The sequence below is a fragment of the Hippoglossus stenolepis genome, chromosome 14, assembly GCF_022539355.2.
Source record: "Hippoglossus stenolepis isolate QCI-W04-F060 chromosome 14, HSTE1.2, whole genome shotgun sequence".
NCBI classification, from domain to species: Eukaryota; Metazoa; Chordata; class Actinopteri; order Pleuronectiformes; family Pleuronectidae; genus Hippoglossus; species Hippoglossus stenolepis.
The window spans coordinates 18,355,126-18,406,475 of NC_061496.1; the positions used below are offsets into that span (position 1 = coordinate 18,355,126).

Genomic DNA, 51,350 nt, shown 5'->3' on the forward strand with positions numbered 1-51,350 from the left:
AGTGTCGAGGACAAAGAGAAGATGGATTCCATTGACTTCTCTATCAAGTGAAGGACCACAAGACAACAGCAAAGAGCAAACTTCCATTACACAGTGAAGGCCACTTGTTCTGCAGGAGAAATGGCCTTTGTTTTTCTTCCTGAGCTTTTCAAATCAAATTATAAGATTTAGTGAGGCTTCTTTATTGTCTTGCTTTCTTTTTTTGACAATGACAACTCACTCCAGGTAGACAGTAGAAAAGTGCTCTGTCAGCAGGACACAACCTATGGGGTGTATTACAATAATGAAAAGACCACCAGGATGGACTGAGCCAGCAGCTTCACAGGAAGCCTTTTGGGGGATGATGAACAAAGACACAAAGGAACCCACGGAGAAAGTCCTGCTCTGTAGGAAGCCTGCAACGCCTGCTGTGACCAGCTTTGGAAAGATTAAACTTAATAACATGGTTATAGTAAGAGAAGAATAGAGATGGGGCTGGGATCCAGGGGTAGAGGAAGAGGAACAGGGAGGGAGAGGATTGATATGTTGATGAGAGGTTAAGTAAAAGTTAATAAATAAATCCGAACACATTCTTTCAAGCACCAATCTTTATTATTTGGGACAAAAAAAAAGAAGCATGATGCTCTTCCGTTTAGATTTTTTTTTTTCACTCAACAGGGAATGGACATCAGGAGGTAATCTCTGTTCATGACTTTAGTACTACTGCCCTCATGTGGACATATAAAGTACTACGCATTGTCTTCCTCAACACTGACGCCCCCCAAAACAAAGCCACATGCCGCTATCTGTCTGCAAAATGCTTTGTATTTAAAAGGTTTGGTTGGAGACTAGAATGTCTAAATGCATGGGTGGAATGGGGAGTTTGGTTTGCCCTGAAAGTCCCTTAAAGTCAGGGTCATGCCAGGGAACCTTTCTTTCTTTCCTGTCATTGTCAAAACTGCTTTGAGAGAAAAAACCCAAAAGATTAGTTATTTTTTCCCTTCCTTTTACCAAGCATGCCACTCGTACCACAGAGTTTCTGTCATGTGAAAAATCGGATGTTTCAACGCCCAACCGGTCTTGCTGGATGATGTTACAGGCAGCATAACGTTCACCAGACTCTTTCACGCCTGTCACTTGTGCTCAGGTGTTCTCTGGCGAATACCAATCGAGCTGCACAGTGCTGGGCTGTGAGCACAGGTCCCACTAGAGGCTGTGGCTCATGCCACCTCATGGAGTCTGTTTCTGACGGTTTGGTCAGAAACATGCACACTAGTACCCTGCTGGAGGTCATTTTGTATGGCTCTGGCAGTGCCCCTCCTGTTCCTCCTCACACAAAGGAGCAGATACCGGTCCTGCTGCTGGGTTGATGCCCTTCTACGGCCCTGTCCAGTTCTCCTCATGTAACAGCCGGACCAAACCAAACCCCCAAACCATTCTGTTTTGGGGGTTGTCTTGCTTTTGCTTCTCCATTGCACCTGGTGTCACTTTCATTTGCAACAGAGCAGTGAAACTGATTCACAATCACTTGTGGTTCCTAAATGGACAGATTGATATCCCTGAAGTTTAACTGACTAGGTGTTGTACTGTGAGGATTAAGTGTTTTTTTCAGCAGTGTTTATATTCTGAGATTATAATAAGGAATTTGTAAAACATATTTATGTGAATATAAATATAAACAGATATTATCTTAAAATTAAGTCAAATTAACAAGGCAATGGCCGGAAATTAAGAATATCCCTGCTCATATTTTGTCATTTTTAAAAATCTAAAATGACCCTAATACACTGTTCTACAAAAATAGTTTGGTTAATGTTTTTGTCATGGTTCGTACTTGAATATGTTCTGCATGATATGGTTCGTGATAGGAGGGAACCAGTCTTTGGTGAGAGTCACAATGTAGGTTTTCCAAGGGTAAAAGAGCTCTTCCTTTCTCAGCGCTCCTGCAGTGACAATGTTCAAGGCTGCATCTGTGGCAGAGGCCGCCGGCACATCAGTGAGTTTCCTGGGATATAGAAAAACAATACACTTAGCCACTGGATGGCACACAGTAAAAACTACTACAAGAATATCAATGATGCCACATAGTTAGATTCAATTTGATTTGACTAACCCGACTTTCTCCATGGCGGCATCAGTATCGATGAACCCAAGAGTGCATAAAGTGATGGACACGTTGCTCTTCTTCAATGACAGCTCATGGTAGAGGGACCTAAAGAAACCATTCAAGGCTGCTTTTGTTGATGAATATGGTGCCATAAAGGGACTTGCCACTTTGCCTGTGAAGCATTAAAAACTATTAGAGTCAGATGTGAAATATAAGACTGATGAGGCCAACGCACAGATTTGATCTGTGCATACGGACAAATTTAACGCTTCTTTCTTAATTTTCCCAAAATGTTCAAAGACAAGAGGAACATTTCCTCGTGGATCAACATGTGGTCGAGACCATTCATAGAGTCAGCTGAGCCAGGGAATAGCAAATACAGCACTAATGACTCTGCATACCTCCACAAGGGCCAAACAGGCTCCTCAGTCCACTCAAGCTGCAACAATCTGTTCTCTAAATATGCCTGATTTTTTAAAATCAAGATCCATGAAAAAAATCCATGTTGAAAAACACCCTATCTAGCAATGTTAAAGGAAGTGATAAAACAAAAATTCTAATCTAAAATAATCTGAATCTGCACAAGCATTTCCTGACCCTTACATCATCCTTCCATCAAGTTTTGTGGAAATACGTTCAGTTTTGTTTGTGTAATCGTGCTCACAAATAAAGAAATGGACAGGGGGTGAAAACATAATCCCCCCTCAGCAGAGGGAAAGATTTGAAGTCTATGAAACATTTTAAATATTTAACGTAAAAAATGTCCATTTAGTAGTTGTTCTTGAGCTTTGAATCTCTCCTTAGTTATGTAATGGGGTTCATTCTAAATAAAAGCCTCAGATGACTGCAGCTAAAACAGGATAATTTTGATAATAGTCTGAATATAATTTGTTGCAAATGTTTCAAATTAATATTTTCTTTTCATTTTTTTTCAGGTTAGGTTTATATGTCATGATTGATCAAAGGTCACAGCTCTAATTTCACCGGCAGAACGGAGTTGGCTATAGGATGCGGGGAGCGGGGGGAAGATTATTTAGGGACACCGGTAGTAGCGCTCTCCCTCCCTCCTCCCCTCTCTCCACTGCCACACTTCCTGTGCGTGGTGTGGACGCAGCAGGTGTGGACACAGAGTGTTGCGGTAAGCAATAGAGTTGAATGAACTGAAAGTCACTATCACGTGGTTTGGGATCACACAGAAAACGTTGCTTAAACATGAAACGCATTTCTGTCCATAGAACCCAGAGCACGCGCGCCGGTATCAGTGCCTCATGTGCACGCTGTGATCTCCAGTCAGCGGGTACACACAAACGAGTGGGAACGATAATGAACCTAAGTGATGCGCCTGACATTTATTAAGAGTTTATACTTTTATGTATCTGTGACATTGAGTGTAATTTTCTTTTCCTGGTTTAGTATTTGCCATGAGACAATAAGGACGGCCTGGGTCTCTGCTCTATTTAATGAATTAATACTATTGTGTTTTATTTGTTAATTTTATGAAATATTTTAATAACCTTGTTTAACAACCTTGTGACCTAATCAGCATGTTTGTTTCATAGGGCTGCCTTCAGGCAGGATATTCACTCGGTTTTTTCCCCCACATTAAGGTTTCATTTAGATTATTTGGCCTCTTGTTTAAATTAGTTTGATTTGTGGTTAATTTGTTTGATTTGTGGTTTCCCTGTTTTACTTTATTTTGTTCTTTGCTACATAGGCAACGTGCAATATGGTTGACGGGTTCTGTGCAATCCTGGTGTAATGGCTTAAATATGTGTGAGTTATTGGCTCCGTAGATGAGAGACCCTCTATTACTTTATGGTACAATATCGCCTGCAGTAATAATCCACTGGTGCAAATCCACCTGTGTTAGGATTCTCAAAGTGTGCAGTGATCGTTTCACGCATGAGATTTTAACTTTGTTAATTGGGTCCTGAGCCTTTAACTTCTTTCCCCTTTTTATATTTGCCATTTATGTCAAGGGAGTGTACCCCACACGTTGCACATGTCCAGCCTTGTTACTGTGTCGCTCTCATCCACAATGTTTACTGTTGAATCAGTATTTTTAAATCATGTGCCAGAATTGAATAAATTGTCTATTTTTGGAACCGTCAGCCTCCCGTCCCGTTTATTCTAGATATATGTGGTGAACCCGATTGGCGTTTAACTGTCACCTCAAACTTTTGACCACTACAGTTAGTCAAAAAAAACTGTGCTCATCAAAAACTCCCTCAACAGCTGTAAAATAGACCTTGACCTGACATTGTTTTATCCACTGTTGCTGAAAAATGGAGTTAACATCGTTACCTCCACCAACAAGGTTATGTTTTTATCTGCATGTGTTTGTTTGTCTGTTAGTCAGCAGGATTACACATGGAGGGATTACCATGCCTCTGGGTGGAAGGATGTGGTATTGGTCCGGTGAGAACCCATTACAATTTGGTGTCTATCCAGATCAGGGGGCGGATCCAGGAATAATTTCGTAAGATTAAGGAGTTTGATTTCTCAGAGGATAATGAATGGCATGAATTTTAATGGGGAAAAATCAGGCATGTTTCGGGACTGATGTTTATGAGAATTTGCACTTTGTCGCAGATCCAAATCAAATCCAGATGCTGTGAATTTAAATGTCATTTCACAAGGGGACTGTTGGGCCTTGGTGGTGGTTTCATGTTTTTCCTACATGGATTAGTCAAGCCAAGAATTATTTAATCTTTTTCTTGTAAAACCCTTCATATGCTATTCAAGCAAAGTTTATAATATATGATGGTAATGTAATCGATGCATACGTTCATAAGCGTGTATATGTGCAAGTTTGCTGTCTTCAATATTTTCGGGAATGAAAAAGCAGAGACAAACTTACCCAAAAGTGATGAAATGATCACCAGTGATCCTTTACTTTGCTCAAGCGAGTCCATAGCTTTCGAAGCCATCTGAACATAGCTGAATAAATTGACCTATGAAGACACACACACAAATACAGTATATATATAAGGGCACGATTTATGTGCTGACAGAATGCCTAAAATGCTGCATTACCTTCATCAGCCACTCGAAGTACTCTACATCTCCATCCCACATTTTGAAGTGGCTCACGCCGATGTGGTTGAGAACCAGATAATCCAACCCTCCAAGCTTTTCCAGAGCAAACTCCACCACTTTTTCAGGATCTTGCTCGCTGCCCATGTCTGCAGCTATGTAAAGCGCTTCTTGGGCTCCCAAACTTGTGCACTTCTCTGCCACCTATAAGCAGAGATCAAGAGGAATGGGTTAACTGACCAGTCCAGAAAATAGCATAGAAAACCTCCTTTGGTCGTGTTGGGATACCCAACCATTGTTCACCAGTGGTAGGTCCCAACAGCCCCCCTTCGGTCTCAGGATTGCACTTGACGTGTGGCCATGTAACAGTGGCTGAGAAGAACATGAGGCAGAATATTTCCTAGAGGTCAAACTGCATGTGTCGTCGATGTTTGTAGAGGCTCATGAGGTGACTTGATTCCCAAAGACTTGGGCTCGGATTGGATTCTGTCCCATCTTCTGAGTGAAGAGGGACTTGACCTTTCACTACCGGAGGAGTGTGAATCGGAGTAACAGGAATCACATTGTCTGAAAGACTGAGGTGAGGTAGGACCGTCTGAACCTCGTGGAGAAGTAGTGTAGCTTTGGTTGTAACAGAACCACAATAAACTTGTTTTTAAATACAGCTGAATGTCTACTCCTGTAGCAGACAAGTGGAATTGAATTAAAGTTTTTGGCTTGACTGAAAAGTTCAAGATTCCACCTATTTTTGCTATTGGCCAAAATGAAACAAATTTATATTGAAATAAATATGAATAATTGCCAACAGGACTCTTCCTCAAACATGGCACCATCAAATGTTGTGCCTTTGGGCATCCAATAAATTAAGCTATCTGAATTTTGTTAATATTTATATTACAAATAATATTATATAAAAAATAAAAACCTTGAATTGACAAGGTTTTGTTGAGGCACCACCCTTCAAAGGAAGGGAATAGACAACCAATTTACTGATTCAGTCTCATGAAATTACTACCACATCAGTAGTTGGAGTAGGGATATGGAGTTCTTGGCAGTGTAGAGGTTGGCACTTATTCAACATTAATAAAGACAGCACGTGCGTTCAATAAAAACATTTATTATGAAAATAAGAAAAATAAAAACACACTAACTAAACGTGCACTTACTATACACAGGTGTGTGTATTTGTATGCATGTGTCACACACACATGCATACAAATAAAGGTTTGGGGAGGTGTGTGTGTGGTGCTGGTGCCAGGTTAAAGAAAGTGGTTAGTTGCATGTAAAGGATCCGTTTGGTGCTGTTTGAAAAGTCCAGTGAAGCGGTCTTGCTGGTTTGTAGCTCCTGTTGTTCTATTTCTGCTTGTCAGACCTTTTGCTGTGGCCACTCGTGCTGAAGTCCTTAGTCTCGTGTCACTCTTGTGTCTAACCTGACCATAGTTCACAAATAGTAGGTCCCAAAGGTCAATACTTCAACCTATTAATAACTATTCTGGGCTGGGGAGGTGGAGGCAAGTTGCCGGCAGCAGAGCATGAGTGGCAGTGTAGCTGAGCAGGGATCAGTGCGGAGGAGGTCATATTTAAAAAGGCCGCTTTGTTCAGAGAATGGACTGTGATTAGTGGGTGACTGACGAGTTACCCTGAATGCAAAGATCTACAGAGGAAGGGCTTAATCAAAAGCGAAGCCCACTAGAGGGCTACACAGTAAATCATGAAGATGAATAAAATCACGTCCACTATTTTTACAATGTGGCATTAGAACGTTTACATAAGGATGTGAATAATTCCTCCACCACTGATGCTCATGCTTTAGTCATGACATGTTGTAGTTACATGCTTTTTTAAAAATAAGGTTTTCTCTGCATTTGTTTGTTTGTCTTTTAGCAGGACTACGCAGAAACTACAGGAGGGATTACCACGCACCTGGGTGGAAGGATGTGGTGCAATTGTTGTACCAAACCAATTCAGAGCACGGATTCAGGACGTTTTTAGTTTTCACTGATTTTCCAGGAAATAATTAAATGCCATTTTAGTTTTGTCTGTTTTTCTAATTCTGTGACATCTTTAGGGACACACAAGCTCTGCAAAGACACCTCATGATCCTGCTCAACCAACTGTCACACAGTCGCAGTAACATTTTCTGCAACAGTTATCATACCGTAAAAATCTCGTACTGCTGCAAGCCTTAGGGTATTAGGCTCTGTTCAGACATGCCATAACCATCCTTCTCCAGGTGATCAGATCACACATGCACAGCTCAACGCACAGACATGACTGCATCTAAGACACATGTTAATGTAAAGAATGAACAGGGCAATGGACCATTCACGGTACATGTTATCAAGTTCACTGACCTGCTGTAATACTTTCTCCCTTCTTGCTGTAATAACAACTCGGGCTCCGAAACGGGCGTAATGATACGCTATTTGTTCACCGATGCCTGTACTGGCCCCGGTCACCAACACCCTGGCCCCTCGGAGAGATTCTGAAACAAATTCATACACTTAACTTGGTACACTAAAAACACACAAACTAGTGTCAGCAATAGATGCATAATGATACTGGCATTTGTGCCAGTAGGTGAAGATCATGTACACAGATGGATGATTGATTTGAAATTGGATTCAATGTATGAGTGTAGTAATTTCGGCCAAATAGGTTATGTTTTTACCTCTGTCCGTTATTAGTTAGTTTCTTTGTTTGTAAACCAGATTACACAAAACAACTGCAAGGATTTCCACAAAACTTGCTGGAAAGACGCAGTATGGGTCAGGGAAGAACCCATTGAGTTCAAGTGCAGGTCCAGATCAGAGGACAGATCCAGGATTTCTTTCCAGTTTCTTTAACATTGCATTTAACATTATACCCCAGAAATAATTCATGTATCTTGGTGGAAATATATCAGCCAAGGGGACAGATATCTAGGAGTGTGTGAAATTTGGTGGCGGAGGTGTGCCCCCTACTGCCATTTTAGTTGTAATTGTTATCTAACACCATTATCCTCATTTGACAAAATCATGCAGCACATTGTAACTTTACACAGTCAAGATAAAGAAATCATAGTCCTTCCATGGCTGCACCTGGAGTTAAAGGACATTCACACTCGTATGTTTTGATCAATAGACTTGTTTTGCACAACATCTGAGGTCACAATCCTTCCCACACTTTTTATCTTTGTGGTAGTATAATAGTGAGATATTGTGTTATTTATTAACTGAAAGCTGAACCCTTTATGTCCAAGAAGCTGCTACTTTTTGAAGCGATTCCCTGATCATTCCTTCTGGTGCTTCAACTCTTTGTCTGCTGCTTTAATAAATGCTGCTTAAATTATATAGAGGCAAATGTCAGCCCCTTTATAAATCCAGCTGAACGTCTCTCCACGAGAACACACCTTTGCATATGTGGACCGGAAACTAATCAGTCAGCGTCATTCTATATTTGTAAAATGTACTCAAATCAAATGACTAGTCTCCTCAGTAGTCTGCAGTGGCAGCTGTGGTGGCAAATGTTTTACTGGGGGCTGTTGCAAATGTCGATAACTTTGGGAAAAAGACACTGTCCCATTGACTCAAACCATATCATTCAATTACACGTGGAAAGTTCACTGCCTTCTCTCACTGAGGGTAAATGCAGCGCTGTCTCTCTCTGGTAATTCCTCGGTCACAAGCGGAAAGCGTGTCCGATCATCACAAAGAAGCGCTCGCTCAATGTTGTGCCTCTTCTCTCTCTGAAACATCAGCCTTCACAAACCTGTTTATCATACACAGATATTTGTTCGGGCGAAGCATCGAACCACGGTCCACAGAGCATGCAGCGCAGGTGTGTCGGCTGGGTTGAGAAAGTACACAAAGTTTACAGCCACACTTGATGAACACCAGGTGCTGGAGAGAACTGACAGAAATCAGAAGGCGAGAGATGTCCCCCGTGCCGTTTTCTATTTCACCTGCCGCAGTTTTACAAGAGACAGAAGTACAGCAATACATCACCAAGGAATCTATTCGACTATCAGTAAGTGGACAGATCCGCTCTTCACAATGCGCTTACGTCGAAATCGCGTCTTTCTTACCTGCATCCAACGTGGGCGCATTCCACTTCACAGCAAGGAAAGCTACGCATATACTCGCCAGCAGTACTTTGGCGAAGGTTCCCATTTTGACTGTTAAGTGTCCGGTTGTGTTGGTCGTAGTGAGCCCGGATCTCTGGCGAAATCCAGCTCCTGTGAATGCCTGCAACTGCGAACAGGAAATAAGCAATACGCATAAACTGGCCATTTATGTAACCCTGTCATTCTCTTTCTCCCTATGCGTAGTATGGGGGCGTGTCGCTCGGACAAAAATCCAGTGATCCTCAATAACCTCAGAACAGGGAAGAGATGCTCTGGATTTTATAACAGAGTCACATTCATTTATATTTGCTCGTGAGGAAATTGATGTAAAGAACGACTGTAATGATTGCCCACTACCCACAGAGGTTGAAGAAGAGTTTAGACGAACTGCTGCAGGGTTCGTTTTAACCTTTGCATTCAGGGTTGGGTCAAATTTAAACAGTTTTGATATTTAACAGTAGTAAAAATACCCTAAATGTCATTCTTAAACCTTGAAATTTGATGACTCTTCCCAAAGTTACCCCAAATACACAAAAATGAAAATATATACAAATGTTGTACTTTTGTACAGGTGCTACACATGTTTGTACATTGAGGCTGTTCCGGGTCAAATTTGACCCATATCAATTAAAATGGATTTTAGATTCATCAGTGTGGGTCAAATCAAGGAAATGGTGGTTTTAGGGAATCTTTAAAGTCAAGTTTGTCTGTGTTCCCACCACATTTGCCTAGATTCCCTGCAGTCAATGTATGAGTGTAGTGATCAATCAATGTATGAGTGTAGTGAACGCACAACCTGTTACGTCTATTTTCATTGTAAAAGTTGGATAAAGACACAACTTGACTGTGTTGCGTTGAATGGCATTTTACGTCTTCATTTGTTGCGACAACAGAGCAGGCAAAACCCAACAGTGTTTATACAACAGTGGCTTTCGAACAATGTGATCACACCCATCAATATTCAGTATCATGAGATTTTCTTCCCGAACTTCAATAGATTCACCACATAAGTTGTCATTCAAGATCCTTTCAAACAACCATTAGATGACATTAGTCATTAATATCTAATATGTCACTGGTATCTTTTTAGTTCTTAGAACAAAGAATCACATAATTTCCCAAACAGAGGACATAAAAAAACAACAACAAAAAAGTTATATTTATGTTCTATATCACTGGAAAAGGTTTTTTTTCCAAAACAGCATGCCAATTTTTTTCAATACAGAAAATTAGACCAGCTTAATACAATTAAATGCAATCCAATGAAAAGCAATATTGTATTCTACATCTACAAAGCCTACAATGGCTAGTTTTTTAAAAGCTTTCATCCACAATACTGTATGTTTCTTACTACAGTCATAGTTAGTGTTAGCGTTATACTGAAATCCATAATATTGAAATGTGTTCACTTTGACTACAATAAACATTATAGTTTAATAAATTTCTGCTAGCATCCATCAAAACAAATCTTTATTATAGTAGAATTGTTGGCTGAGTTGTATTGCTTTGCATTATATTTGACTGTTCTACATAATAAACAGGCCACTGAGTGTAAAAAGAACATTATTTTCAGTAAAATACTCATATTTAATCTGACAGTAAATATGTTGCTTTGGTTGAATCCAGGTGTGATATGACCAGTCGTGTCTCTTTAGAAAGACAACAGTAACATCTTAGTAAAACTCAGTAATGAAGTGACAGTATGTTTTTCCTACAACATTTCTCATATTTCATGTCAAACCTGGATCATTATTTTCAGTAGTTGGCATGGCTTCACTTGTGTAGTGATCCATTTCAAGTTTTTTTCTTTAGTTATTTTAGCTCAATATATCTGGACCTTGTGTGTCTTTAATGCTGCAAACCCAAGCCATTCATTTTTCTTTTATTGCAGGAGTCAATAAACATTTAAAGAAAAAGAACAGTCTGCAAAAAAAAAATATATATATATATATATACATAAAGGTATATGATTCACAGATAGAAACAGTAATTACAGTTGTTCGATATACAAAACAAAATAATAATTTAGATGGTTTAAATGCATAAAGAGCGAGATGACGAATCTGCTGCTTTTAAATACCGTCAGCCTTGGCGTTTGAAAGAGCAACTTTATTGACACACACCTTGTGGGAACAAGCAGGGTTTGTCCTTCAGTGCTAAACATAAAACAGTCACCACTTTTCATCCGCAGCATACCTGGAATACGTGTTCTTGAGAGGAAACTACACCGCTGAGGATCATGGCGGCAAAGATTTTGCCCGTAGTGAAGTTAGTACTTTTAATTTCTCCCACAATTCCACTTAAGTCGTTGCCGCTAGGAGCTAGCAGCTCAGCTAGCATGTTAGCTAACTGATGCTAAGTTGGTTATTTATCTGTCCAGGAGCAGTGCATCTGTCGTCTGTAGATTCGTTGCTTATCAGTACTGTTTCTAACATCTGAGGAGACTCTCTCGTGGAGCTCTGTCATAGTGGTGAAGTGGACCCGTGCTTTGTGTCAGTGTTGAAAGGGAACAGGGGAGGACATGTTTCTGATCAGCTCGACTCCATCTGTCCTTTCCTTTCCAGACTGGCCGCCAAGGTGACCATAGCAGGAGGAGCTCTGTATGTGGCCTGTGACTCCGGTCTGCTGGGGGGCAGTGAGCAGGGCTCAGAGGCCCTGCAGAAGGCCAAGGCTGCAATACCCCCCGCCATACAGGAATGGATGAAGTACTTCGGCCTGGAGGTACAGATAGCATGCACTGAGTTAATATCTTACCATGATCCAGCACAGCCATGGGTCATGGCAACATATGTGAGCAGACTGCAGCCTGTCGGGTCACAACTGTCAAACCTGGATCATTATTTTCAGTAGTTGGCTTCACTGTTTCACTGCATGATGTTGAGAAGTACCTCAAAAGAATAATGTTCAGCCAATATTGGCTCTTTCCTATTTGACTCTTTATCTTGTTTACATTTGTCAAACTAATGGGTCCTCCCTCTCCACAGGCTCAGCTCCCAGCCATGCCGAAGGTTGAATTCTCTCCCGTTCAGTCGTGGAATTCTGGTACGAACGAGTTACACAAGCCCTGTCATGAGTTTAGGTTTTTGAGTGTGAACGAATGGGAGTTTCACTTGTGTAGTGATCCATTTCAAGTTTTTTTCTTTAGTTACTTTAGCTCAATATATCTGGACCTTGTGTGTGTCTTTAATGCTGCAAACCCAAGCCATTCATTTTTCTTTTATTGCAGGAGTACGGTGGACGGTTTCATCTCTTTCGGAGGCTCCAATGAAGGCAACTGAATATTCAAGTCAGGGTCTGCAGTACCTGAAAGACCTCACCAAGTGAACTGGAAGTCTGGGCAACCAGACATTGATCCATCTTTTTGACTCTTGCACTTGAGAAACATCACTTCTTCAAATGTTGTCACCCCTCACAAGAAAAAAAGAAAACTGCTTGATAAAATTAAGCTACGGAGTGTCCTCTTTTGAATGGTTCAGCGGCATTTGGTGTGAGGTATACATTAGACAAAACGTTATGTCATTTATGTATACCATAAATTTGTTTGTACAGACTAATTCACCCCCCCAAACCATCCAAAAAATGTAACGAAGAGTGTCTGTTGTGTGTGTATGTATATATATATATGCAGTTTCACTTTGTGACTAAGTAATACATCAATCTTAAAACATGTCCTGTATATTTATTAAATCGAAGTACAACACAATGCATGCTTATAATGAAAGTGTTTGAAGAACAAGAGCATCAAATGTGCAAAAGTCTTTATTACCCATGACAGAATAATAACGACACATATTACCTGTTGATGCTGCTACAACTTCAGAACAGGAGGTGGTGATTGAAGCACGAAGAAGAGCGCGCACAGTCGTTTGTAACTCCACTCTACACAACACAGAAACACTCCACAGCACCACTAGGGGTGATGTACAGTGTTAACCTTTTTTTTGATTGATATTTTAAAAGTGGCTTTAAACAAACAGTACTAATTATGCCACACACTGTCACTTCTCCAATGCCAAAGTTAAAATTGAAAATCTCTTTTGACACTGCTCAGATGGTGCATGCAGCTCCGACAGTTAAAAATAACAGTAACGGTACACCTACTGATTAACTAGTTTACTGAGGGATACACTGAATGACAGAAGGTTGAGATGAAATCCATACTGCAAGCATACATGTCGTGTTTGTGAGAATACCAGACAGACGGGACAGACTGGAACCAGAGTTAGCTACTGTCTACAAAGTGGTTTGTCAGTTGATTACACCTGTTATAATTTGTGTATGAATGACCCTTTCACTAAAGGGTGGTGGTGGTGTTTCAGTGAGATATTCATATTGTGAATAATCACAACAGGCAACATTACAAGGCATTTAACACACGTTGTACAGATTAAATACTGTCATCTGAATGTATTGAAACAATTTTTTTCTCTTAATCCATGTGATATAAAGCAATACTCTGCTGTATTTTGGGGAAACATAGCATAACATAACCTAAACATGTAAACTTTATACAGTTAAAGTGCTCCCCACAATATCAACGGTGACTTTTCACAACCAATGATGATGTGTGTAATATTTAAAGAACTTGTTCATACTGCATTATAGAGCAAAAACACAGCACTAACGTAAAGCAAAACGTTCCACAAGCTGTCAGTGGCACCACTTCTGAATGAAAACCTAATAGCAGCCTTCATACGCAAAGATTCATTGAGAGCGTAGATAGTCAGAGTATACAGTATGTACAATATTGCAAAATGACAAGCCGGAAGGCACTTGATGATTTGTGTGGGATCATGGGAATTAAGCATCTCAAATAGCAGGACAAAGAATCTGATGTTCCTTGTGCTGTGCAAACTAATTAATTAGAATCTGTGCAGAAACCTTCCTTCAAGGCTTAAAGAAGAGATGTACAGCATGAAAAAAAAGCAAATTCTCCGCCATGGATACTACAATAAAAACATGGTGCAAAGAAGCAGGGGTATATTTCTACATGAGCACAACTCATTTGAACTGGTCTTGACAACACCAGGGCCTCATTAAGGTGACTTTACAATGCTGCTTTTATTCATTCCTTCCACTACTAACACTGATATTGATATTGTTAGATAAATACAGTAGAGGTATTTATCTACCCATAACATTAAATTAATGTCTCCCTGTAATGCTTCTACACAGACAAAAGTGTGTATACCAAACGTACTACCCAGAACATCTAAAGTAAAGCATCTTTAAAGGGAAATCTTAAGCAGCTTTTTAGTCACACTTAGATTTAATTATGATAATTAATATATGGACAGATTACTGTGTCCAGGACAACATTGCAAAATGCAGTATCAACTGCACTTTGCAGCTGTTGGGCAGTGCAATCTTGTTCTGTCCAAATGTTAAAGTATAAAGTAGAGCAGCAAAAATAAAACACGTTGACTCCCTCAAAATAGCAAAGCATAGCGGTGCTACAGTTCTGCTGTGCATACAAAAAAAGATTGCACTTTCTTCTCAACAATAAAGCCTATTAACTACCCAACCCTGCCATGGCTTTGAATAACAAGATTGTAACAATGAGTGGAACAGAAGCAGATGGAGGGAGGGCTGGAGGGTGAGATCAGTGTCCACTTTCTCTAGGTGGTTTTGACCAGGTCATATACATGAATGTGAAAGTCATCATCGTATTTGATATAGTAGACCGAGGGCTTGGCCGGGACTTGGTAGATGACCAGGCCAGTTCTCTTCACGCCCTTGTCAGTAACATACTCCACTTGTTTCCCCACCAGACTCTCTGTCTCTTCTCCTGGCTTCCTGTCCGCAGGCAACAGGTGCTTGTTTTCTGGGGGGAGGAATGAAACAGAATAACAACAGAAAATTAACAATACAATGACAAATAAAATTGCCAGTCTCACCAGTTTTTGTCATATGAAATGAGGAAATATGCAACTTCTAGTTCACTGGTAGTGTACAAAAAAATTATGATTCATTTGTGAGTCTTTCTTTAGTCCAGTCTTGTTTTCTCAGTTTCTCCACCAGTCTGTTTTCTTCTTGTCTGTGTTGTTTCTCAGTTTCTCAGCTAAGAGGTCATTGTAGATAAATTGTAATAAATGATGGTCTAGGGCCAGTTGTGTATTGACTTTAAGTGTCTGACACTAAAAGAGCCTCAAGAAAGTTTCTCATAATTATTTTCATGAGCATAAATATCTGATCCCCCAAAGATGTCACAGTCTGATCTAACTCTCTAACTTTCCCTGTCTACTGCCGGCGGACAAAACCTGTGATAGAGAGTCTACGAATGAATACAGACTTCCATGACCGCTGTGACTGTTGGTGATCACACATGGTATTCATGTCTACCAAAACTGATGCAATCCTCCCTAGGAGAAAACCGATTTACATCACACTGTGGTTGCTCCTGATCTTATCTAGGACACGTCAGAACACGAATACCAGAGACTTAATGAAGCTTTGTCAAGTATCGATTTGTCTTTGTCATACACGCGTTACAAGTACCTGCTTCAGGAAGAATCCTTAGGTCTCCGTCTGCGTAGTCATCCCACAGCTGGTACATGTAAAGAACGGGGTCCTTCTCGTACGTGATGTAATACCAGTTGGTCATGATTGGAGCTCTGGAGAGGACCATGCCTCTCCACTCATTTTTCTCTCCATCCTCTTTTTCAAAAAGATGCTCAACAGCTTTGCCCACCAGCTCCTCCGCCCCTGGAGGTATCTTGATTTTGTTGTTTACTGTGGAGATGCGGGCACAAAGGATGTATGATATACTGTAAAACCCAACTGTTGCAATAAGAATCCAAAACATAAATTGCTCCTCCTGACTCACCAACTTTTTCTGACAGGACTTGCAAGTTGGACACTCTCTCGTCCTTGAACAGCTCGATGCCATAGACGCAGTCAAAGCCGTCATACTTCACCATAAAGAGGGAGGGATTTACACTAAGCCTGTCAAGCACTGTTCCCTTCCATTTGCTCTGGTTCCCCTTCTCGCGCCAGTTGTGTTGAATACGCACTCCCAGAATACTATTTGGGTCGGGGCTCACTGTGTCACTCAGTTCCCCGCTGCTTCGCTTTCTGGTAAAACAGGATGAATATGTGACTAGATACAAAATGCATAATGTTTTTAAGATTTCATGCTATGTCACTAATTTGTATTTGATCAAATTTGAATGTGAGAATTAGATTAAGCTGAAGTCACTTGCTCATGCAGGTTCATTTTTGATGTAATGATTATTTAAATCAACACTGCAGCCTTTGGATCAGCCACACGTTATTTGCAAATTCCAATGTCTCACACGTGAATTAACCATTTTCTAATCTCGCCATTTGGGACATTGTAGTTTTACTGTTTCATTATATTCTTAAAAACCACCAGTAATGGCAACATATGATGTCATACACAGAGATCCACATACCTGCCCCTTTTCTTGGACATGCCTCCAGAAAGTCAAAGGCTACAAATCAAAGGACAAACAGGGCAATGCTCAGTTACAACGTGACAGCTGCCAAACTTCACATGCAAAGTATTGCTCCACCATGACAGAGGGCCTGTGCTTCCTGTCAGAGCTCTGCTCTGACAGGAAGCAGCCTGCTCTCTCCTGACAGACTGACAACTCCAGCAGCCAATGGTTTAGCATGATGGAGTAATAACTTCCTGGGTATTTACTTCTACTACACAGTCATGGAGGTCAGTGTTTGACACACACACAAACACACACACAGCACCACGGAGGAGAGACCGTGTGGTTTGTCATATGGCCTGAGTTGAGGGGTTAAAGACGCCAATGTGAATAATGAGGCAACTTCAGGAGAACACGTCAGCCATATCACTAGTGTGTGGACGCAATACGGTGACATGTTGCTGCTAATAACTTGTACATTAGCTAAAATATGACGAGGCAAAATAAACTGCCCTGTGCTCCACCAACTCACCTGCAGCTCCTCCTGTCTGTCCTGGCTCTACCTCAATGCAGATGTGACTGTGGGTCCAAGTGGAGGCGGCTAGCTAACGCTGCGCTAGCACCGTCCCCCTGCGGCAGCTAACAGACACCAGCAGTAGCATAGCGTTAGCAGCTGAGCCCTCTCCTCAGAAAACGCATTTTTATTACCTTGACGCAGATTTCATATCAGTATCGTCCAGTTTGTCAGGCGGACAAACGCTCCCGCAAACCGACGCGTCTACGTGAATCTCGCGAAACCTGTAAAGAGGGGGGCGGAAAAACGGGAGTTGGGGAAAAGGACTCCAGCTCCCAGCGAGCATCCAGCCGCCATGACCGCGGAGAAGGACGTGAGCGCTGGCGCAATGCACGCCGGGAGTTGGTGTTTTGGTGACGACGGTGTGGACTTTAAACGGGGGGGGTTGGACGTCAGCTGTTTGAGACAACACGCTGCTCACCAACATGTCAGGAGCTGCAGCAGAAAGCGCTGCATCCGAACCTGGCGGTCAGGATTCCTCCTGAGGCGGCTCCACGTCTACCCTCTGCGGACAGAAAGCACGGGACAGCTGCTGAAGTTGTAAACAGGATCATTCAATGTCACCTTGTGCTCAGGAGTCAATACTTCGTTACCACTTCAGCAGAGGGGATTTGTCCCGAACACAGACAAGAAGAAAACAGACGGGTGGAGAAAGTACTCAAACGTCTTTCTCAAGCAAAAGTACAAATAAACAGAACAAAATCTTACTAAGTTAAAGCAAAAATACGTTTTCTACTTGACCAAAAGTAAGTAAGTACTTGGTTTTAATATACTTAAAGTATTAAAAGTACTTGTAGAGAGTAGCCTATTCCCGAATGCAATGGTCTTTTGAATTCGGGAATAGGTTACTAGATTAATCTATTACATCTTTAACTGTATAACGGTATTCTGTTTAAGACAAGAATGGTACTGACTCTGTCATATTAACAAAGAATGTTGCAGATGTTTCTACTGAGAATATTTACATTGTCATATTATTTAGTGACTGTGTCTCAGCGGTGGCCTCGGTGAGAGCTGCTGCTCTGATTGGATCAATGGACTAATTCCACTATTATTATTGATTACTTTCCAAAATATAAAATAAATACTTGAATTGAACTTAAATGCAATGTTTTTTTGAAATGTAGGGAAGTAGAAAGTACAGATACTTGCTGATATATGTAGTAAAGTAAATGTGAAAAGTACCTGAAAATAAATCGACTAAACACAGATACATGAAGAAAATGTACTTTTGTTACATCCCACCACTATTCAAAAAATACATCCTTGAGCAAGAAGCACAGAAGTAAAATCTGAGCCCTTAAAAAATAAAAAATAAATAGGTAAATATAAAATCAACGTTCATATAAATTAAACCAATGGTGGAATTAATTAAACAAATGTTAAAATATATCAATCTCAGCATGTAGAATATATAGATACGACTCTAGCACCGGTGCTAGTGCATAATAAAAAAAATATTGCTACTTCTGCCAAACAGTTTATGTTTTCATTTGCATCAGGCTGTGGATCCAGTTCATTTCTGTATAAAGTTGTGTTTTTCAACATTATAGTTGATTTCTGAGATAATTATTATGGATCCTGATGAGAAAAATCAGTCACGTTTCGGGGACTGATATTTACGAGTGTTTACGATTTGGTGCAGATCCAAATACAAATCTGGATCTAGCAAACTTAAATCTGGTTTTATAAGGGGACGGTTGAGCCTTGGTGGAGGTATACACACTCTACTGACAGCATTTGAATCAACTGATACAAATACTGCTGCAGAACCTAAGCACTGATCATTAAATGTAAACTCAGACCCACGCTTGTGCATCTTTAAAAAAGCATTTTCAGTTCATTTTCATGAGCGTTTGTAAATGTGAACGTCTGCATTTACTGATGTTTTATAGGCTGTCATACCTGGTCCCAGCTGATAACGATAAAATTATCGACACTGAACAAAACTTTGACCCATCAAACATTATTTTTCCAGAGCTGACAACAGATTTCATGGCTTTCTTCATCATGTTAATACAAATTTCACATTTTCAAAACAATACAGAAATGTGTGCAATGTAATTTACACAACACTTTCATGCTAACTTTATTTCCGTGTTCAGTTTGGTATACTTTGAAAATGTATGATGTAAAGAATTTTGCGTGACCCATTTCAAAACAAAAAGTGCCAACTGAAAAACAAAACCACAGCACTACACAGATATTAAACAACGTAGCACCACACGTTTGCTTTGTCTTGAAGAATACAACCCCATCATCCACACCGGCAAATTATCAGTTAATCTGATTTGCCTAATTCCTTTTTAACACTTCCCTAATCCAGTCCCCGAAGGAGGATACACTTGTGTAGACATCAGGGGTCTTGGGGTTTCCGCATCGCCGGCCAGAGAAGGAGACACGCCTGCTGCAGCTCCATCACACACCAGAGGGCCACCTGAATCCCCCTTGAAGAGAAAACATACATGTCACTTAACAGTAGGTGTGTTTAAAAATACTTTTTTTCCCTGTGTTCAGTTTTGCTTGATCAATGACCAGCCCGTTTACTTTCTCACCCTGCAGGGGCCTTGAAAAGCTTTCGCTCCTTCACTGCAAACCATTGATCTAGAGATGGGAACCGATCCCCATCTCCTACGACATGTCCGCCGTGACAGCGTGGTTACGTTGACTTCCTGAAGCGTGTTGGGTTTGGTTCCGTCATCCCCTATGTCCCCCCAGCCGGCTGTGAGGCAGCGACTTCCTGTTGCCACCCTGCTTGTTTTCAGAGAGATCAGCTGCACTGCTGCACTCAGTTGTGCCATGCCGTTCAGCTGAGATGAGGGGATTGATGATTGAGAAATACAGAAAAAACATCTGGTTTTATGGTTTTTGTGCAAGCTAGAGACAATACTGAAAATGTGAAAGTGCTGTAGACAACAGTTGAAACTGTCCTCACCTTCAGGAGCATGATGTCATTTGCATGGTTCTCATACCCGGGATAGGGAATGGATCTGATAGCTCTGAATTCCTGCTTTGTACTCTCGTTAGCTGACAGGGAATCAACGCCGAGCACAACTGTGTATGTTCTAGAAATCACAATTTAATGAAGACTAGACATTAGATATGATGTCAAGGCTGCAAATACACAGAAATCATTTTCCACATTGGTCTGTGTTCTGATGTGAGATGCTGAGAATGAACACTGACTAACTAGATTAACTTTGAGATTTAGATGGTTATTTTATCATTTATTAAACCTTCCTCAGAAGTTCTTGAGGACAAATCCTTGTCATGTGTGATGAAATGTAGATATGAGGTTCAAAGTCCTTAACTTGTCCTTTACTTCCATAAAAAGGATATGTTTGGACTCCGCTTCAGTGGACATGTTGAGACATTCTAACGTTGGGTTAGAAGACCAGAGATAAAGATTGGGGTCTCGGTCTACTGTGTTTTATCTAATCTTATCTCAAACATGTGACACACGTGGTCTGTCAGAGAGTTTGTGGAAGAGTCTTTCTGTTCTCAGCTGACGGCATTTTGGACTGATGAAGCATTGCAACTTTTTTAAATGATAGAACAATATGTTATTGTAAATCTTTACTTTAGAAACTACAGCAATTGGTGACAGTGATGAGTTGAAGTTCATACTCTTTTTCAGCAAAGTTCAACAGTTAAGATGAATGGAAATTTATCAGATAAATGTGGCCTTTGTTATTGCTTAATTAATGACAGTTATATCAGTTTCCTCTTTTCTACAAGGTTACATTACTTGTGGTTAAAAAACAGTGTTGAAGAAGGAATGTGGTTTTGAGTCATGCAACATACCACAGCCTGAAACTGAACTCATCTGTTGGGAACAGAAAGTACATCTTTATTAAATTCACCAGAAAAACTGTATTAAACTTTGATGAATGTTCTTGTTGAATATGACGTGAGTCAGGAAATAACAGCATTTTAACGCTGTTGAATTTGTATTGGGCTCAAGTAAACACAGGAAAAACTATTAAATTCTTTTTTTAATTGTGATATGAAGAATGTTATCATAGGAAACAAATTAAGACAATGTTTTAAGGTATTTTGCAACAAACACTGAAAGAGTGACTTAGACACAAACATATTTCCCCCTCAGGAAACATTAATTAATCAGAAGGAACGGAAGAAAGGAAATAAAGAAAATGCATAAAAACTAAATTATTAAATTGTATAAACACACATACAAGCACATGCATACACACTCATGAATTAAAATGAATAGAAATAATAACAATACATGCAAAAATAAACAACAAATAAATGCAAGAAAGAAAATTAAAAAAATGGATAAGGACTCGGAGCTCAAATGAATGTAACAATGATTAGTTAGTGTGCAAACATTATAGACAATGAGAAGGAATTTTGATTGATATTTATGCAGGTATTATATGATAGTCTATAGTCTATGGGGTTTAAATCCTACTCAAGCCCAAATGTCTTTGTCTCCTTCAATATCATATCATCATATCACACTTCATTTTTTACTCTCCCATAAAAGCACAACTAAAACATTTGTCTCGAGATATTTGAGCCGATTTTTACACCCAAACACGCAATTTGCTGGGGCTAGAACAGAACACACACACCCAGTGGCTGCAGTTTGCCTTTTTACCTCCACCAATGAGGTCATATTTTCATCTGTATCTCCATTAAGCCCCTCCCCATTCCATGAATTTTATTTGATCACTTTCTTTAACATTGCAATATTCAGCCTTTCTCAACTTTTTTGTAAATTTCTCAGAGGAATAATTCTACTTATCCCTCTACAAATGATTCATAGTGCAATCATTCATTATTGCCTCAACTTATCCATATCTCTGTATCAGATGTGCTACAGAATGAGTCATTTAAGTTTTAGGTGTGACTGTCCTGTACGTTCTTGTAAAGAAGATAAAGATCATAAAACATGTGGAACACACACAACTGTGGCTGAGGGGGTAGAGCGGTTGTCCTCTAACCAGTAGGTCGGCAGTTTAATCAATGTCTCCCCCATCTGCATGTTGAAGTGACCTTGGGCAAGATGCTGAACCACTACATGTATCTTAAAGCAACACCATGTAACTTTTACTTAGCAGCAGCGCCCTCTGCAGCCACATATGCTGAGTACGTTTCCTCAAATAGGGAAAAAACATTCTGTTGACTGGATCTCTGACTGCGTTAACCCACTCATGAGCTGAAACAGTGGATATTACCCATGCCCCCCAGCTTCCTGAACCAGAGGAGATGCCACTTTAACAAATACACCAAACTCTGTTTGGAATTTTTCATATTCTTTGCTGAATACCAAAGATAACCACATTTTTACTGACTTTTAAGTGTTTGAACTAATCTACAGTTCAGCATTAGTTCTGTTGCTGGGCCTGATTCTGGCAATTTAAACTGCAACTATCAGTTGGTTACGCTTTTCTCATCGGAGATAACCAAAGCTTTAAAAAGCAAGAAAAAGCATTCAAGGAGAGGAGTGCCACTATTCTCCATATTCCATGTGTCTGTACCATCAATCTAATTTTGAAGCTGCTAAGGTTATTCTAAGGTAAAACAATTGCGTAGTGTTGCTTTTTGTCTTTTTTATGGAAGGACAGGAAGCACCTGGCAGAATCCTTTGTTTGTGTCATATCCACCTACCAGTGGTGGCTTGTTAATACAGGGTGGGGGTGCCGTGCCCTCCAACACTCTGAGACGAAACCCCTTTTTAAATATGTAACACATATTTTAATTACATAATAATACATTACTCGTACAATGCACCTGGTAGACCGTAAGCACCTGAGAGCCTTCCATAGAAATTATTTTCAAATTGTATTTGTTTACTTTCTGTCTAAATACATATACTTCCTGGTGTGGGGCGCGGCAAAATGGATGTGAATGTGGGTCCTTAAACTTTTGCCAACCACGGAACCTGAGACTGCTCTTTAATTGGTTGTTGTGGATTTTCCACAGGCTCTCTGCGCCCCAGACACTCCCACTTTTATTTCCAGCAAATAGGTATTAATTTACGTTTTTTTTTTGTCTACTGTGATTGATCGACCCTCACAGGTAAATCGCCTCTCACTTAATTACTTCTGTTGGGAGCTGACCAGCAAAGATATGGTGACCTCAAGTGGAACTGTGTAATCTCTTTACAAAAACACCCTTTCACAAGGCGTTCATTCGAAGAAAAAAATTGAACTTGGTGCAGATCGCCCGATTGACAGATTCAGCAGCCGGCAATTTATGAGGACTTACATCCGGGGCTCCTGCCGCTCCAGTCTGTTTGCCACCACAATCATTGGCATATCTACCACTCTCAGCTCATCAACAACTTTACTAGGACATCTTGTGGAACCCTCTCCAGTTACACAGCACTCTCCCTTTTATTATAGATTCATTTGATGAGTTGTAAGTTAAAAATCTTACTAAGTTAAAGCAAAAATACATTTTCTACTTGACCAAAAGTAAGTAAGTACTTGGTTTTAATATACTTAAAGTAGTAAAAGTACTTGTAGAGAGTAGCCTATTCCCGAATGCAATGGTCTACTTGAATTCGGGAATAGGTTACTAGATTAATCTATTACATCTTTAACTGTATAACGGTATTCTGTTTAAGACAAGAATGGTACTGACTCTGTCATATTAACAAAGAATGTTGCGGATGTTTCTACTGAGAATATTTACATTGTCATATTATTTAGTGACTGTGTCTCAGCGGTGGCCTCGGTGAGAGCTGCTGCTCTGATTGGATCAATGGACTAATTCCACTATTATTATTGATTACTTTCCAAAATATAAAAGAAATACATGAATTGAACTTAAATGCAATGTTTTTTTGAAATGTAGGGAAGTAGAAAGTACAGATACTTGCTGATATATGTAGTAAAGTAAATGTGAAAGGTACCTGAAAATAAATCGACTAAACACAGATACATGAAGAAAATGTACTTTTGTTACATCCCACCACTATTCAAAATAACTCCTTGAGCAAGAAGCACAGAAGTAAAATCGGAGCCCTTAAAAAATAAATAAGTAAATATAAAATCAACGTTCGTATAAATTAAACCAATGGTGGAATTAATAAAACAAATGTTAAAATATATCAATCTCAGCATATAGAATATATAGATAAGACTCTAGCACCGGTGCTAGTGCATAATACAAAATATTGCTACCTCTGCCAAACAGTTTATGTTTTCATGTGCATCAGGCTGTGGATCCAGTTCATTTCTGTATAAAGTTGTGTTTTTCAACATTATAGTTGATTTCTGAGATAATTATTATGGATCCTGATGAGAAAAATCAGTCACGTTTCGGGGACTGATATTTACGAGTGTGTACGATTTGGTGCAGATCCAAATACAAATCTGGATCTAGCGAACTTAAATGTGGTTTTATAAGGGGACGGTTGGGCCTTGGTGGAGGTATACACACTCTACTGACAGCATTTGAATCAACTGATACAAATACTGCTGCAGAACCTAAGCACTGATCATTAAATGTAAACTCAGACCCACGCTTGTGCATCTTTAAAAAAGCATTTTTAGTACATTTTCATGAGCGTTTGTAAATGTGAACGTCTGCATTTACTGATGTTTTATAGGCTGTCATACCTGGTCCCAGCTGATAACGATAAAATTATCGACATTATCGACACTGAACAAAACTTTGACCCATCAAACATTATTTTTCCAGAGCTGACAACAGATTTCATGGCTTTATTCATTTTCAAAACAATACAGAAATGTGTGCAATGTAATTTACACAACACTTTCATGCTAACTTTATTTCCGTGTTCAGTTTGGTATACTTTGAAAATGTATGATGTAAAGCATTTTGCGTGACCCATTTAAAACCAAAAAGTGCCAACTGAAAAACAAAACCACAGCACTGCACAGATATTAAACAACGTAGCACCACACGTTTGCTTTGTCTTGAAGAATACAACCCCATCATCCACACGAATTATCAGTAATTTGATTTGCCTAATTCCTTTTTAACACTTCCCTAATCCAGTCCCCGAAGGAGGATACACTTGTGTAGACATCAGGGGTCTTGGGGTTTCCGCATAGCCGGCCAGAGAAGGAGACCACGCCTGCTGCAGCTCCATCACACACCAGAGGGCCACCTGAATCCCCCTTGAAGAGAAAACATACATGTCACTTAACAGTAGGTGTGTTTAAAAATACTTTTTTTTCCTGTGTTCAGTTATGCTTGATCAATGACCAGCCCGTTTATTTTCTCACCAAGCAGAAGCCTTGAAAAGCTTTCTCTCCTTCACCGCAAACCATTGATCTAGTGATGGGAACCGATCCCCATATCCTACGACATGTCTGCAGTGACAGCGTGGTTACGTTGACTTCCTGAAGCGTGTTGGGTTTGGTTCCGTCATCCCCTATGTCCCCCCAGCCGGCTGTGAGGCAGCGACTTCCTGTTGCCACCCTGCTTGTTTTCAGAGAGATCAGCTGTACTGCTGCAGTCAGTTGTGCTCTGTCGTTCAGCTGAGATGAGGGGATTGATGATTGAGAAATACAGAAAATGCATCTGGTTTCATGGATTTTGTGCAAGCTAGAGACAATACTGAAAATGTGAAAGTGCTGTAGACAACAGTTGAAACTGTCCTCACCTTCAGGAGCATGATGTCATTTGCAGGTTTATCATACCAAGGGTAGGGAATGGATCTGACAGCTCTGAATTCCTGCTTTGTACTCTCGTTAGCTGACAGGGAATCAACGCCGAGCACAACTGTGTATGTTCTAGAAATCACAATTTAATGAAGACCAGACATTAGATATGATGTCAAGGCTGCAAATACACAGAAATCATTTTCCACATTGGTCTGTGTTCAGATGTGAGATGCTGAGAATGAACACTGACTAACTAGATTAACTTTGAGACTTAGATGGTTATTTTATCATTAATTAAACCTTTCTCAGAAGTTCTTGAGGACAAATCCTTGTCATGTGTGATGAAATATAGATATAAGGTTCAAAGTCCTTAACTTGTCCTTTACTTCCATAAAAAGGATATGTTTGGACTCCGCTTCAGTGGACATGTTGAGACATTCTAACGTTGGGTTAGAAGACCAGAGATAAAGATTGGGGTCTCGGTCTACTGTGTTTTATCTAATCTTGTCTCAAACATGTGACACACATGTGGTCTGTCAGAGAGTTTGTGGAAGAGTCTTTCTGTTCTCAGCTGACGGCATTTTCGCTTCCCCTCGACTTCAAGAATACTTAAAATTGTGGTACGAATATATTAGTTTGGATACATTTTATTTGCTTTTGTTAATTGTCAAACCAGCAGTTTATGAGGTCATTCTTATTCTTTGTGTTCAGTGGTTCAACAGGAAATCCACAACAGACTAATTTCCGTGCAAGTCAGAATATGCACAGTTTTTGCATGACGTCATCATCACTGTCAGTATATATCCTGCTCGCTGTACATTATTGTTAAAAATGTATAGAGTACAATGTATATATCTATACCCTGTCTTCGTCTTTACACAGTATTTATTATTCATTTCATTCCACTAGTCCAAACCTGCAGCCACCAATATAATCACATATTAATTTAATACTGTATTATAAATACAATGATAACTAAATAAAGTATAATTATATCTAAATATTTTTGTACCATTCTTTAACCTAACCAAGTTTTTAGTTGTCCTGGTCCCTCGCTGTATGTCTATTTCTAAGTTAGTGCACTGAGAGCAATTTAATAATAGAGTCAATATCCTTGTATGTGCAGACATACTCGGCCCGATTGTGATTCTTTGTTTTCTCCGAAAATCTCTAATTCAGACAGAGATTGTCATTATGAAGTTGAGGAAAATACGTCACTTAAAAATGATTCAAAATCCGAAGGTATCTGTTATGGTTGTTGTTGTTGTAAGAAGTATGTTTTTGAGCTTACTCATCAATCTTACAATGAGCTGCCGTGAGCACAAAGTCTTCTCTCACCAGCGCTCCCCCACAGTTATGGCGACCTCGGACTTGCAGCGAAGCCATGTAGGGGCGTGAGTGGGGGGCGGCATCTCTACCGCCAACAATATGAGAACCATCAGCTCCTGAAACACAAAATGCATCATTATTCAATTATCATAATCCAACTTAATTCATATGTAGCTTTTAATTTTTTTTTACCATATACAGAAACCAGAAAGAAAAAATTGCTGCTTGTTTGATTCAGGATTTTATCATTAAGAAGGTGTAGCTCACCATTTAGGACAAAGACCAGCAGGAGTAGGAAACTGATCGCCATGGTCCCTCCTCTGATCTGCCTTCCGCTCTTGGTTTTATACATTTTCTGGAGAAGAAAACCTCTTGCTTATTTTGTGGTCTTTATTGCTTCAGTGAATGTGCTAACATGCTTTTTGTGAAGCTGTGACAAAAGACATGGGTTTATTTTCCAAACAGAGTTTCATAATTGATGCAAAGGACAGTTGTGGTTAATGCTTCAACAGCTTTAGTGGCTCATGATTCTTATTCACGTTTGCTATATGTGTCCCCCAGAATCATGTCTGCACTTTCAAGAATTGACTGTAGAATTTAAAGTAAATATGTGTCAAAACAGTTGCTAATAAAATAGAAACCAGATTTGCACGCAGTAGAATCCATAACACCACCAAGGCCCAACAGTCCCTTTAAATTGAAACAAGTCTTGAAGCCAACGTCACATTTTGTATCTCAGCTACACATTAGTGGCAGTTACTGGTTTGCTCTACTTGTTACCATGTGTCTGAAAAAAGACTACTTCTCTATAAAACCTCATTTAAATGCAGTAGATCCAGCTTTTCCTTTGATTCTTCACACACTCGTTCAAACTATCTTGTGCAACTCACTTGAAGTTCATACTCTTTTTCAGCAAAGTTCAACACTTAAGATGAATGGAAATTTATCAGATAAATGTGGCCTTTGTTATTGCTTAATTAATGACAGTTATATCAGTTTCCTCTTTTCTACAAGGTTACATTACTTGTGTTTAAAAAACAGTTTTGTAGAAGGAATGTGGTTTTGAGTCATGCAACATACCACAGCCTGAAACTGAACTCATCTGTTGGGAACAGAAAGTACATCTTTATTAAATTCACCTGAAAAACTGTATTAAACTTTGATGAATGTTCTTGTTGAATATGACGTGAGTCAGGAAATAACAGCATTTCTCAAATGAATGTAACAATGATTAGTTAGTTTGCAAACATTCTAGACATGGAATGAGAAGGAATTTTGATTGATATTTATGCAGGTATCATATGATAGTCTATAGTCTATGGCAGGGGTCAGCAACCTAAGGCACGCGTTCCAATGATGGCACACGGCGCCATAATCATTGTCACACTTATTAAAGAAATGTTCAAAGGTTTTGCCGTCACGCAGCCTCAATTATTTAGCTTGAGTGATGTTAACACCTCCCAGACACTAGGTGCCAGTAATGCACCATAGGCTGGATGCCAATCGCCATTAAATAATAATAATAAGAAGCCTCGCAGCCGGCGCTGCTCGCATTTCCCCACATGAATCTCTGCGAAGTGCAGCCGTTCATGTGTGTTGACGATGGCAACCCGCTGTCTAAAAAACCGGAGGTATGGGCATTTCAGCCCTCATGGGCAGAAGACTATGGCTTTGTTTTTCATAAGGGCCGTGCTGTGTGCACGTTATGTTTTGAAAATGTTGTGTGCCGAACGTCTAGTGTTAAGCGCCACTTTGAAACATGACACGAAAGAAGTTTCAAAGATCAGGCAGACAAGGGAGAATCGATCAAACGTGCAGTGTCCAGGTATGAGAAGCCAACTCTCTCAAAGTCTTTGAAGCAAGCTTTTGCAATTCTGAACATGAGTGTGGTTGGTGCGGGTTAATGACAAACTTATTATTGCAATCATAATGAGATAAACGTGTTTCTTTAAAGTGTTGTTCTATATATAGCCAATATGGATGGAATAAAATGACATGTCTGTTGGAAATATTAATGTGGTTCAATAATAAAACTTAATATAAAAAAATGTTGATATGGCACACTAATTCACAAGAACATTTTACATTGGCACTTATTGTCAAAAAGGTTGCCGACCCCTGGTCTATGGGGTTTAAATCCTACTCGGGCCCAAATGTCTTTGTCTCCTTCAGTATCATATCATCATATCACACTTCATTTTTTACTCTCCCATAAAAGCACAACTAAAACATTTGTCTCGAGATATTTGAGCTGATTTTTACACCCAAACACCCAATTTGCTGGGGATAGAACAGAACACACACACCCAGTGGCTGAAGTTTGCCTTTTTACCTCCACCAATGAGGTCATATTTTCATCTGTATCTCCATTAAGCCCCTCCCCATCCATGAATTTATTTGATCACTTTCTTTAACATTGCAATATTCAGCCTTTCTCAACTTTTTTGTAAATTTCTCAGAGGAATAATTCTTGATGAAAAAAATCAAATGCAAAATCAAGACTTTTTTGTAAATGAACTCTGGAGAGTCCACTGAAACATGCATTCGAGTTCTGTAGCAAACTGCAGTAGATGAAACACAGCCAACCATTATTTCATCATTACAGGGCGCCAAACAAAAATCCAAACAATAGGTCTGTTATTCCTCTACAAATGATTCATTGTGCAGTAATTCATTATTGCCTCAACTTATCCATATCTCTGTATCAGATGTGCTACAGAATGAGTCATTTAAGTTTTAGGCCTGACCTCATATGTCTTCTCCTTTCAGTGTTGATAAAAATATAATATATAATAAGAACATTAAATAATTTGCTAAAAATAGAGTATTTAACTCACTCTGGGAACTTGTGTGACTTTCCTGTATGTTCTTGTAAAGAAGATAAAGATCATAAAACATGTGAAACACACACAACTGTGGCCGAGGGGGTAGAGCGGTTGTCCTCTAACCAGTAGGTCGGCAGTTTAATCAATGTCTCCCCCATCTGCATGATGAAGTGACCTTGGGCAAGATGCTGAACCCTCCCTGAATGGATGAATGGCAATTACCTGTACAGTGAAGCGCTTTGAGTGGTCATCAAAACTAGAAAAGCGCTATAACAATACAGACCATTCACCATGTTTCTTTATTTTACATTTTCAGCTAAAGACTCATCCCAACATATGTGGAGAGGAGATACATGTATCTTAAAGCAACACCATGTTACTTTTACTTAGCAGCAGCGCCCTCTGCAGCCACATATGCTGAGTACGTTTCCTCAAATAGGGAAAAAATATTCTGTTGACTGGATCTCTGACTGCGTGAACCCACTCATGAGCTGAAACAGTGGATATTACCCCGGCTTCCTGAACCAGAGGAGATGCCACTTTAACAAATACACCAAACTCTGTTTGGAATTTTTCATATTCTTTGCTACCAAAGCTAACCACATTTTCACTGACTTTTAAGTGTTTGAACTGATCTACAGTTCAGCATTAGTTCTGTTGCTGGGCCTGATTCTGGCAATTTAAACTGCAACTAGGGCTGTGTTGTAGCACTGAACGGGCCCGAGCACACGCAACTCGGGACCTGTTGCTGTTGGTGGAGAGAGCGATCGGCGACCGGGCACACTGCTCCGCGTTGCATGCGTTTCGCGCACTGCGGGAAGGATAAACGCTTCACTTCCTGCGTCTGTCACGCGACGTCGATCCTTGCCTGCTAATTGCGCATTACGGTCCACGCTATCAATTGCAGATCACTGGGGGGAAATTTTAAGTAAATCTAATGATAGTTGTAAAACAAAGCTTACTTCCTGTTGCCAGTAGGTGGCTCCATCACTATTATTACATACAGACTAATAGATCCGTTCAAGTAGGGGCTCTGATGTAGCGTGAGCAATTTTAAGTCAATTGGACAATGTTACAACAACTTAATTTTCACACTGATCAGTAGGTGGCGCTATGATTCTGCACTAATATTAATATATGGAGCTGTTCAGGAGTTATAATAAATCCCTCTTTTTTGGCGAATCATCAGAATTCTACGTCACGCCACGGTCACACCGTGTGATGAAATCATATATACCGAGGGAGTTTATATCTCCATCTTGTTGAGAGGACACTAATCGAATTTGAAGTTGATCTGATGAAAGCCCTAAAAGGAGTATGTCAAAGTAAAAATGTCTAAAATGGTCAAAATGGCCACTAAAGCCAAAATGGCGGGCTTCCTGTTTTGTCTAGCATATCTACCCAAGAGACCTTTTTGTTTGTTATGAAAAGACACATGGCCTTACCGATTTTTGTGCATGTCGGCCAATCGTGGTGCCGGGGCTAGACTTTAGGGGGCGCTATTCAGTTATTTTGCCACGCCCATTCCTTAAAACCATATGAGTGTCTGCAGGTCGGGGCTGTTGTTACACGAATGTAGTTTGAGGGAGACTGAACCTTGAACACTGAAGTTACAGCAATTTCGTGTGTCACGGCGAGTTGATGAACTTTAACGCCAAGCCACTAATATGGCGTTTGACAAATACTCACAGTAATCTTATGCCTTCATTATCAATGTCTTGACACCCTTTTGACACAGTTTGACATGGTTGCGGTCAGTGGATGAGGAGGAATACATCCACGTGTAAGACATGCAAAAACCAAGACATTTCCTGTTGCCACCAGGGGGCGCTGGAATCTTAAGTCATGATTTCTGTGTAGATGTCATCAGGCCGGGAATCTTGTCTTACATGTCTAGTTTGGTCTCGATTGGACCATGTATGTCCGAGATACAGAACCTCGTGTTTTGATGGCGTGTAATCAAACTTTGACGCCACGCCACGGTCACAGCGTGTGACGAAAAATCTAAATTCGAGGTAGTTTTTATCTCCATCTTGTTGAGATGAAATTCATCTCAATATGAAGTTGATCTAATGAAAGCCCTGGGACAAGTTCGTCAAAGTAAAAATGTGGAAAATGGCCAAAATGTCCACTAAATCCAAAATGGCGGACTTCCTGTTGTGTTTTTCACAATGCACCTCTAGGTTTTGAATTTCCTGCAAACTTTGGTGAGAATTTGAGCATGGCTAGGCCCTGAAAAAGCCCCAAAAGGGAAATACAAATCCATCGAAATACAATAGGGCCTCCCACCGGAGGTGCTCGGGGCCTAACTATCAGTTGGTTACGCTTTTGTCATCGGAGATAACCAAAGCTTTATAGAGCAAAAAAAGACATTCAAGGAGAGGAGTGCCACTATTCTCCATATTCCATGTGTCTGTACCATCAATCTAATTTTGAAGCTGCTAAGGTTATTCTAAGGTAAAAAAAATTGCGTAGTGTTGCTTTTTGTCTTTTTTATGGAAGGACAGGAAGCACCTGGCAGAAACCTTTGTTTGTGTCATATCCACCTACCAGTGGTGGCTTGTTAATACAGGGTGGGGGTGCCGTGCCCTCCAACACTCTGAGACAAAACCCCTTTTTAAATATGTAACACATATTTTAATTAGATAATAATACTTTACTCGTGCAATGCACCTGGTAGACCGTAAGCACCTGAGAGCCTTCCATAGAAATTATTTTCAATTTCTGTTAAAATACATATACTTCCTGGTGTGGGGCGCGGCAAAATGGATGTGAATGTGGGTCCTTAAACTTTTGGCAACCACGGAACCTGAGACTGCTCTTTAATTGGTTGTTGTGGATTTTCCAGAGGCTCTCTGCACCCCAGACACTCCCACTTTTATTTCCAGCAAATGGGTATTAATTTACGTTTTTTTGTCTACTGTGATTGGTCGACCCTCACAGGTAAATCGCCTCTCACTTAATTACTTCTGCTGGGAGCTGACCAGCAAAGATATGGTGACCTCAAGTGGAACTGTGTAATCTCTTTACAAAAACACCCTTTCACAAGGCGTTCACTCGAAGAAAAAAATTGAACTTGGTGCAGATCGCCCGATTGACAGATTCAGCAGCCGGCAATTTATGAGGACTTACATCCGGGGCTCCTGCCGCTCCAGTCTGTTTGCCACCACAATCATTGGCATATCTACCACTCTCAGCTCATCAACAACTTTACTAGGACATCTTGTGGAACCCTCTCCAGCTACACAGCACTCTCCCTTTTTATTATAGATTCATTTGAAGACTTGTAACACAGACAAGAAGAAAACAGTCTTTCTCAAGCAAAAGTACAAATAAACAGACAAAAATCTTACTAAGTTAAAGCAAAAATACGTTTTCTACTTGACCAAAAGTAAGTAAGTATTTGGTTTTAATATACTTAAAGTATTAAAGGGGACATAGCATGCAAATTCCACTTTGTTAGTGCTTCTACACGTTAATGTGGGTATCTGGCATGTCTACCAACCCAAAAACTCTGGGAAAAAAACACTCGCGCGTTTTGTTATGGTTCCTCTAAGTCAGAAACGTCATGCTTGAGCGACTCGATTGAGCTTCCTGGGTTTTGTGTCGTAACAAGGCACTGGAAGTCTCCCTACATGGTCTTGGCTGTTCACACGGGACGAGCATTTCTCCGCGCTGGTCAGCCCCATAGACTGTATATATAAGGTCAGCCCGCGATTCTGCTTTCTCCGCTTGTTGTTGTACCCGTTGAATGTCGGGGTTCGGGGGTAAATGATGGTCTTCATAGCCCCCCACCCCTCTCTTTCTCTCTCTGTCTGTCTGCTTGTGTGCTTGTAGTGGATGGGCAGAGGGGGGCATTTAATTATGTGATTGGGGAAATTAAAACTCCAGGACAACAGAAGGGGAATACAAAGTATGGGATGCATATTTGATAATTTATATCATATAAAATATGTAATTTATATCGTTTAAAATCATGGGGGGAGAGGGGGGAGGGGGGAGCTGGCTCATTAGCATTTAAAGGAACAGGCACTCAAAACAGGTCACTCTGTGGAGGGCTGTTTTATACAGGGTAAAAAGGGTGCTGTTTTATATGATCCTTGTGGTATTTTGACCAAAGTATGTTACAGACATTTCATTAAGACCCCAAGGAACCATATCAACTTGTGGTAAAATGGGCATACAATGTCCCCTTTAAAAGTACTTGTAGAGAGTAGCCTATTCCCGAAGGCAATGGTCTACTTAGTAGACCTTTTGAATTCGGGAATAGGCTACTAGATTAATCTATTACATCTTTAACTGTATACCGGTATTCTGTTTAAGACAAGAATGGTACTGACTCTGTCATATTAACAAAGAATGTTGCGGATGTTTCTACTGAGAATATTTACATTGTCATGTTATTTAATGACTGAGTCTCAGTGATGGCCTCGGTGAGAGCTGCTGCTCTGATTGGATCAATGGACTAATTCCACTATTATTATTGATTACTTTCCAAAATATAAAAGAAATACATTAATTGAACTTAACCCTTGTGTTGTCCCTGCTTCCCCTGGCTGTTGTCCCTGCTTCCCCTGGCTGTTGGCCCTGCTTCCCCCGGCTGTTGGCCCCCTCACATAGCCCACCACATATTAGCACGCACACGTAGGGCAATAGACAAGTGAGCAGCCCTTGCAGATGTATTTGTTACACCCGCAGCACACAGTTTTACATTCCTTTTTCCTGGGGCATATCTGACACCTCTTCCTCTTACTCGCCCCGAGCGGGGCTGCTGCGGCGGCGACTAGGGCTAGGGAGGAGGCCGGACGCTCGGGTCGAGCGTCGAGCGTCGTCGTCGTCGTGGTCAAGAGCTCTACGCGCGGCGGTGGCAGCGGCGGCTTTCACAGCCTTCACAACCACGGCGGACGCTTCCGTGCGGGGGATGCGCTCCCTTCATGCGATGAACGGAGTCACGAGAGCCTTTCCCAGCTGCTCGAGGAACACCCTCCGCTTGTTCCGCTTGCCCGGCATCCAGTCGGGGTTGATCTCTCTCTCCATATCACGAAGGCGTTGTACGAAGAGACGTTGAGGATGTTGTGGAAGACGACCAGGGGCCAGCGCGCAGTCATCCTCCTGCAGCTGTACGTTCCGATCACCTTGTCTAGGTTGTCCACGCCTCCTTTGTTGCGTTTGTAGTCCAGGACGATGACCGGTTTCCCATCCTCGCGGACGCTGACGTCGGCCTCTGCGTGCCGCGTGCTCAGGAGCACCACGTTCTTGTTTTTCTTTGGGATGTAGGACACCAGAGTGGCGGTGGGCTGAATGCGAACCTGGAGTAGAACACCTCTCTTCCCTTGACCGCGAGCAGCCCGGTCGGGAGCTCGGGCTTGTTCTTCCGAACCGTGCCGACCACGGTGATCTTCCTCTCCAGGAGCTACCGCGCGAGTTCGTAGGAGGTGAAGTAATTGTCGCACGTGACGTTGCGACCGCAACCCCTGGTTCCTCTCTGGGCGTCCGCCGCTCGGCTTTCCGGTGTAGACTTGCATCTTCCAAGCGTAGCTGGATTATGCATCACATGCCACCCACGACTTGATCCCGTATTTCGCCGGCTTGCTGGGCATGTACTGTCGGAAAGGACACCGGCCTGGGGAGAAGAAGAGGAGGAGAAGAGATGAGAGGAGAGGAGATGAGGATGAGGACGAGGACTAGCAGCTGCTAGCTAGCTATAGCTACATAACACAATAACATAACATAATAATAATATCAAAAAAACCGAAAAAAAGAATAACCTCTGAACGGAACCAGTTGCTCGTCCACGGTCACTTCGGGCCCCGGGTTGTAGAGGCGCGGCAGCCGTGCCACCCACGCGTCCCAGACCTCTCGCACGGCCGCCAATTTGTCCGTGGCGCGTCTCGTCTCGCAGTCGTCGAAGCGCAGCAGTCTGGAGTACGTGTGAAAGACTTTGAGCGGCATCGTGGCACGAAATATCGCCCGGCCACTCTCGGCGTCCCACAGGCTGGCGGCAGCCTCGCCCCGGGACCTGTACACGCCCGCTAAGATCAGCAGCCCTACGTAGGCGCGGAGTTTGGTCTCGTACATCCCTTTCCAGTCGTCGCCGTATTTTCGACGACCCTCCCGATTCGTCATCTCCAGGATGATGTTCTCTACCGTCGGCGTGACGAACAGGCGGAACGTCGAGGCTAGGTCACGGGCGCGGGACGTCGCATGGGCGTGCCGCAGCAGACGGAGAAAGCAATTGGAATCAGCTGTGGGTCTAAATGACCCCAGGAGAATTGGATCATGACAATCCGTGGGTCACCCTAACCCTGGCCGGCCAGGGCTTGCGGATGATCGCCACACACACACGCACACACACACACACACACACACACACACACACACACACACACACACACACACACACACACACACACACACACACACACTCTGGGTCAATCCGACCCAGGAACAACAACAGGCTTAAATGCAATGTTTTTTTGAAATGTAGGGAAGTAGAAAGTACAGATACTTGCTGATATATTTAGTAAAGTAAATGTGAAAGGTACCTGAAAATAAATCGACTAAACACAGATACATAAAGAAAATGTACTTTTGTTACATCCCACCACTATTCAAAATACATTCTTGAGAAAGAAGCACAGAAGTAAAATCTGAGCCCTTAAAAAATAAATAAGTAAATATAAAATCAACATTCATATAAATTAAACCAATGGTGGAATTAATAAAACAAATGTTAAAATAAATCAATCTCATCATGTAGAATATATAGATACGACTCTAGCACCGGTGCTAGTGCATAATACAAAATATTGCTACTTCTGCCAAACAGTTTATGTTTTCATCTGCATCAAGCTGATGATCCAGTTAATTTTTGAATAAAGTTGTGTTTTTCAACAGTCTCTAATTTGTTTGTTAGTTTTTAACATTTAGATGCCCTAACCCTAATGACAGCATTTGAATCAACTGATACAAATACTGCTGCAGAACCTAAGCACTGATCATGAAATGTAAACTCAGACCCACGCTTGTGCATCTTTAAAAAAGCATTTTTAGTTCATTTTCATGAGCGTTTGTAAATGTGAACGTCTGCATTTACTGATGTTTTATAGGCTGTCATACCTGGTCCCAGCTGATAACGATAAAATTATCGACATTATCTACACTGAACAAAACTTTGACCCATCAAACATTATTTTTCCAGAGCTGACAACAGATGTCATGGCTTTATTCATCATGTTAATACATATTTCACATTTTCAAAACAATACAGAAATGTGTGCAATGTAATTTACACAACACTTTCATGCTAACTTTATTTCCGTGTTCAGTTTGGTATACTTTGAAAATGTATGATGTAAAGAATTTTGCGTGACCCATTTCAAAACAAAAAGTGCCAACTGAAAAACAAAACCACAGCACTGCACAGATATTAAACAACGTAGCACCACATGTTTGCTTTGTCTTGAAGAATACAACCCCATCATCCACACCGGCAAATTATCAGTAAATCTGATTTGCCTAATTCTTTTTTAACACTTCCCTAATCCAGTCCCCGAAGGAGGATACACTTGTGTAGACATCAGGGGTCTTGGGGTTTCCGCATCGCTGGCCAGAGAAGGAGACCACGCCTGCTGCAGCTCCATCACACACCAGAGGGCCACCTGAATCCCCCTTGAAGAGAAAACATACATGTCACTTAACAGTAGGTGTGTTTAAAAATACTTTTTTTTCCTGTGTTCAGTTATGCTTGATCAATGTCCAGCCCGTTTATTCTTCTCACCGAGCAGAAGCCTTGAAAAACTCTCGCTCCTACACCGCAAACCATTGATCTAGTGACGGGAACCGATCCCCATCTCCTACGACATGTCCGCCGTGACAGCGTGGTTACGTTGACTTCCTGAAGCGTGTTGGGTTCGGTTCTGTCATCCCCTATGTCCCCCCAGCCGGCTGTGAGGCAGCGACTTCCTGTTGCCACCCTGCCTGTTTTCAGAGAGATCAGCTGCACTGCTGCACTCAGTTGTGCTCTGCTGTTCAGCTGAGATGAGGGGATTGATGATTGAGAAATACAGAAAATACATCTGGTTTTATGGTTTTTGTGCAAGCTAGAGACAATACTGAAAATGTGAAAGTGCTGTAGACAACAATTGAAACTGTCCTCACCTTCAGGAGCATGATGTCATTTGCATGGTTATCATACCCGGGATGGGGAATGGATCTGACAGCTCTGAATTCCTGCTTTGTACTCTCGTTAGCTGACAGGGAATCAACGCCGAGCACGACTGTGTATGTTCTAGGAATCACAATTTAATGAAGACCAGACATTAGATATGATGTCAAGGCTGCAAATACACAGAAATCATTATCCACGTCTGTGTTCAGATGCGTGATGCTGAGAATGAACACTGACTAACTAGATTAACTTTGAGACTTAGATGGTTATTTTATCATTAATTAAACCTTTCTCAGAAGTTCTTGAGGACAAATCCTTGTCATGTGTGATGAAATATAGATATAAGGTTCAAATTCCTTAACTTGTCCTTTACTTCCATAAAAAGGATATGTTTGGACTCCGCTTCAGTGGACATGTTGAGACATTCTAACGTTGGGTTAGAAGACCAGAGATAAAGATTGGGGTCTCGGTCTACTGTGTTTTATCTAATCTTGTCTCAAACATGTGACACACGTGGTCTGTCAGAGAGTTTGTGGAAGAGTCTTTCTGTTCTCAGCTGACGGCATTTTCGCTTCCCCTCGACTTCAAGAATACTTAAAATTGTGGTACGAATATATTTGTTTGGATACATTTTATTTGCTTTTGTTAATTGTCAAACCAGCAGTTTATGAGGTCATTCTTATTCTTTGTGTTCAGTGCTTCAAAAGGAAATCCACAACAGACTAATTTCAGTGCAAGTCAGAATATGCACAGTTTTTGCATGACGTCATCATCACTGTCAGTATATATCCTGCTCGCTGTAAATAATTGTTAAAAATGTATAGAGTACAATGTATATATCTATACCCTGTCTTTGTCTTTATACAGTATTTATTATTCATTTCATTCCACTAGTCCAAACCAGCCACCACTATAATCATATATTAATTTAATACTGTATTATAAATACAATGATAACTAAATATTTTTGTACCATTCTTTAACCTAACCTAGTTTTTTGGTGTCCTGGTCCCTCGCTGTATGTCTATTTCTAAGTAAGTGCACTGAGAGCAATTTAATACCAGAGTCAATATCCTTGTATGTGCAGACAATTCTGCCCGATTGTGATTCTTTGTTTCCTCCGAGAATCTCAAATTCAGACAGAGATTGTCATTATGAAGTTGTGGAAAATACGTCACTTTAAAATGATTCAAAATCCGAAGGTATTTGTTATGGTTGTTGTTGTTGTAAGAAGTATGTTTTTGAGCTTACCCACGAATCTTACAATGAGCTGCCGTGAGCACAAAGTCTTCTCTCACCAGCGCTCCCCCACAGTTATGGCGACCTCGGAGTTGCAGCGAAGCCATGTAGGGGCGTGAGTGGGGGGCGGCATCTCTACCGCCAACAATATGAGAACCATCAGCTCCTGAAACACAAAATGCATCATTATTCAATTATCATAATCCAACTTAAATCATATGTAGCTTTAAATTTTTTTTTTTCATATACAGAAACCAGAAAGAAAAAAATTGCTGCTTGTTTGATTCAGGATTTTATCATTAAGAAGGTGTAGCTCACCATTTAGGACAAAGACCAGCAGGAGTAGGAAACTGATCGCCATGGTCCCTGCTCTGATCTGCCTTCCGCTCTTGGTTTTATACATTTTCTGGAGAAGAAAACCTCTTGCTTATTTTGTGGTCTTTATTGCTTCAGTGAATGTGCTAACATGCTTTTTGTGAAGCTGTGACAAAAGACATGTGTTTATTTTCCAAACAGAGTTTCATAATTGATGCACAGGACAGTTGTGGTTAATGCTTCAACAGCTTTAGTGGCTCATGATTCTCATTCACGTTTGCTATATGTGTCCCCCAGAATCATGTCTACACTTTCAAGAATTGACTGTAGAATTTAAAGTAAATATGTGTCAAAACAGTTGCTAATAAAATATAAACCAGATTTGCACGCAGTAGAATCCATAACACCACCAAGGCCCAACAGTCCCTTTAAATTGAAACAAGTCTTGAAGCCAACGTCACATTTTGTATCTCAGCTACACATTAGTGGCAGTTACTGGTTTGCTCTACTTGTTACCATGTGTCTGAAAAAAGACTACTTCTCTATAAAACCTCATTTAAATGCAGTAGATCCAGCTTTTCCTTTGATTCTTCACACACTCGTTCAAACTATCTTGTGCAACTCACTTCTATTATCAACAGTAACATTAATAACCATAATTTACTACAATATGCTACAGCGGGAACAAATACAAATACATCTACTGTAATAATTTTGGACTAATGAAGAAAACTGCAGAAACTACAGCAATTGGTGACAGTGATGAGTTGAAGTTCATACTCTTTTTCAGCAAAGTTCAACACTTAAGATGAATGGAAATTTATCAGATAAATGTGGCCTTTGTTATTGCTTAATTAATGACAGTTATATCAGTTTCCTCTTTTCTACAAGGTTACATTACTTGTGGTTAAAAAACAGTTTTGAAGAAGGAATGTGGTTTTGAGTCATGCAACATACCACAGCCTGAAACTGAACTCATCTGTTGGGAACAGAAAGTACATCTTTATTAAATTCACCAGAAAAACTGTAGTAAACTTTGATGAATGTTCTTGTTGAATATGACGTGAGTCAGGAAATAACAGCATTTTAACGCTGTTGAATTTGTATTGGGCTCAAGTAAACACAGGAAAAACTATTAAATTCTTTTTTTAATTGTGATATGAAGAATGTTATCATAGGAAACAAATTAAGACAATGTTTTAAGGTATTTTGCAACAAACACTGAAAGAGTGACTTAGACACAAACATATTTCCCCCTCAGGAAACATTAATTAATCAGAAGGAACGGAAGAAAGGAAATAAAGAAAATGCATAAAAACTAAATTATTAAATTGTATAAACACACATACAAGCACATGCATACACACTCATGAATTAAAATGAATAGAAATAATAACAATACATGCAAAAATAAACAACAAATAAATGCAAGAAAGAAAATGAAAAAAATGGATAAGGACTCGGAGCTCAAATGAATGTAACAATGATTAGTTAGTGTGCAAACATTATAGACAATGAGAAGGAATTTTGATTGATATTTATGCAGGTATTATATGATAGTCTATAGTCTATGGGGTTTAAATCCTACTCAAGCCCAAATGTCTTTGTCTCCTTCAGTATCATATCATCATATCACACTTCATTTTTTACTCTCCCATAAAAGCACAACTAAAACATTTGTCTCGAGATATTTGAGCAGATTTTTACACCCAAACACCCAATTTGCTGGGGATAGAACAGAACACACACACCCAGTGGCTGCAGTTTGCCTTTTTACCTCCACCAATGAGGTCATATTTTCATCTGTATCTCCATTAATCCCCTCCCCATTCCATGGATTTTATTTGATCACTTTCTTTAACATTGCAATATTCAGCCTTTCTCAACTTTTTTGTAAATTTCTCAGAGGAATAATTCTTGATGAAAAAAATCAAATGCAAAATCAAGATTTTTTTTGGTAAATGAACTCTGGAGAGTCCACTGAAACATGCATTAGAGTTCTGTAGCAAACTGCAGTAGATGAATCACAGCCAACCATTATTTGATCATTAGAGGGCGCCAAACAAAAATCCAAACAATAGGTCTGTAATTCCTCTACAAATGATTCATTGTGCAGTAATTCATTATTGCCTCAACTTATCCATATCTCTGTATCAGATGTGCAACAGAATGAATCATTTAAGTTTTAGGCCTGACCTCTTCTCCTTTCAGTGTTGATAAAAATATAATATATAATAAGACAATTACATAATTTGCTAAAAATAGAGTATTTAACTCACTCTGGGAACTTGTGTGACTTTCCTGTATGTTCTTGTAAAGAAGATAAAGATCATAAAACATGTGAAACACACACAACTGTGGCCGAGGGGGTAGAGCGGCTGTCCTCTAACCAGTAGGTCGGCAGTTTAATCAATGTCTCCCCCATCTGCATGATGAAGTGACGTTGAGTAAGATGCTGAACCCTGAATTACCCCTCATAGAAAAACCATGATCATAGATGCACTGTATGAATGTGTCAGAATGGATGAATGGCAATTACCTGTACAGTGAAGGGCTTTGAGTGGTCATCAAAACTAGAAAAGCACTATATCAATACAGACCATTCACCATGTTTCTTTATTTTACATTTTCAGTTAAAGACTCATCACAACATGTGTGGAGAGGAGATACATGTATCTTAAAGCAACACCATGTTACTTTTACTTAGCAGCAGCGCCCTCTGCAGCCACATATGCTGAGTATGTTTCCTCAAATAGGGTAAAAACATTCTGTTGACTGGATCTCTGACTGCGTTAACCCACTCATGAGCTGAAACAGTGGATATTACCCATGCCCCCCGGCTTCCTGAACCAGAGGAGATGCCACTTTAACAAATACACCAAACTCTGTTTGGAATTTTTCATATTCTTTGCTGAATACCAAAGATAACCACATTTTTACTGACTTCTAAGTGTTTGAACTGATCTACAGTTCAGCATTAGTTCTGTTGCTGGGCCTGATTCTGGCAATTTAAACTGCAACTATCAGTTGGTTACGCTTTTCTCATCGGAGATAACCAATGAGAAAAATCAGTCACGTTTCAGGACTGATATTTACGAGTGTGTACGATTTGGTGCAGATCCAAATACAAATCTGGATCTAGCGAACTTAAATGTGGTTTTATAAGGGGACGGTTGAGCCTTGGTGGAGGTATACACACTCTACTGACAGCATTTGAATCAACTGATACAAATACTGCTGCAGAACCTAAGCACTGATCATTAAATGTAAACTCAGACCCACGCTTGTGCATCTTTAAAAAAGCATTTTCAGTTCATTTTCATGAGCGTTTGTAAATGTGAACGTCTGCATTTACTGATGTTTTATAGGCTGTCATACCTGGTCCCAGCTGATAACGATAAAATTATCGACATTATCGACACTGAACAAAACTTTGACCCATCAAACATTATTTTTCCAGAGCTGACAACAGATTTCATGGCTTTATTCATTTTTAAAACAATACAGAAATGTGTGCAATGTAATTTACACAACACTTTCATGCTAACTTTATTTCCGTATTCAGTTTGGTATACTTTGAAAATGTATGATGTAAAGAATTTTGCGTGACCCATTTCAAAACAAAAAGTGCCAACTGAAAAACAAAACCACAGCACTGCACAGATATTAAACAACGTAGCACCACACGTTTGCTTTGTCTTGAAGAATACAACCCCATCATCCACACCGGCAAATTATCAGTTAATCTGATTTGCCTAATTCCTTTTTAACACTTTCCTAATCCAGGCCCTGAAGCAGGATACATTTGTGTAGACATCAGGGGTCTTGGGGTTTCCGCATCGCTGGCCAGAGAAGGAGACCACGCCTGCTGCAGCTCCATCACACACCAGAGGGCCACCTGAATCCCCCTTGAAGAGAAAACATACATGTCACTTAACAGTAGGTGTGTTTAAAAATACTTTTTTTTCCTGTGTTCAGTTTTGCTTGATCAATGACCAGCCCGTTTACTTTCTCACCCTGCAGGGGCCTTGAAAACCTCTCTCTCCTTCACTGCAAACCATTGATCTAGTGATGGGAACCGATCCCCATCTCCTACGACATGTCCGCCATGACAGCGTGGTTACGTTGACTTCCTGAAGCGTGTTGGGTTTGGTTCCGTCATCCGCTATGTACCCCCAGCCGGCTGTGAGGCAGCGACTTCCTGTTGCCACCCTGCTTGTTTTCAGAGAGATCAGCTGCACTGCTGCAGTCAGTTGTGCTCTGCCGTTCAGCTGAGATGAGGGGATTGATGATTGAGAAATACAGAAAATACATCTGGTTTTATGGATTTTGTGCAAGCTAGAGACAATAATGAAAATGTGAAAGTGCTGTAGACAACAGTTGAAACTGTCCTCACCTTCAGGAGCATGATGTCATTTGCATGGTTCTCATACCCGGGATGGGGAATGGATCTGACAGCTCTGAATTCCTGCTTTGTACTCTCGTTAGCTGACAGGGAATCAACGCCGAGCACAACTGTGTATGTTCTAGGAATCACAATTTAATGAAGACTAGACATTAGATATGATGTCAAGGCTGCAAATACACAGAAATCATTATCCACGTCTGTGTTCAGATGTGTGATGCTGAGAATGAACACTGACTAACTAGATTAACTTTGAGATTTAGATGGTTATTTTATCATTAATTAAACCTTTCTCAGAAGTTCTTGAGGACAAATCCTTGTCATGTGTGATGAAATATAGATATAAGGTTCAAATTCGTTAACTTGTCCTTTACTTCCATAAAAAGGATATGTTTGGACTCCGCTTCAGTGGACATGTTGAGACATTCTAACGTTGGGTTAGAAGACCAGAGATAAAGATTGGGGTCTCGGTCTACTGTGTTTTATCTAATCTTGTCTCAAACATGTGACACACGTGGTCTGTCAGAGAGTTTGTGGAAGAGTCTTTCTGTTCTCAGCTGACGGCATTTTCGCTTCCCCTCGACTTAAAGAATACTTACAATTTTGGTACGAATATATTAGTTTGGATAAATTTGATTTGCTTTTGTTAATTGCTTTTGTTATGAGGTCATTCTTATTCTTTGTGTTCAGTGGTTCAACAGGAAATCCACAACAGACTAATTTCAGTGCAAGTCAGAATATGCACAGTTTTTGCATGACGTCATCATCACTGTCAGTATATATCCTGCTAGCTGTACATTATTGTTAAAAATGTATAGAGTACAATGTATATATCTATACCCTGTCTTCGTCTTTACACAGTATTTATTATTCATTTCATTCCACTAGTCCAAACCTGCCACCACTATAATCATATATTAATTTAATACTGTATTATAAATACAATGATAACTAAATATTTTTGTACCATTCTTTAACCTAACCAAGTTTTTTGGTGTCCTGGTCCCTCGCTGTATGTCTATTTCTAAGTAAGTGCACTGAGAGCAATTTAATACCAGAGTCAATATCCTTGTATGTGCAGACATACTCGGCCCGATTGTGATTCTTTGTTTCCTCAGAGAATCTCAAATTCAGACAGAGATTGTCATTATGAAGTTGTGGAAAATACGTCACTTTAAAATGATTCAAAATCCGAAGGTATTTGTTATGGTTGTTGTTGTTGTAAGAAGTACGTTTTTGAGCTTACTCATCAATCTTACAATGAGCTGCCGTGAGCACAAAGTCTTCTCTCACCAGCGCTCCCCCACAGTTATGGCGACCTCGGAGTTGCAGCGAAGCCATGTAGGGGCGTGAGTGGGGGGCGGCATCTCTACCGCCAACAATATGAGAACCATCAGCTCCTGAAACACAAAATGCATCATTATTCAATTATCATAATCCAACTTAATTCATATGTAGCTTTTCAATTTTTTTTACCATATACAGAAACCAGAAAGAAAAAATTGCTGCTTGTTTGATTCAGGATTTTATCATTAAGAAGGTGTAGCTCACCATTTAGGACAAAGACCAGCAGGAGTAGGAAACTGATCGCCATGGTCCCTCCTCTGATCTGCCTTCCGCTCTTGGTTTTATACATTTTCTGGAGAAGAAAACCTCTTGCTTATTTTGTGGTCTTTATTGCTTCAGTGAATGTGCTAACATGCTTTTTGTGAAGCTGTGACAAAAGACATGTGTTTATTTTCCAAACAGAGTTTCATAATTGAGGTTCCTCAAAGCCAAATGGCCTTAATCGCCTGACAAAGCACAGAGTTGTTCCTCCTCTCAGGCACTATTACTTCTATGGCTCAGCCATTTAGGCAATTAAAGTTGAACTTGCATATTAGTGTGGAGCGGATGGACGCCACTGTTGCTCCTCCACATCCGCCATCACATCATGTCAAGCTGCTCGTTCAAACTATCTTGTGCAACTCACTTCTATTATCAACAGTAACATTAATAACCATCATTTACTACAATATGCTACAGCGGGAAAAAATACAAATATATCTACTTTAATAATTTTGGACTAATGAAGCATTGCAACTTTTTAAAATGATAGAAAAATATATTATTGTAAATCTTTACTTTAGAAACTACAGCAATTGGTGACAGTGATGAGTTGAAGTTCATACTCTTTTTCAGCAAAGTTCAACACTTAAGATGAATGGAAATTTATCAGATAAATGTGGCCTTTGTTATTGCTTCATTAATGACGGTTACATCAGTTTCCTCTTTTCTACAAGGTTACATTACTTGTGGTTAAAAAACAGTTTTGAAGAAGGAATGTGGTTTTGAGTCATGCAACATACCACAGCCTGAAACTGAACTCATCTGTTGGGAACAGAAAGTACATCTTTATTAAATTCACCAGAAAAACTGTAGTAAACTTTGATGAATGTTCTTGTTGAATATGACGTGAATCAGGAAAGAACAGCATTTTAACGCTGTTGAATTTGTATTGGGCTCAAGTAAACACAGGAAAAACTATTACATTTTTTATTGACTTGTGATCTGAAGAATGTTATCATAGGAAACAAATTAAGACAATGTTTTAAGGTATTTTGCAACAAACACTGAAAGAGTGACTTAGACACAAACATATTTCCCCTCAGGCAACATTAATTAATCAGAAGGAAGGGAAGAAAGGAAATAAAGAAAATGCATGAAAAACAAATTATTAGATTGTATAAACACACATACAAGCACATGCATACACACTCATGAATTAAAATGAATAGAAATAACAACAATACATGCACAAAAAAAAAAGAAGAAAAGGAAAAAAATGGATAAGGACTCTAACCCTAACCCTCAAATGAATGTAAAAATGATTAGTTAGTTTGCAAACATTCTAGACAATGAGAAGGAATTTTGATTGATATTTATGCAGGTATCATATGATAGTCTATAGTCTATGGCAGAGGTCACTAACAGGCGGACCGCGGTCCGGGTCCGGACCCAGAAGCCGTCCCGTACGGACCTGGACCTACTGTGTCGTGTTCTTTTATCCTTAGGTAGAGAGAAGAGTCGGTCTTGGTTCAAAAAGTATTTATTTAGAAGCAATGAAAAGCTACAACATAGCTATGGGCACTCAACGTACAGCCCCAGGCCGTCTAATACCGCCGGGGAAGTCTAGAGTCGCCCCGAACGGACGGCGGGTGCAATATTTATAATAGTAGGTAGAACTTCATTGGTCAATAACGAGGGGGAGTCACCGTGGCTAGTGCCTAGAGGCTGGTCCCAGCCTCTAGGCACTGGAATCCGCCAATGATGAGGAGCCGCTCCCAGTTTCGTCCCTCCTTTGATAGTAGCTGGGCAAATCTTCACATTCTGACAGTGTTTGGTTTGGTGTTTTAAAACAAGCCTTTATCCGGCTGAAGCCTTGTGAGTCTTCAGTATGGCATGCACATTTTCTAGACAAAACAACGCCTTTCCTATCTGTCCTCCAGACCCTAGTGGCAGCTGCTTGAATTCTTTCTCAGGGTATGTCACAGTTTCTTTAGAATACAGTGCATTCATGTATGTGTGATGTTTGTATAAAGCTAATGGAGTTTAGGCTGTAATATAGTAAGGTAGGTATGAGAACAAGTTAAAGTACAGTGTATTGTATGCCACAGATGTACAGTCTTCTCAAACAGGCATTATCAGACAGGTGCAAGACTGAACTGTGATGTGACGCACACACACACACACACACACACAACAACCAACTTCAAGATTAAAACCAGCCAGCAACGGCTACTATCAGTCACTATGTGAAGGCCACACATTCTCCCACATTTTCAGCCCAAACTGCCCCTGCCCCACCCCTGTCTAACATACTGCATTTGTTTAGAGTTCAGTTTCATTGCCATCTTCACAGACACACACACATTAATTCTTTCTGTTAAGGTACAAACATGGTGCGCGTAAAATCGATCCTTTTCGGGGCTATAGTGTTTAATTATATTATTAAAATCCTAACAACAGCCAAAACAGAAGGTTATGATTTAAAATCGGACGGGGCGCTTCTATTTGTAACCGGCGCAGCTTTTATAGTCTTTACGGTAGTGGTTTAGCGGATGAGGAAACGCACAGACCAATTGCATGCGAGTTAAGCCATCCCACGTGATACTACTCAGCCAATCAAGTCTGTGCATTCCCGGCGGTAAACATTGCGACTCTACAGTGCAGACAGATGAGAGAGTTAGAGGCAAGTTACACATGAGAAGACGGTAGAAAGAAAAAGAAAGATAACGATACAGGTAGAGAAAACAAAGGGAGAGATACAGAGGAGTGAGACGGAGAAAGTTGAGAAACAGAGGAGTGAGACGGAGAAAGTTGAGAAACAGAGGAGTGAGACGGAGAAAAGGAGAGAAACAGAGGAGTGAGCCAGAGAGAGAGAAACAGATGAGTGAGACGGAGAAAGGGAGAGAAACAGAGGAGTGAGACGGAGAAAGGGAGAGAAACAGAGGAGTGAGACGGAGAAAGGGAGAGAAACAGAGGAGTGAGCCGGAGAAAGTTGAGAAACAGAGGAGTGAGACGGAGAAAGGGAGAGAAACAGAGGAGTGAGCCGGAGAAAGTTGAGAAACAGAGGAGTGAGACGGAGAAAGGGAGAGAAACAGAGGAGTGAGCCGGAGAAAGGGAGAGAAACAGAGGAGTGAGCCGGAGAAAGTTGAGAAACAGATGAGTGAGACGGAGAAAAGGAGAGAAACAGAGGAGTGAGCCGGAGAAAGGAAACAGATGAGTGAGACGGAGAAAGGAGAGAAACAGAGGAGTGAGCCGGAGAAAGTTGAGAAACAGATGAGTGAGCCGGAAAAGGAGAGAAACAGAGGAGTGAGCCGGAGAAAGTTGAGAAACAGATGAGTGAGACGGAGAAAAGGAGAGAAACAGAGGAGTGAGCCGGAGAAAGTTGAGAAACAGATGAGTGAGACGGAGAAAGGAGAGAAACAGAGGAGTGGGCGGAGAAAGTTGAGAAACAGAGGAGGGAGACGGAGAAAGGGGAGAAACAGAGGAGTGAGATGGAGAAAAGGAGAGAAACAGAGTGAGCCGGAGAAAGTTGAGAAACAGATGAGTGAGACGGAGAAAGGGAGAGAAACAGAGGAGTGAGATGGAGAAAAGGAGAGAAACAGAGGAGTGAGACAGAAAGGGAGAGAAACAGAGGAATGAGACAGAGAAAGGGAGAGAAACAGAGGAGTGAGATGGAGAAAAGGAGAGAAACAGAGGAGTGAGACAGAAAAGGAGAGAAACAGATGAGTGAGATGGAGAAAAGGAGAGAAACAGAGGAGTGAGACAGAAAGGGAGAGAAACAGAGGAGTGAGACAGAGAAAGGGAGAGAAACAGAGGAGTGAGACGGAGAAAGGGAGAGAAACAGAGGAGTGAGACGGAGAAAGGGAGAGAAACAGACGAACAAAGTGGGGGAGTGGGATATAAGAGGGGAAGAAAGTGATTCTAAAACTGTTCAATTGTTGAGATGTGTTGAGATTTATTATCTGTAAAATTGGTTGAGACTTTTGAGTCAAGATGTGAAACAGAAAAAGGGAAATTCAAGCTTTTGCTCCCTTTATTTTATTTTTCTGAAGTTAAGCCCTTTATTTGAACATACACAATTTTCACATTTTATTTATTTTCTCTTATTTTGAAATGCAGCCCTACTTTTATTTAGTTAATGAGAGAACATTATACATATCTGCAATCATACATATATGTTCAGTTCTATGTTACGTTCTATGTCAAAGTTTTTGAATCGTACTGAATTAATTTGATTTGACAGTCAGGTATTTAGTACATGCAGATGTTGATACAACTACTAGGCTACTTAAATATATATATCACACTAAATAGTTAAACATTATGATCTTCCGGACCTTTGCTTCAAGACATTTTCTCTAACTGGACCTCTTTACATTTTAGTTGAATACCCCTGGTCTATGGGGTTTAAATCCTACTCGAGCCCAAATGTCTTTGTCTCCTTCAATATCATATCATCATATCACACTTCATTTTTTACTCTCCCATAAAAGCACAACTAAAACATTTGTCTCGAGATATTTGAGCTGATTTTTACACCCAAACACCCAATTTGCTGGGGATAGAACAGAACACACACACCCAGTGGCTGAAGTTTGCCTTTTTACCTCCACCAATGAGGTCATATTTTCATCTGTATCTCCATTAAGCCCCTCCCCATTCCATGAATTTATTTGATCACTTTCTTTAACATTGCAATATTCAGCCTTTCTCAACTTTTTTGTAAATTTCTCAGAGGAATAATTCTTGATGAAAAAAATCAAATGCAAAATCAAGACTCTTTTTTGTAAATGAACTCTGGAGAGTCCACTGAAACATGCATTAGAGTTCTGTAGCAAACTGCAGTAGATGAATCACAGCCAACCATTATTTGATCATTAGAGGGCGCCAAACAAAAATCCAAACAATAGGTCTGTTATCCTTCTACAAATGATTCATTGTGCAGCAATTCATTATTGCCTCAACTTATCCATATCTCTGTATCAGATGTGCTACAGAATGAGTCATTTAAGTTTTAGGCCAGACCTCATATGTCTTCTCCTTTCAGTGTTGATAAAAATATAATATATAATAAGAACATTAAATAATTTGCTAAAAATAGAGTATTTAACTCACTCTGGGAACTTGTGTGACTTTCCTGTATGTTCTTGTAAAGAAGATAAAGATCATAAAACATGTGAAACACACACAACTGTGGCCGAGGGGGTAGAGCGGTTGTCCTCTAACCAGTAGGTCGGCAGTTTAATCAATGTCTCCCCCATCTGCATGATGAAGTGACCTTGGGCAAGATGCTGAACCCTGAATTACCCCTCATAGAAAAATCTTGATCATAGATGCACTGTATGAATGTGTCTGAATGGATGAATGGCAATTACCTGTACAGTGAAGCGCTTTGAGTGGTCATCAAAACTAGAAAAGGGCTATAACAATACAGACCATTCACCATGTTTCTTTATTTTACATTTTCAGTTAAAGACTCATCACAACATTTGTGGAGAGGAGATACATGTATCTTAAAGCAACACCATGTTACTTTTACTTAGCAGCAGCGCCCTCTGCAGCCACATATGCTGAGTACGTTTCCTCAAATAGGGTAAAAACATTCTGTTGACTGGATCTCTGACTGCGTTAACCCACTCATGAGCTGAAACAGTGGATATTACCCATGCCCCCCGGCTTCCTGAACCAGAGGAGATGCCACTTTAACAA

General features: G+C 40.4%; 7 protein-coding genes and 1 long non-coding RNA gene across 10 annotated transcripts; 2 read left to right on the forward strand and 6 right to left on the reverse strand.

Annotated features, from left to right (window-relative positions):
* Positions 1-572: 572 nt before the first annotated feature.
* hsd11b1la (hydroxysteroid (11-beta) dehydrogenase 1-like a) lies at positions 573-9,435 on the reverse strand. The gene is made up of 6 exons (XM_047343287.1): positions 9,189-9,435; positions 7,477-7,607; positions 5,123-5,326; positions 4,947-5,040; positions 2,093-2,258; positions 573-1,984 (listed from the first exon to the last, which is right to left on the reverse strand). The coding sequence occupies exons 1-6, from the start codon at positions 9,391-9,393 to the stop codon at positions 1,801-1,803; spliced, it is 984 nt and encodes a 327-aa protein (XP_047199243.1). The 5' UTR covers positions 9,394-9,435; the 3' UTR covers positions 573-1,800.
* A 1,890-nt stretch (positions 9,436-11,325) lies between these two features.
* Positions 11,326-12,894, forward strand: micos13 (mitochondrial contact site and cristae organizing system subunit 13). Its single transcript, XM_047342937.1, has 4 exons — positions 11,326-11,495; positions 11,792-11,948; positions 12,212-12,269; positions 12,454-12,894. Exons 1-4 carry the CDS (start codon positions 11,467-11,469, stop codon positions 12,549-12,551), a joined length of 342 nt encoding a protein of 113 aa, XP_047198893.1. The 5' UTR covers positions 11,326-11,466; the 3' UTR covers positions 12,552-12,894.
* Positions 12,895-12,970: 76 nt separating this feature from the next.
* Positions 12,971-17,425, reverse strand: LOC124854688 (spindlin-1-like). Of its 2 annotated transcripts, none has more exons than XM_047342935.1 (5): positions 17,336-17,425; positions 16,643-16,681; positions 16,054-16,301; positions 15,726-15,959; positions 12,971-15,051 (listed from the first exon to the last, which is right to left on the reverse strand). In XM_047342935.1, exons 2-5 carry the CDS (start codon positions 16,660-16,662, stop codon positions 14,846-14,848), a joined length of 708 nt encoding a protein of 235 aa, XP_047198891.1. In that variant the 5' UTR covers positions 16,663-16,681; positions 17,336-17,425; the 3' UTR covers positions 12,971-14,845. The 2 variants fall into 2 exon arrangements, with proteins under 2 accessions (XP_047198891.1, XP_047198890.1); XM_047342934.1 differs by lacking the exon at positions 17,336-17,425 and adding an exon at positions 17,160-17,299.
* Positions 16,746-21,206, forward strand: LOC124854691. Of its 2 annotated transcripts, none has more exons than XR_007034817.1 (3): positions 16,746-16,914; positions 19,528-19,679; positions 19,764-21,206. It is a non-coding gene; the product is annotated as an uncharacterized LOC124854691 (long non-coding RNA). The 2 variants fall into 2 exon arrangements; XR_007034816.1 differs by lacking the exon at positions 16,746-16,914 and adding an exon at positions 17,551-17,947.
* On the reverse strand, positions 19,168-20,294 carry LOC124854689 (serine protease ami-like). Its single transcript, XM_047342936.1, has 3 exons — positions 20,137-20,294; positions 19,757-20,011; positions 19,168-19,648 (listed from the first exon to the last, which is right to left on the reverse strand). Exons 1-3 carry the CDS (start codon positions 20,146-20,148, stop codon positions 19,508-19,510), a joined length of 408 nt encoding a protein of 135 aa, XP_047198892.1. The 5' UTR covers positions 20,149-20,294; the 3' UTR covers positions 19,168-19,507.
* A 3,660-nt stretch (positions 21,207-24,866) lies between the features above and the next one.
* Positions 24,867-27,513, reverse strand: LOC124854655 (serine protease 57-like). Its single transcript, XM_047342798.1, has 5 exons — positions 27,407-27,513; positions 27,102-27,255; positions 25,810-25,939; positions 25,430-25,684; positions 24,867-25,321 (listed from the first exon to the last, which is right to left on the reverse strand). Exons 1-5 carry the CDS (start codon positions 27,489-27,491, stop codon positions 25,169-25,171), a joined length of 777 nt encoding a protein of 258 aa, XP_047198754.1. The 5' UTR covers positions 27,492-27,513; the 3' UTR covers positions 24,867-25,168.
* Positions 27,514-37,153: 9,640 nt separating this feature from the next.
* On the reverse strand, positions 37,154-39,832 carry LOC124854652 (serine protease 57-like). Its single transcript, XM_047342794.1, has 5 exons — positions 39,692-39,832; positions 39,386-39,539; positions 38,125-38,254; positions 37,745-37,999; positions 37,154-37,635 (listed from the first exon to the last, which is right to left on the reverse strand). Exons 1-5 carry the CDS (start codon positions 39,774-39,776, stop codon positions 37,483-37,485), a joined length of 777 nt encoding a protein of 258 aa, XP_047198750.1. The 5' UTR covers positions 39,777-39,832; the 3' UTR covers positions 37,154-37,482.
* Positions 39,833-43,136: 3,304 nt separating this feature from the next.
* Positions 43,137-45,751, reverse strand: LOC124854782 (serine protease 57-like). Its single transcript, XM_047343156.1, has 5 exons — positions 45,645-45,751; positions 45,340-45,493; positions 44,085-44,214; positions 43,705-43,959; positions 43,137-43,596 (listed from the first exon to the last, which is right to left on the reverse strand). Exons 1-5 carry the CDS (start codon positions 45,727-45,729, stop codon positions 43,444-43,446), a joined length of 777 nt encoding a protein of 258 aa, XP_047199112.1. The 5' UTR covers positions 45,730-45,751; the 3' UTR covers positions 43,137-43,443.
* Positions 45,752-51,350: the final 5,599 nt, after the last annotated feature.

Coding starts and splice junctions, on each gene's coding strand:
- hsd11b1la (XM_047343287.1), bottom strand. CDS start 9,393: ATGGCCAGTTTATGCGTATTGCTTATTTCCTGTTCGCAGTTGCAGGCA. Junction 7,608..9,188: donor TGCGCCCACGTTGGATGCAG/GTAAGAAAGACG, acceptor AATTTGTTTCAG/AATCTCTCCGAGGGGCCAGG. Junction 1,985..2,092: donor GCCGCCATGGAGAAAGTCGG/GTTAGTCAAATC, acceptor TCTATATCCCAG/GAAACTCACTGATGTGCCGG.
- micos13 (XM_047342937.1), top strand. CDS start 11,467: ATGGCGGCAAAGATTTTGCCCGTAGTGAA. Junction 11,496..11,791: donor AAGATTTTGCCCGTAGTGAA/GTTAGTACTTTT, acceptor TTTCCTTTCCAG/ACTGGCCGCCAAGGTGACCA. Junction 12,270..12,453: donor CGTTCAGTCGTGGAATTCTG/GTACGAACGAGT, acceptor CTTTTATTGCAG/GAGTACGGTGGACGGTTTCA.
- LOC124854688 (XM_047342935.1), bottom strand. CDS start 16,662: ATGTCCAAGAAAAGGGGCAG. Junction 16,302..16,642: donor ATGTCCAAGAAAAGGGGCAG/GTATGTGGATCT, acceptor CTGTTTTACCAG/AAAGCGAAGCAGCGGGGAAC. Junction 15,960..16,053: donor AGTCCTGTCAGAAAAAGTTG/GTGAGTCAGGAG, acceptor GCATCTCCACAG/TAAACAACAAAATCAAGATA.
- LOC124854689 (XM_047342936.1), bottom strand. Junction 19,649..19,756: donor CTTTTCAAGGCCCCTGCAGG/GTGAGAAAGTAA, acceptor TTTCTCTTCAAG/GGGGATTCAGGTGGCCCTCT.
- LOC124854655 (XM_047342798.1), bottom strand. CDS start 27,491: ATGTATAAAACCAAGAGCGGAAGGCAGATCAGAGGAGGGACCATGGCG. Junction 27,256..27,406: donor GCTGGTCTTTGTCCTAAATG/GTGAGCTACACC, acceptor TTTGTGTTTCAG/GAGCTGATGGTTCTCATATT. Junction 25,685..25,809: donor ATGACATCATGCTCCTGAAG/GTGAGGACAGTT, acceptor CCCTCATCTCAG/CTGAACGACAGAGCACAACT.
- LOC124854652 (XM_047342794.1), bottom strand. CDS start 39,776: ATGTATAAAACCAAGAGCGGAAGGCAGATCAGAGCAGGGACCATGGCG. Junction 39,540..39,691: donor GCTGGTCTTTGTCCTAAATG/GTGAGCTACACC, acceptor TTTGTGTTTCAG/GAGCTGATGGTTCTCATATT. Junction 37,636..37,744: donor TTTTTCAAGGCTTCTGCTCG/GTGAGAAGAATA, acceptor TTTCTCTTCAAG/GGGGATTCAGGTGGCCCTCT.
- LOC124854782 (XM_047343156.1), bottom strand. CDS start 45,729: ATGTATAAAACCAAGAGCGGAAGGCAGATCAGAGGAGGGACCATGGCG. Junction 44,215..45,339: donor GCTCATTGTAAGATTGATGA/GTAAGCTCAAAA, acceptor TGTGATTCCTAG/AACATACACAGTTGTGCTCG. Junction 43,597..43,704: donor GTTTTCAAGGCCCCTGCAGG/GTGAGAAAGTAA, acceptor TTTCTCTTCAAG/GGGGATTCAGGTGGCCCTCT.